The sequence below is a fragment of the Malaclemys terrapin genome, chromosome 1, assembly GCF_027887155.1.
Source record: "Malaclemys terrapin pileata isolate rMalTer1 chromosome 1, rMalTer1.hap1, whole genome shotgun sequence".
Classification (NCBI taxonomy): domain Eukaryota; kingdom Metazoa; phylum Chordata; order Testudines; family Emydidae; genus Malaclemys; species Malaclemys terrapin.
The window spans coordinates 92,736,573-92,794,928 of record NC_071505.1 but is presented as its reverse complement, the minus strand read 5'-3'; the positions used below and the strand labels follow the sequence as shown (position 1 = coordinate 92,794,928).

General features: G+C 46.9%; 4 protein-coding genes across 5 annotated transcripts; 3 read left to right on the top strand and 1 right to left on the bottom strand.

Annotated features, from left to right (window-relative positions):
* Positions 1-9,261: 9,261 nt before the first annotated feature.
* LOC128838797 (MIEF1 upstream open reading frame protein-like) lies at positions 9,262-10,163 on the top strand. Its single transcript, XM_054031227.1, has 2 exons — positions 9,262-9,404; positions 9,919-10,163. Exon 2 carries the CDS (start codon positions 9,945-9,947, stop codon positions 10,155-10,157), a length of 213 nt encoding a protein of 70 aa, XP_053887202.1. The 5' UTR covers positions 9,262-9,404; positions 9,919-9,944; the 3' UTR covers positions 10,158-10,163.
* Positions 10,164-10,257: 94 nt separating this feature from the next.
* Positions 10,258-21,179, top strand: MIEF1 (mitochondrial elongation factor 1). Of its 2 annotated transcripts, XM_054031215.1 has the most exons (6): positions 10,286-10,346; positions 12,870-12,896; positions 13,664-13,812; positions 14,038-14,218; positions 15,406-15,668; positions 16,758-21,179. In XM_054031215.1, exons 3-6 carry the CDS (start codon positions 13,669-13,671, stop codon positions 17,562-17,564), a joined length of 1,395 nt encoding a protein of 464 aa, XP_053887190.1. In that variant the 5' UTR covers positions 10,286-10,346; positions 12,870-12,896; positions 13,664-13,668; the 3' UTR covers positions 17,565-21,179. The 2 variants fall into 2 exon arrangements, with proteins under 2 accessions (XP_053887182.1, XP_053887190.1); XM_054031207.1 differs by lacking the exon at positions 12,870-12,896 and having other exon boundaries at positions 10,258-10,346.
* Positions 21,180-37,268: 16,089 nt separating this feature from the next.
* Positions 37,269-40,828, top strand: ATF4 (activating transcription factor 4). Its single transcript, XM_054031206.1, has 3 exons — positions 37,269-37,462; positions 38,639-38,950; positions 39,891-40,828. Exons 2-3 carry the CDS (start codon positions 38,734-38,736, stop codon positions 40,736-40,738), a joined length of 1,065 nt encoding a protein of 354 aa, XP_053887181.1. The 5' UTR covers positions 37,269-37,462; positions 38,639-38,733; the 3' UTR covers positions 40,739-40,828.
* A 10,847-nt stretch (positions 40,829-51,675) lies between these two features.
* RPS19BP1 (ribosomal protein S19 binding protein 1) lies at positions 51,676-57,004 on the bottom strand. Its single transcript, XM_054031205.1, has 4 exons — positions 56,922-57,004; positions 56,690-56,815; positions 56,059-56,156; positions 51,676-53,750 (listed from the first exon to the last, which is right to left on the bottom strand). The coding sequence occupies exons 1-4, from the start codon at positions 56,971-56,973 to the stop codon at positions 53,610-53,612; spliced, it is 417 nt and encodes a 138-aa protein (XP_053887180.1). The 5' UTR covers positions 56,974-57,004; the 3' UTR covers positions 51,676-53,609.
* Between the last annotated feature and the right edge of the window lie 1,352 nt (positions 57,005-58,356).

The window sequence follows — 58,356 nt, the reverse complement described above, 5'->3', positions numbered from 1 at the left end:
GTGCAGTGTAGGTGTAATCACATGGATGTTTTTTGGCAATTGTGAGCCAGGATTTCTGTCACGTCTGTAATAATATTGTTGGCTAGCAGTGGCCTTTTAAACAATGAATGTTATGTAGTGATAGCCCAAGGCCCCATAAATGTCTATAGGGCTAGGAGCCCCTCCTCCCTTAATCAAGCCTTGCAGCCCTTTGAGGGAACGGCTGTAAAAGGGTAGGTCTGATATATTTCCTTCACCCAGGGCAGTGGGTCCCCAACCCCTGTTCACCCCAGGATAGCCCATACCCGAAAGAGTGGCTTCACTAGCTCATCCAGGTGTGGGAACTGCGACACTGTAAAAAAGTGTGACACGCTGTATTCCAACCTGTAAGGAGCAGTCGTAGCACGCACATGGCAGCCACTCCATCCTTGTAGCATAGACACACTGCCCCCAACACACAGTTGAGTGATTGGAGGGACCTATTACTCCTGGGGGAATTCTGCACCAAAAAATTTAAAACTTTTGCGCACATTTTAAAATTCTGCAAACGTTATTTGTCAAAATAACACTTCATAATCACGCCAGTTTCAATTATTTTGATAATTTCTTTCAAAATACCTGTCAGCAAGTATGGCTGTAACAATACAGACACAAAAATTCCCCCATGAATAGAGAGTTAAAGAAACCCCTATGACAATCCAGTTCCTGTTTCTCTGCCCCCTTCCCCCCTCCCCGAGCCCAGCTGCAGGGCCCCCCTTGCCCAGATACCTGCTCGCCCTCCCCCCTCCCGCCCCCCCAGAGCCCAGGGAACCAGTGGGAGAAACAGCCTGATGCTCAGTCCCATGCTTGCATGGAGTTTCCCATGTGCCACCCTCTTCTTCCCTTCGGGCATGCTGGGAACTGCAGCTGCCAAGAACCCTCTAGTTCCCTCTCCTTCCCTCCACCCCCCTGGCACTCCCTAGTGGTGGCTAGCAGCTCCACAGCCAATTTCTGGGGTGGGGGGGGGGAGGAAATTCTGTACACACATTAATTTCTGCAAAATTCTGCACTGCACAGTGGTGCAGAACTCCCCCCGGAGTAACCTATTAAGCATCAAGCAGATCCATCCTACGGCATTGTTGTCGGCTCTCTTGCTTTTGCTGTGAGCAACAGGCTTTCATCCAGGGCAGGAGCCAGTCTGGAGATGACAAGTTTCAGGCCTCTTGCGAATTTCAGCTGTGCTCGGGGAGTACCCCTCTCATTGTCTGCCTGCTCCACCTTTCCACCTCCTGGGGTACAGCAGCCAATCGCAGGCACAGCTTCCTCCCACTTTCCGCAGCCACCTGACTCAATTTTCACAGGAAAGGAGAGGAAGCAAAAAGCGCTCAGCAGCTGGGGGTGGCTCTGTTCCCTCTTCTTCCTGCTCCTCTGTGCCTCACCCCTCCCTCCCTGCAACATACCCGCTGAGAAGGGAGCAGAGGGGGTGAAGAACCCTGCAGCTGCCCACCCCCAGTCTGGCTGGAGACAAGGGGACCCTGCTGCGGCTGCCTCTGCCCCAGGCCTGGGAGAGTAGGGGTGAGGAATCCCAGGAGGAGCAGAGGTGAGGCTGGGGAGGCTGAATTGATGGGGGATAGGGGCTGGGTGGGTAGAAATGATGGGGATGGGCAAACCTGATGACAGGGTAGAACTGATGTGTGGACTGTGGGGGACAGGATTGATTTGGAGGTTGGGAGCAGAATTAATTGCTAGGCAGAGGGGATATGGGGGCAAGAGCTCCTGCAGCAGGGGCCAGTCACCTCTAATACACTAGGGAGAGTGGGCCACACACACACACGCGCAATGCGCGGGGAGAGTTCAGAAATCAAAAGATAGACCAACAAAACCACAATAGAATTCTTGTTTAAAAATCTCATGATTTTGGGAGCAATCATGATTTCTGGGAGGTGAGGTGATTTTTTTTTTTAACTCCATGGCTGGCACTACTGCATTGCTGACGCTTATCAACCCCCAGAGAAGTTGTTGGTTGATATAGATAGAAGTACAGTGTTCTTAGACATCCATTGGAATCCACCAGCCCACCTGCCAAATTAGCTAGCCCTAAAAATGGATGGTGCTGAGTGTCAGGCGCATATCTGGCTGTTGCTGACAATGAAAGAGGCAGGGGCTATGGCTGGATGAGTAGAAGGGCCACTGCCTGGGGTCCAGAAGCCTAAAGTGTGGGCCCAGACAGAGCCCCTGCAGCTGCAGATCTTGGTGGCAGTAGCAAATATTCAAACGAGAACTTTGAAGGCTAAAGATGAGAAAGATTCCAGGTGCTCAGCAATTGAACAGGGTGTTTTGACCCTGGGATAGGTGAGCCTCATTCCGAAGAGACAGGTGACAGCCTCTACAGTCCTTAGAAAGGGAGCCTGGTCCAGATTATCTGAGGCAGGGGATGAGACCTGTCCAGAACAGTAACCCAAGCCATCCTGGAGAAGCTGTACAGAGCCAAGTTCTCTTTTCATTATGAAGGACAGGTTGTGCTGGAATGGGCTTGCCCTGTGCCTGAGCCTTGGAAAGCGGTGTGGTTCTGGTGATATCTGGCAAATTCTTCACAGTCCTTAAACATCAGTTGGAGATGGCATAAATCTCTCCCTGATCCATGCCCATATCTGCAGCAGGTCTCCACCAGAACAGACCTGCCTCAAAGATTTAACAATCTGAATAGAGTAGATGGTATAAGTGAGTATTGACCAAAACAGAGAAGAGGAAGGGGAAGACAAGGATGATAATACAGACAGGAACACAAGATTGGCCTATGTACAATCTGGTGGTTTCAAAGTTGTTTATTTGATTTAAACAAGATAAATGAACAAAAGATATTAATGAACCTCTAAAAGGCCACCAACTCTGTAAAGCCAATAAATGTAATTATAGATGGGAAAAGTGCTATGAAGGCACAAAGTATTATTCATTATTTCTCATTTTTTGCCTCTTACCTTCTTTTTGATCAATTGTTACCATAAATATATTACTTATCTATTCCTGATCTTGGTCCTTTAGACATTTATTTGGGGATATGAATTTCCCTCAACTCCAGGTCTGTAAATAAGTATTAAACTATTTACTAACTTTAAGCATAAGAAACAATACTTTACTCTTGAGAATGTATTTATCTGGTTATAGGAGGGTCTGCTTCTGATCAAAAGCTCTGGGGAGCTTTACAAGTTACAATTCAGATCTTGATCATAAGGTTTTCCTCTGCCCTGTGACAATTCCATTATATGGACAAATGGAGCTCTCTATTTTCTACTAAGCAAGTTCTTCTAAGGATTGATAGTGGAAGGTGATCAGTGGGACCACTCACATGCTTAAAGTTAGGCATGGACTTAAGTGCGTTGGTGAATCAGGACAAGAGTGCTCGCCACCTTGCAGTCTTGAGCCATATGCGATTACTCTGGTAAAGCAAGTAAAGATTTCACTAGCTTATTTGAATCTCTGGTCATTTGCATGGAGAGTTACAGACAGATTATGTGCTTCTCAACTATATATATATATATATATAAATAAAATCATGCTATGGACACAAGGGCCAAATTAATCACTGGTGTAAATGGGCACCGCTCCAGTGGTTTCAACAAAGCTGTACCCATTACCCCAGCAGAGAATCTAGCCCAATTACTTCATGGTTAATAGCATGGATAGAACTTAGGACCCTAGAAAAAAGACATTATGTGGCTGTCAGATTGATCACTTACATAACTGTATTCAAGACTTTAGCATCCTTGTTTTGAAATATACTGACAGCCTGAGAAAGGGGCTTTAGGTGTAGATGAAAGATAGCAATTTAGATAACCAATCTGTGCTGGAGTGAATATGGTTTTATGACTTTTTTATAGTTGTCCTAAACTCTAGTTTTGGTAAAAATCCATGGTATACGGAAAAACAGACAGGACAGGCATTAAAGAGATGATCTATGTAATTCAATTATTACAGACAAAAATATGTAAGCTTCTCTACTGAAGTGCATTGCTTCTCTCAGATTAAAAACTAATTTTCCATGTATTTTATATGTATTTGTGTATACATACACACACACACGCATGCGCTTAATGGAATAAATTATGGCTATATTGGTCTCTAAGATTAATGATGAAGACATAGTAGACATAGGAATTTCCATGCCAGATCAGAACAATTGTCCACTTGGTCCAAACCTCCCTTTCTGATAGTGGCCAGCACCCAATACTTCAGATGAAGGTGCAAGAAATCCCATAGTGAACAATTATGGAAAAACCTCCCCATAGTGGAAGTTTCTGTCTATCTCTTCTCAGTCAGAGTGTCATAGAGTTTAAGACCAGAAGGGACCACCAGATCATTCATTCTGACCCATATATCAGAAGCCACCCACATCACCCAGCTCTTGCACACTAAACCCAACTACTGAAATTATTACAGCCCACAAGAAACTAGACTATTATGTGCCACAGGCAGAGAGCAAAGTGCACCAGTGCCTGAGTCCCCCACAAAGGTAGGAAAATGATTATGTGAGATATACCCAGATAATCCTGGCAAGTGACCTGCACCCACACCGCTGCAGAGGAAGGTGAAAAACCCTCAAGGTCCCTGCCAATCTAACCTGGGGGGAAATTGCTTCTCGACCCCACATATGGTGATCAGTTAGGGCCTGAGCATGTGAGCAAGAACCAGCCAGTGGTTAGCTTATTCCCAGAAGTATAAGGGCTTATATCCCTCATGACTTTTTTTTTTATCCTATGTAATGTAACTGTGGATGGTCTCATTATCCAATATCAATGTCCAATCCCAATTAGAATCCTACTAAACTCTTGGCCATATCCATATCTTTTGGCAGTGAGTTTCACAGGTTAATTATAGAATCACAGAAATGTAGGGCTGGAACGGACCTCAATAGGTCCCCTGCACTAAGGCAGGACTAAATATTATCTAGACTATCCCTGATAGGTATTTGTCTTAGCTGTTCTTAAAAACCTCTGACAGAGATTCCACAATATCCCTAGGTAATTAGTTCTAGAGTGCTCAACTACCCTTACAGTTAGGAAGTTTTTCCTAATGTCTAACCTAAATAATCTTTGCTTCAATTTAAGCCCACTGCTTCTTGTCCTGTCCTTGGTGGATAAGGAGCACAATTTATCACCCTCCTTTTTATAACAGCCTTCTAGGTACTTGAAGATTGTTATCATCTCCCTGTTGTGTTTTTTTCTCCAGACTAAACAAACCCAATTTTTTAATCCTTCCTTGTAGGTCATGTTTTCTAGGCCTTTAACAATTTTTGTTGCTCTCCTCTGGACTTTCTCCAATTTGTCCACATCTTTCCTGAAGTGTGGCGCCCAGAACTGGACACAATATTCCAACTGAGGCCTCATTCGTGCTGAGTAGAGTGGAGGAATTATTTCTTGTGTCTTGCTTACAACACTCCTGCTAATACATTCTAAAACGATGTTGGTTTTTTTACAACAGTGTTACATTGTTGATCCATACTTAGTTTGTGGTCCACTATCACCTCCAGATCCTTTTCTGCAGCATTCCTTCCTAGGCTGTCATTTCCCATTTGTGTGACTGAGTATTCCTTCTTAAGTGTAGTATTTTGCATTTGTCCTTATTGATTTTAATCCTGTTTATTCCAGACCATTTCTCAAGTTTGTCAAGATCATTTTGAATTCTAATTCGGACCTCCAAAATGCTTGCAACCCCTCCCAGCTTAGTATTGTCCACAAACTTTAAGTGTACTCTCATTGCCATTATTCAAATCATTTATGGAGACATTGAATAGAACCAAATAAGAGAATTATGCCTTTTGTAAAACTGTATTCCCTTTTATCAGGTTGCTTTCCAGTTTCAATGAAGTCTCCCTGTTGAGAGAGGATTACTATGAGCACATAATTTACCTTCTTTATACCATTAATCATTCTGCATATCTCTGTCATCTCCCCTCTTATTTGTCTCTTCTCTACAAACAGTCTCAATTTTTTCAATTTCTCCTCCTGTGGAAGTTTTTTTATATATCTGAGCATTTTCACTGTCCACTTTCTTTTCCTGCTATCTCCATTCAGAGGTAGAGTAACCACAGTGAGCATAGTATTGATTAAATTTTCAACATTATCTTCTATCCTGTTACTTATAAATCTTAATATGGATTGAACTTAAAGTAAACGATCATCATGAGATCCAGCAATCTTCCCACCTTAACAGGGGAAAAGAAAAAGAAAAATGTACAGTATAATTTAGGCTAATGGAAATTTAGCATGACAGTTTGACAAATTAGATTTGATTGGGTCAAAAGTTCTCTTGTATATTTTTATTACCTCTAGTATAAGGTATTTTATTATAACCCTATGCCATTTTAATTTATCTATTACTTTAAGAACATTATGTGGAGAAATATATGACTTTTTAATTTTTTAATTATGTTTTTTATTATGTTTAGAAAACAGAGTTTTAACAATCCCTAAAATACAACTCAAGAACTGCTGCTCCGAAAAGCACAGGCCTCTACCTTGTGAGCTAGAAGAGACTTTCCATGAGTGACCTTTTCAGGACTCATCTCCATGGTGAGCCAGCCAATAAAGGACAACCTGAAATCACACAGAGAACACTCTCGCTTACTTGCCCAGATCTATATTCAGTACAGGGCAGTGGTGCACATAGGTCCCACTTCAGCCAAGTACTTAAATGCATGCTTAAGGCCTATTGAAGACAATGAGACTTAAGAAAGTGCCTACATGCTTTGCTGAATCAAAGCCTTATGCACATAAGTAAAGCAGTGCTCCCCGGGGCGGTTGCGCACACTAGCGGATCAAAGCAAGTTTGATATAACGTGGTTTTTTGGCTCCCGAGGACAGCATTATATCGGGGTGGAGGTGTATTTAAAAGCACATAAGCAATCCCATCCCTAGCACTCAAACACATGCCTAACTGTAAGCATGTGCTTAAATACCACCAGTGTCCTTAAGTGCTTTGCTGAACAGCAATGGGATCACTCATCTGCTTAAAGTTAAAAACATGTGTAAGCGGTTTGTTTATTTGGGGCCATACACATTAGCTAGAACATTAGGACTTGTTGAAAAAATGTACTTATGCTAGGATTTAAAGAGCTGAAAGGATTAACCAATTACCCTGGGTTCTTCAAATGTATACCTCCTTGCTTTTTTACAAGGGCACAGCTTAGTAAGATGTTTATTAATGAAGTGGAATTATTTTTTTGTTATAAATGGTCAAGATTTTTTAAACCTCTTTTTCTTAAAGAGTTAACTAGATTATGTGGGGAGTCATTAGGTTTTTGGTTGACCTTGGCCATTCACATAGAAGACAGCATATTGAACAGAGAGGGAGAAATTAATAGAGCCCTGCAAATTTGCGGATATCCGCAGATCGCTGATCAGATGCGGATACAGATTTTGTATCCACACAGAGCTCTTGAAATTAATAACAGATTTAGAGGCTATCACCAGCAACGGTATTTGCATGCATTTAGAGAGATGGAAAAGATTGTTGCTAAATGTTTTGTTTAACTTTTCCTTCCCCTACTGTACGGGGTAGAGAGTGCTCTGCTTTCAGAAGCAATCCATGTGAAAGGAATACAAAAAGCCATTTGGGACATGAACTCTGGAGCCTCATCTACATTACAGCAGCATTTTGGTGTAGCCAATGTAGGGTTGCTGTTGAACGTGAAGCCATATTTTCTGTATTGGCATTTGTATACGTAAAGTATAGGAATATCCTAGAAGCTTTTAAAGAAAAATATTAAATTGAGTGTTTTGTTCAATGGGAAGGTTTAAATGGGAAGTATATTTCTAGACAGAATTACAGAAAGAGCTGTTAATTGTGACTTTCACTTGATGAGCAGGTCTAATCAACATAGTGCTTTAAACAGTAATAGCAGCTACTGGCTTGTGGACACTAGGGCTCCCAACATTGCTAACACCAGTGGAGCTGAATCAGTGTTAGGAATGGCTTGCAAAATTTCCCTAGTGTAGACAGAGCCGTAGGTACTTGGAGAACTAGTGAAGTTCTGACATTACAAAAGATAACAGGCTGAGAGGGGGAATGGTTTTAAAGTCAGACTGTTTAAAATTACACATATTTACCTCTAATGCCTAACAAACATTTGGCCGAAAGGATTATTTTGTAAAAGTGTCAACACTCCTAGCCTTTCAGTTAAGGTTTGAGAGTTCACAATAAGCATATCTGGGAACCCCCAGAAGTTCTCCAGTGAAAACAAACCAACCAACCCTGACTTAGTTACTGATATTTCTAATATTTTAAAAAGCAAGAAAAAATAAAAGGAAGCAAATAATCTTATATATAATTAGTTAAATATCTTTATATATTCAACATAAGGGAAAAAGGGGAGGCAAAGGCAATTTAAAAAAATCTTTATTATAAACTGAGCATATATTTATATTGGACCTAAAGAGAGACAATAAACATGGAGCCCTCTCACACAATTTGTACAAAGTCACTTTTCAGAGCAGAACTGCACTTTTTTCAACACAAGCTAGAGCAAGACTTCAACAGCAATCCTTCAGCTGCAGTTTTGAAAGTACATATTGCGCACATTGGGACTTGCCCAAGAGTAATTTCAGAACGGAACATACAAAAAAAGAACGTTGACCTTTTGCTGCCATCTTAACCAAAGCAACAAACACTCCCTTCCTTAACCACAAAGCATTAGAGGATCAAAAACTAAATCCACATGCAAATTTATGGCACCCTACCGGCACCCTACCAGCACCCCACCCACACCTCAACAAACACCAAATTATGAAGGATCTGAATCTTAAGAATTTGCTAATCAATTTGTTGTACTATCTGATTTGATCTTAGGATAATTAATGAGTCTGTTTGTTTATACGGGGCACGTCACAAAAATGATCCAGGGCAGGCAGAGAACTGGACTGGCGCTCTTCCAGTGTAGAGTAGGAAACACTAAATCAATACATAGGAAGTGACAATAAGGTCTGCACCTGAGCCTGACAGCCCAGCTCAGCCCAGTGAGATCTGCAGGGAGGTGCACGCGCGTGAGCTCTTCGCTTCCCGCTAGGGCTTGCCCACGCGCCAGTGACGTGCAACGCCGCTCAGGGCAGGTCTGGGCTCTGCCACGTCCCACCGCCGGAGGGGAAGGACTAAGGAGGGATTCCAAGCTGTCCCCGCTCGCTTTCCGTACAGCACCGCCGGTCTGATGGGGGCAGCCCTGAGCGCCCTTCCCTGCCTCGCGCCGCGACGAGCGGAAGTTCGCCCTCCCGGCGCGTACAATCTATGCTCCCGCTCGCTCTCGCTGGTTGGCCGCCAGGGGTCGCGCCCCGGAAGCGAAGCGGCCATGTTGCTGGGTGACCCCGGGGAAGCGGTGCTGGGGGGTGGGCGGTGCTGACGCCCAGAAGCGGGACCAGGCGACAGTGAGGGACCGAGAAACAGCTCCCGCTTCCCGGGTGAGTGTGAGGGGAGCGGGGTCCCGGGCCAGCCCCCTCCGCCCCCCGCCCGCAGCGAGCCCGGCCCCCTCCTTCCCCCAAACCCTTTTCCAGCGGATTCGTCCGCCCAAGGGATCCCGCCCCGCGCTGCTCCCTGGGGCCCTTCCTCAGCCCGCACAGGGGTCCGCCCGCCTCCTTACAGAGCCTGGCAGGGGAAGCCCGGGCGGAGACAGAGAGTCTCGGTGCGGGGGAGGGGGGTTAGTGTCGTGCTTAGGGGGATTTTACAGTGTCTCTGTTTTGTGTTATTGCCTCTTTCTGCTTTGCTGGCAGATAGGGTGAGGTTGTTCTCTGCCCCCCAGTAGGGATCTTTTCCTCTGCACTAAGTTTCCCTCTCCTTCTCTGGTGGAAATCCATCCCCCTAGGTTCCCCTTTCCTAGTGGCTTGTGAAGAAAGTATCAGGGAGACTTGCAGGGGGGAGGTAGTGAAACACAACTGGGAAACAAATGTTGACTTTCACTCATCTATTTTTCTTCAGTTTGCCTTCTCCTGCATCTGTCCCCCATGGCAGCGTGGTCCCGTGAGGCAGTGCTGAACCTCTATCGCGCTCTGCTGCGCCAGGGCCGTGGTCTACGCTACACCGACCGTGATTTCTACCTCGCCTCGATCCGGCGTGAGTTCCGCAAGAACCAGCAACTGGAACGGCTTGAAGACAGAGAGAGACAACTGGAGAAGGGACAGGCCTTCCTGCACAGTAGACTGGGAGGGTTGGTTTAGAGTCTTTGCCTCCTCCTGCTTTTATCTTGCTTCCTTTTTCTCTCCTTGCAAAACCGTTAATCATCCTGGACAGATGGGTAATATCTTCTGCCCAGCACGAACTTGAAGAAGAAAGTCCAGAAGGTGCCTGAATATCCATCCGTACAGGCAGTGCTCCCGTGTTCCCCTCACAGATGCATTAAGCCTTAGGTAGGTTACTTGTTGTTGTTTGTTTTATTGCAGGGTTTCTCAACCCACGAGTAGGGACCCAAAATTGGGTCGCTAGAATGTTTCAAAGGGTCATGTGGCAGCCATCCCACAGGGCTGGTTGGACTCGCCTCCCTGCTCTAAGCACTGCAACCTCGGGTTCCAGTTCCACTCAGGTTTGGCCCAGCTGTCATGATGGAAGTCTGGTTAGGCCAAATTTGAGTGAACTGTACTGCAATCACATGAGCCAGGTCACAACGCAACTCGTACAAATTTGGTAGAGCTGGGATCATGGGGATAAACCTGAGCAGGGCTGCAACCCTGGAGTTTGCAACGGCCAGAGCAGAGAGTCAAGCCCAGACACCCCCACAGAAGCAGCCACCACTGTGGGTTAAGTGTTCGGCAGGATCCAGCCTCCCCCAGGGGTAGGATATGACCAAAACCACCCCAGGGCATGGCCGTAGCAAGAGCGGGGCAGCTGCCCACGGCACAAAGCTGTGAGGGCAGCTCGGGTCAGCCCCACACAGCAGATCTCGGGGAGGGTGCGCCACCTCCATCTCGACTCACCTCAGCAGGCCACCCAGTTTGTCTGTGTTGAGGGGTGCAACCAAAAAATCTGGGAGGTGGGGGAACGTGACTCCATATGGTCCACTCCCACATCACCTCTGGTAGGGAGTGCAAATATGCTTGCTTGCCCTGGGCACTAAAATGTCTAATTATAGCTTTGCCCCAGGGCCTTTATACCCAGACTATTTACTGGTTGAGAGCCACTGTTTTAGTGGTACCGCTGTGGACTATTGCTACATCTTCTGTATAGCGACCAAAAGTAATTCAGTTGCAAACTCATCAGCTCAGTGACCATCTTTCTTGAGTTCTTGGAGTTTAAAGTGATTTTGGGAACTGGTTCAGAAGAACAAGTGTGGCCATTCTAAACTGCCTAAAACTTGGTGAATAGTGTGCCTTTAGCCAGTTCTAAAATCAGTATAGCAGAACTGGCTTTAAAATAGTTTTGAAAATTTCCCTAGTGCAGATACATCTTTGATGAATCTGAAAAATAGCAAGTTTAAAAGTGATTAAAGAAAATACTTTTTAAACACGTAATTAAGCAGTGGAATTCATTGCCATTATCTACTATTGAAGCCAATAATTTAGTAGGATTCAAAATTAGACGTGCATATGAATGAGAACAGTGGTTCTCAAACTGTGGGTCAGGACCCCAAAGTGGGTTGTGATCCCATTTTAATGGGGTCACCAGGGGTGGCTTAGACTTGCTGTGGCCCACTTCCTGGGGCCAAAGCTGAAGCCCTGGGTGGTAGGACTCAGGTTACAGGCCCTGTGCCTGGGGCTGAAGTCCTTTGGCTTTGGTCCAGGGCGGTGGGGTTTTGGCTCCTCCCCCCTCTGCTCCCCCCCCCCCCCGCCCCCCGGGCAGAGTGGGCCTGGGCAGGCTGAATGAAGTTTGAGTATCCCTGAATGAGAACGTTTAGAGTTACATTGCATATGATCTTTGTATAAATGGCAGAGAGGCCAGTCCCCTAGTACAGTATTCAGCTGGTTAAAGGGAAAAGACATAAAAGGTAATATGGTTTAACATATAAAAATCACTATTGCAAGACATAACTGAGGCAAATATGTTAGTGAGATTTTTTAAAAGCATTAGATAGTTATGTGGTAATCCAGCTAGACTGTGCTAACTGAGGAGAGGCAGAGGCAAACCAAGACAAAAGGAATCATTTTAAATTTTTAGAATTTTATAAGGGAGAACCCCAAATTTTACCAGGAACATAAATAATATAGAATGTTACCAAAGACTACTTGTAATAATAAACTGTTACCAACTCATTAACCTTTGGGAACTTGTACACATTATTCTTCCTTACTCCATGCAGTTAGTACCAAATACGTTTTTATTAAAAAGAACAAGAGATTATTTAACTGCGTCACTTCAGGGAAGAATCAACTTTTCCTCTCCTTGGCTATAGGTCCAACTCCACTCTTGCTGTCCTGTTCTTGCTTCCCCTTGGTTTGGAGCACTCCTTAAATTTGTTGTTCCTGTGGCTGTACCTCTTTCCATCGAGTTTATCCACAAGCAGGGTTTCTTCACCTAGAGCACTGATTCTCAAACTTTTGTACTGGTGACCCCTTTCACACAGCAAGTCTCTAAGTGCAACCCCCCTTATAAATTAGAAACACTTTTTAAAATATATTTAACACTATTATAAATGCTGGAGGCAAAGCAGGGTTTGGGGTGGAGGCTGACAGCTCATGACCCCCCACATCATAACCTCACGATCCCCTGAGGGGTCCCGACCCACAGTTTGAGAACCCCTGACCTAGAGGGCTCTCACTTAGCCATTAGTCACCTTTCAACTGTATTCCTTCAATAGATGCACAAATAGTCATTGTCTCTGTTAATATACTTTAGGTCCTTTGTGGATGGGTGTCATGTTTACTGTTTTCAGGATCTGTTTTCATCTAAAACAACTTTTTGATCAATTCCATTTTTCACCACTTTATATTTCCTTTCAGTTTTTTTCCCTTGATACATTTTCTCTGGTAAGTCTGTAGACTTTATTTCCTTCTACTTCCCTTCTCTAATAGTATCTGCTCACGTACCTAGGTCTGTATATTTTTCCTGCTTTTCCTGACCTGAAACCTTTCCTATTTTCCTTCTTTCCTCCTCCTCACTTCCCAGTCCCCTACTTTTATTCTCCAGTTGTTTTATTTTATCACCTCACCTTCTACCCAGACTCCAGTTCACTTGCTACCTCAGCAGCTAGATTCTTCTCCTTCTCTAACAGCTTTTTTTTTCCCCCACAACTCCCCCTTTGGGTGGATTCTGAGCCCCTTCCCCAGCTCTTGCTGCCCTCTCATTTGCTGTCTCCCCAGGACAGCATTCTGTGCTGCTGCATTGCAGGTGCTAGTACCAGAGTGAGGGTTACTACGTTCATGTACAAAGCCTCCGCAATGGTCAGGTAAAATGTCAGGAGCTGTTAATCATCATGCTTCAGGTCATAAACTGAGAGCTGGAGTTGAAGAAATTTTCCCAATGACTATAATACCATGTAATTAGGAACATTTAAAGGGGTTTTATTTCCTTTCTATGGAGAGTCTGACATTGGCCATTGTTGGAGGCAAGAAAACTGACTAGACATGGTCTGAGCCAGTGTGGTAGGAGGCAAAATATAGAAATAGATGGACCATTAATCTTATTCATTGTGGGAAATCCTAACTTCCAAAGAACAGTGGGAAACAGACTGGGGAGATGGAGGTTTAGATTGGTGGGGTACAAAGTTCTGACAAATCTGTTCTCTCCTCTCAAGGTGAGATGGCAGGTGCTGGAGAGCGCAAGGGGAAGAAGGATGACAACGGCATTGGCACAGCCATCGATTTTGTGCTCTCCAATGCCCGGCTCGTGTTGGGTGTGGGCGGAGCTGCCATGCTGGGCATTGCCACGCTGGCTGTCAAACGAGTAAGTGTGAGGAGGTCTGTGGGGAAGGAAGGTGTGCTTGTGTGGAGGAGGGGCATGGAACATTAGAACAGAGATACTGAAGGTAACAAGGTGAGGGGTAGAGAGATGAACACCGAGGAATGTGGGGATGGGAAGGACCCAATGAAGGCATATGGGCTGGTTGTTTCCTAATGGATGGGGCACTTAACAAATGTAACTCCTTGTGTCTCTGTGATGCCATTTCAGATGTATGACAGGGCAATCAGTGCTCCCAGTAGCCCCACCCGCTTGAGTCAGTCAGGAAAGAGAAGCTGGGAGGAGCCAAACTGGCTGGGGTCCTCATCACGGTTACTGAACCAGGATATGAAGACAAATCTGAGCCGTTCCCTACAGACCCTCCCAACTGACCCTTCAGCTTTAGATGCAGGTAAGAAGCAGTGTGACACTTTCAGCATTATAGCAGCTTCCCTTTCAATCCTGTTACCCCCTCTCCAGGTAAAATTGAGATCTTTAACCAACCTCTAAGGATCACCAGTTTTTAATGTAGAATCTGCAAAATAATAACCTGGCACAGAACTTTACCTGGTGCCAAATCTCTGTTTCTGCAAGCAGGCCAACTCCAGGTTGGCTTTGGCATTGCTACTGGGGGAGCAGCAAGAAGCTTAATGAGCAGGGCATCCAAGTCAAGAGCTGAATTATGTCATCTGAAGTAATTAAATGGGCTCTGTCATCCCCCAAAGGTTGGGAGAGTCCTCTAGGAGCTGAATAAAGGCATTACAGCAGCTCTTAAAATAATCTCCTTGAATACTGCCTGAGGAAGGGGTACTTTATTTCCCTTGGTGATGAGAGGGCTGCTTCATATTTCAACCAGAGAGAAGTGCTGCAGTATGAAGAAGTGTTGAATCAATGAGATCTGAGAAGGTATCTGTTCAGGTCTAGCTATCAGATGGAAGGCTTGAGAGAGAGATCCTTGAGAAATCCACTCCCTTTCCCCAGAAACAACATAAGCCCTATAACTGCTTGACCTACAGTGTCTCTTAGCTCTTCTTGCTTACCCACCTGTTCTGGCCTGCCTCCTGATCTATGATGGTAATACAGCCCCAACAGACAAACCACCACCTTAAATTACTGTAACCACATCAGATCTCAGAAGCTAAACCGCATTGGGCTTTGTCAGTACATCGTAGGAGCCCTTCAGGAAAAACTCAGGTGTTGGTGATTCAGGAAGGGGTACTCTGTCCTCTCATTGTTCCTGCATCATGTTAGAGGCACTTATGCTGCAAGGGTTGCTGTCTTTTGGATAAAATTTAACAAGTGCTGCCCACTTACAGTCATCAACATCATTTCATTTTGCAAGATATGGGGTGTTAGTCTCATTGTTCATGTTAAATTTCAACTCTGGGAACTTACTGTCTGCCCACCTAATTCCTTTAGTAGTTATTGTTGAAGTTATTCACAACTTTCTCCTACAGTGATACTCATAATAAAGCCTGCAAAATGACTGTTAAACTCCACCCTGAAGGGGGCTGCACTTCAGCGCCGCCAAGTTATCTCTGTCAAACATTTAGCAATAAAATGTTGGGGATTATGGGATTTCTCTCTCTTGCCTGACAGATGAGTTCCGACCTGCAAAGCCCAAACTGTCTGCCAAGAGGAGCCAAGTAGAATTGAAGAAGTCGCGCCTCCGTCTGTCCCTGCAAGAAAAACTCTTTGCCTACTACCGGAGGAAAGTGGCTATCCCAGCAGAAGAGCAGGCCCGGGCCAAGCAGGCAGCTGTAGATATCTGCGCTGAGCTGCGTAGCTTCCTACGTGCCAAGCTGCCAGACATGCCCCTGCGTGACATGTACCTCAGTGGCAGCCTGTATGATGATCTGCAGGTAACTCATTGGAGTGTGTGGTATCCATTATGCTGCAGGTGACTGGGTAGAGGTATTTCAGGCTTCCCTGCTGGGTGTGCTGCTTCAGCACAGCATTCCTGTTTAAAAAGCCTTCTGATGCCATATTTCCTGGGAATCCATTTGTGTGATGTTTTTGCAAAACAGACATGCAGCTCTGACTGTGTCTGTGGAACATCTGCCCTTTACTACCTTCGTTTTTTCCCTTCTGCTTGTTCCAGTTCCTTCTTTCTCTGCCCCCTCTGTATTTTCCTGCTCTGCCACATCTCCATTTTTCTCTATCTCTATCCTTCCCCACAGCACTTACCTTGCACATCCTCCTCCAAATGTGTTGCTTCCCTCAGAACTCTTGTATATTTCTGTAAGCCTTTCCTACTCTTTTTGTTTGTTTGTTTTGTTAATACATGACAGAGTTGAACTGGAGAGCAAGCTCTGTTGTAGATCACTTTGATGCAAAAATGGCTACAGACTATAGTGAGTGAATCACTTCTGAGGCAGCACTGAATCGATGCTCCTGGTTGGAGTGCTGCGTATCAGATGCAACTTAAATCTGATGTTTTAATCACATATGGTCATTAAAGATCCCAGCACACCTTTCTCAAGAGAATGGGGCATTGACTCTAGCACCTGTGCCAGATTCTGTTGTGGGATGATTCAGATTTGACAACTTAAGCTCTCCCTGCAGTTTGTCAGTTATTCTTCAGTTCGTGTCCCGTAATGTTGCTGTATGTGAAACAACTGCCATGTCGTACCCAAGAGGTGGATTCACTTTAGTGGTAGGTGAAACAATCCATGTTGTAGTTGGTATATCCATTTGAGTTCAAAAGGTGCATAGAGATCTTTCAGGCAAATGCTGAGTAAATACCAGATTTCATTATGCCCTGCAGTTTTTCCCTGGATTATGAAGAATGATCCCTCTGCATGTTTCCTGATGAAAGGAAGGCAGAGAGTCCCACTTAGAAAGAGCCTCTTGGATTCCCGTTTGAAGGAAGATGTGTGGTGAGCAGATAGATGGCTTTATCCCAGCAGGTTCAACTGTTAACTCTTGCCCTTTTTTCCCTCTCCTGACAGGTAGTGACAGCTGATCACATTCAGCTCATTGTGCCTCTGGTCTTGGAGCAGAACCTGTGGTCATGCATTCCAGGTGAGGACACCATCATGAACATCCCTGGCTTCTGCCTGGTGCGTCGGGAAAACCCAGAGTACTTCCCCCGTGGGAGCAGCTACTGGGACCGCTGTGTGGTGGGGGGCTACCTCTCCCCCAAGGCTGTGGCAGACACCTTTGAGAAAGTAGTGGCAGGCTCCATTAATTGGCCAGCCATTGGGTCCCTCCTGGACTATGTGATCCGTCCAGCAGCACCCCCAGAGACCCTGACACTGGAAGTCCAGTATGAGCCAGAGCGACACCTTCTTATTGACTTCCTGCCATCCCTGACACTTGGTGACACCATCCTGGTGGCCAGACCCCACCGATTGGCCCAGTATGACAATCTATGGCGACTGAGCCTGCGGCCAGCAGAGACAGCTCGCCTGCGGGCCCTGGACCAAGGTGATTCTGGCTGCCGTTGCTTGTGCCTCAAGATTCTCAAAGCTGTGTGCAAGTCAAACCCAGCACTGGGCCGCCTCACTGCCAGCCAGCTCACCAATGTCATCCTGCATTTGGCCCAAGAGGAGTCTGACTGGTCCCAAGATGTGCTAGCTGACCGCTTCCTGCAGGCACTGAAGGGACTGATTGGCTACTTGGAGGCTGGGGTCTTACCCAGTGCTCTGAATCCCAAGGTGAACTTGTTTTCAGAGCTCACCCCTGAAGAAGTGGATGAGTTGGGCTACACTCTCTACAGCTCCCTCTCAGAGCCACAGGTCTTGCTGCAGACGTAATGGGACTTTACATGGGAGAATGATGTTCGGGTTGTCTGGCCAAGATGGACTTTGACTCTTACTAACTGTTGTCCCCTCTCCCCCCATCTTTTTTCTTTAGGCCACCCATACTTCCTGCTGTGAAGTTGGTGCTCCCGCTGGATTTCTTGGTGCTACTGGTCCAGTTCCACTGTTCTCTGTCCCAGCTGTTATCTGTTGACTGCGGGAGGCGGGGAGGGGGACCATTGTGCAGTGTTTGTTCTTAAGGCCTGCTGCAGGTGTTCCAACCTACCAAAACACTGTGCCCTCTTTTCCCTATGCTACTTGCTGCAGGAAGTGAACCCCTTCACTTCCATGTTAGAGTGGGTGGAACTGGGCCAGTGAATCCAATGGCAATTTGAGCAAACTTATTGTTGACATCTAGTATTTCTTCCACAGTCTGGCTTTCCCTCCCTCATGTGTTTCCCTCTGTTTCACCTACCTTGTTGTTTTCCTTTCCTCTCTCTCCCATTCAGACCCAGAAGTACATAGCAGCCCAACTGGGATTTTTTAATAGGACTGTGTATAGCAGTGATTGTATTACAGAGTAAACTCTGCATGATGATTGTACAGGCAGTGTGTAGGGGTGTAAGGCTTGCAGGAGAAGTATACACAGGGCTGACGTTTCTGCCAGTGTGGAGTCCCAACAGCAGTGTCATCCTTGGTAAGCTGGGTGTATGTGATCAGTCAAAGGTGCACCACCCCTTCAAGTATGTGCTGGTCCCACTGAACCTATGAAGAAACTGTGCATGTACATCCTGTCCCCATGAGGCTGAGGAGAGGGGGGGTTTGCCATTCCTGCCTGGCAAGATCCATTGGGTGTTGCTGGTGGAATTGCCTTGGAAATCAAGAATAGTCAAGGTGAGACCCCAAATGTGCAGCGTAAGCGGCTGAATACAGGGGCTATTTTCTCAGTTTCTCTCTTATAGCATCTCTCTCATGCCATTGTGGTTTTACTCTCGGTAAAAGGCGGAAGCAGGTTTATACAACAGAGGGGTTTGCAATAGACACGCATGGGTCAGGTTGTCACCTGGTGTAAATTGGTGAAGCTGCACTGAAGTTGATGAAGCCACACTGAATTACACCAGCTGAGGATCTGGCCCATACATACTAAGTGCAGTATTAGTGCCTAGTAGCCATCTAGGAATGAGGTACTGGGAACAGGAGATGAAGGGTCTGTATCTCTGTTTTGGGAGAAAACGAAGGGAAGGGGAGAGCTGGGGTAGATCTTCCCTTCTGTGTTCCCACAGGTTAAACTTGCACCGTTTGGAGTGTAAAGTCATTGGGACAGTGGGGCACATAATTCACATTTCCTCTGTTTGGTCCTGTTAGATTTCTGCAGTATTTCAACTTCCACTGCCATTTTGTGCTGTTCTCTCTCTGCTGTACTTTCCTGCCTGTCTCCAGATGATTATACAGCTTTGAGGGAGTGGCCAGCCACACAGCTGTATCTCCTGCATTGCAGGCATGGAGCACCTATCTGCTCGGGACTACACAGCTTCCTTCATGCTGCCACCCTCTGACAACGGTGGGGCTCTGTCTGTCTTGAATGACAAGTACTACCATTATGTGTATGTACAGTTTTGGAGTTGTTTCCTCTTCCCATTTTTAACACCCAACCCTTCTATTTAAAAGCAACACAAAAGCTGAGGAGATGAATTGCAATTGTGGAGACTCAGGAGAAGAGATCTGAGACCTTATTTTATTTCCCTCTTAAAGGTGGTGCAGGGGCTTGTGATGTAAATCTCGGGTGGAGTCCCAGCAGAGACACTTAGGCCATATTTTCTAATTAAAGGTGGTGCTGGTAAGATGAATCCTAGGGATGTGCATTTATCCTAGGCCAGGTTTTCTCAGGCAGTCAGTCCAGTCTAACCAGTTTGTCCAACAGTATTCAGTATACAGTGATAATGCAATGTTACATTTTAAATTATTTAACCCCTAGACTACTGCTATTTTCTAGGCTGCCAGCCAAAGGCTTGGAAAGCTGTGTGTTATATAAAATCTGTAGTCTCCAAAGCGTTAACAAATTGACTTTGTATTATTTTATTTTTTAACTTTTGCAGCAATCAGTGTTGGGTGTGGTGTTGGTTGCTCCTCACTCATGTTCCTGGAGTTTAACCCTTTTCCTTTCTTGCTCTCTGCTGTCCTTCCAGTATCAGTCTTCCTGCCATAAACACAAACAGGCGAGACTTTGAGTCCCTTGGGGGACTGGGAAACTCACCCTCCCTCTAGCTACTTGAAGGTCAACAAAGCTATTAAAATACCAAGGGATGGATGGATTCCCTCTGTGCATTCATCTCTGCAGTGTTCTCACCCCCCCTCACTTGGTGCTGACTCCAACACAATGGCCTGGACATAACCGAGTAATAGCATGGTCAGGAATTATCAAAACCCTACAAAAAGGGTGAGACAAGAATAGGGGGAAGCCAGTGTCTGGTTTGGCTTCGGAAGTCTTCCCTGTTCTTGTCAGATCCTTATCTTTATACAGACACTGTAAGTGAACCCTTGTTTCTTTCTGGCAACCTAATGATTCATGTTTTTATGACCATTTCTTGTTGCTCCAAAGTTGAATTTGTGTCTTTTCCCTCTCTCAGCAAGACTTTGTTCCACTTCACTTCAGTCACTTTCTTTACTTCATCTGTTTAATTCTGAAATGTAAAACTTTTTTCCCTGCTGAGCTAGCTATAAGGATGTCCCACCTGGTTCCTAGGGAGCCAGGTGCTCTCATCCCGCAGGCAGCTGCCACAACTGACAACAATCACCCCCTTGTTGGCAGTCTCAGCATAGGCCAAAGATATAATGGGTCACAGAGATTGAGCTGACCATGTGTCCACAGAGAGTGGTTAGATCAGGTCAGGGCTGAGGCATGAAGGATGTGGGGGGAGGGCGGGAGGCCCGTGTGCTGGAAGTTGACACTAATCTGCATCCACTTGTAAGGGTTGTCGAGCTGGCATCTATCAGTGTTAAAATTCACTACAAATCTAGTTGTATTGAGAGTAGAGTAATAGCCAGGAGGGCTTCTGTGTCTTATCCATTCATGGACTACTTTCTATATGAAATTAAAGTACAGAGCAAGGATGCCCAGAATAAAATATGAAAATTGCAGCCTGTGGCCACTTCCCCAGTTCAGGGAAGGAAGTGCAGCCCATGGAGACAAATGATTGTAACAGGTCCAGAGCCCCAAGTCTGTTGTTCTGCACTCTTGGCTCCGGGAATGCCTTGGTGTGTGTTGCTATTGCTAAAGTCACACACAACTCGTATAAGATTGTCTTTGTGTTCCCTGTAACTGCAGAGTGAGGACCAGCTAGCTCAACTGTAGGTTTTTACTGCCATTGAGCTCCATCTTTAACCTTTTAAGTCATATGAAGATTTTTAAAATTAAAAGCAATTAGTAAAAAGGCTGCCCTTTGCCTCCTGGCAAGCTGCTAGTGTGGCCCCTGGTGTCACGGAGTCTGGGTGCCCATGTTATGAAGTGAGCGGTTGAGATGCCCCCATTTCTCCCAGGCTGTGATGTTGTGGATTGGAAGGGGGAAGGACTAGTGCATGATCTGTGACAGAGTGTGTGGAAATACTGAAATAAAATAACTTTCCACAGAATGTTGGCTATCTTTGATACATGTGTATACAATGCCTTGCCTCCTTTCTCTGTTCATTCCCAGTGCCAGGGCAGGAGAAGACTTGCCCGAAGCACCCATTTTATAGACCATAGTTATAAAATCTAGCATTTCTCTAGTACTTGTCTTGAAGGGCCTTAACGTGCTTAAGATAAGGCTCACTTGCTCCTCACTGATTTGCAGTTCCACACCCCCTCCTTTCTAACTCAGAACGATCAACCATCTGCAAACACAAGAACATCTCATGACACAAGAACTAGGGGTCACCAAATGAAATTAATAGGCAGCAGGTTTCAAACAAACAAAAGGAAGTATTTCTTCACACAATGCACAGTCAACCTGTGGAACTCCTTGCCAGAGGATGTTGTGAAAGCTAAGATTATAACAGGGTTCAAAAAAGAACTAGATAAATTCATGGAGGATAGCTCCATCAATGGCTAATGGACAGGGATGGTGTCCCTAGCCTCTGTTTGCCAGAAGCTGGGAATGGGCAACAGGGGGATGGATCATTGATGATTGCCTGTTCATTCCCTCTGAAGTACCTGGCATTGGCCAGTCGGAAGACAGGATACTGGGCTAGATGGACCTTTGGTCTGACCCAGTATGGCCGTTCTTATGTTCAATTGGCCATGAGAGAGCAATGATCGATGCATTGCGACACCATTGCCCCTGGCAGCCTGCATACATGAGTCACACGAGGAGGACTCCTCCTTAGGGAGTCGTGTCTCCTTCAGTTTCTCTGAAGTGGCAGTGAAAGCTCATGCCCCTTCGCGGGCATCTCTGCTTTTGTTTAATGTGGTTTCACATGCTTCAAGGGCTTTCTCTCTTTTGATCTTAACTTTCCAGTTCTGACCTGCACCCTTCCTCACTGACTTCTTTCTCTACATGCCATTTCTCTCATATTCTTCACCCTGCCAGATACAGCTGCTAGCTAAGGGTCATGCTGGCACAGTAGGGAAGACCTCTTGCCACTGGCCCATGTGACGATTGGTTCATTGCTGGGAATGCGGGGAGCGTTGGACATGAAAAGATGCCATCTTTTGACAGATTATACCAATCTCCCATCAACTTGATTCTGGGACCCTGCACCAAGGTATAGAGACTGCTCCATAAGCTTCACACCACATTAGAGGCACCTGTGATTAAGAGCTTAGTTTACTTGAGGGAAAGGAATATTAGTTTTTTTATGGTCAGTACATTTTTTTTTAAACATATTAAAAAGGGAGTTGCAATTGTAAAGTTTTCCCAGTATGTTTGGGTTTTCTGGCAGCCTAGTTTCAGTGAAGGAAAGAGAATGAGCAAGATCAAGCCTTTATTTGGGGCTGACTGGTGCTTTTATAGAAGCAGTTTTTGTGCAACCTGCCCCAATGAAGTCTACTTCCGATGTGACCCTCAAGCACACTGGCCCTGAAAGCCTGAAGCTTGCCACATTTTGGGAATTTAACACCTGGCATCCAGGCATAACAGCTGTCCCAGCATTTCTTGTAATAATTGGCAGCAATACCTGGGAGAAAGTCTCTAGCTTAGGTCTGGCTGAGCTGGTGCAGTCTACGACTTCTTCCCAGCCTGGACAGGAAGTCACAAGCATCATAGTTACAGCAATTAAACCCCTCCTCCTAACTCATCCCACAATGCAGTGTTTTGTAATTGGTAAGCACCCACAAGCCCTGCTTCTGTGGGACGACACCGGAAGATGATTGCGTTCAGAATCTCTGAATGCACTGGTTCCGCGGTTGTAAAGTGTATGGGGATGTGCTAGCTGCACTGTTGCAAGGATAAGAGATGGAATCAGTTCATGCAATCCAGTGTCCCAGCAACAGTTTCCTTGCTGAGTGTAGGAAAGGCAATTGTGTCCCTGCCCTCATCACTGTGCTGGACTTGCTTCATAAGCAATGTTCGACGTTGCCTTCCACACTTTCCCAAGCAGTAAGTCAGCCCCCAGAAAGGTGAGCTGCTCAAAGCGCGACACTCTCTGTTATCGCTCAATATATTGCAAAGATTAAAGAGAACTGTTGCCAACAATTGGCTCAGATCAGTTAGTATTAGTCTCTCATTGGTGGGATAAATTCTCTTTGGCTATGCACCCAGTCAAAAAAATCAGAGTGTGTGTGTCTTTTCAGATTCCCCAAACTTACCAGAATCGAGCTCTGGTGAATCTTAAGGAGAAAATTCCAAAGCCAAGGGCCTTCCATCAGAAATGGCTTGCAGCTTGCCCCCTCGAGTTCAGCCTTGAAGACAACCTCTTGGTGGGATGTAGCTGCTGCTGCTGTGGTGGGGCATAGAGTGAGGGGGCCACTGAGAGTTTTGTAGATAATAAACACCTTGAATCACACCCCAAAATGGACACGTTGCTAGTGCAGAATATGGAGCAAAGGAGCTGGATTCGTCATGCTGGGCTGCCCTGTTTAAGAGGTGAATAGCTATTTTTTGTACTAATTCAAGATTCCACATGCTGAAGTATAGTCTTGAGAGTGTAACTGGCTTCATTGTTAAATGATTTTATTTTTGCTTTTAAATTGCATAGGCGCAAGTGGTATATACTGTGCTTTGAACGTCTATACGGAGATAAAAGACCTGCAGCGTGGCTGTGACTGGCTCAGGGCAGCTGACTTGGGCTCATGGGATTCAAGCTGCAGGGCTAAAAATTGCTATGTCGATGTTTGGGCTCAGGCTGAAGCTCATGATAATGAAGGCTCCTGACTCTATAGCTACAGGGAGACAAGAAACAATCCCAACAACATTTTAAAATGGTCTTAGAATAGTTTTTCTATAACATCTATGGCATAGGCAGAATCAAAGCTGGCAGGATGTAAAGGTTTTATTACCATTCAGCTGAGATGATCTGCATTCCTCACAAGTGGCATAGCCAGAAGTGAGTTAGGTGAACATTCCAACTGTGCTAATAAAATCTTTATACTGCAACATCAAGTGTAATCTTTTAAAAACGTCGAAGGTTTGAAACAAGTTGATGAAGCAGAGCTGTAGGGCAGTGAACATTTGGAATGGTTCTCCTTTATGAAGTGTCTAACCAGACTGAAAAAAAGGGCTTGGTTTACAAAATTTAAACTTCTCATGCTCTTAATCCAGTGCTTAATTTGTAATGAAAGAGGTGCTGGAACTCAAGCAATTTTTTTACTTTCATAACTGATGTGGCAAGCCCAGAGGTGCCGGAGCTATGAACTGCCAAGCCTAGCGGTGACGGGGCTCAGCCCTGGCAAGCCATGGCGCAAATTAAGCACTGTCTTAATCCTTCCTAAATGCTAGTGCAGAGGGCAGTTTTTAACAAAATTACTCTAAAACCCAAAAGTCGGATTGCCTGGTTCAATATCACAGACTCCTGTAATGAGGTATTGCTAATCTACATTTCCTTTTAAAAAGAAATTCTAGCCATGTTCTTGATGAAGAGCCTTCAGAGTATAGATTGCTGGGGCTGAAAGTGGCACAATTGGTATGGTTTTTAAAACTGTAGCTATTTGTTCATAATCCCTCTTGTCTGCCCCACCTATCAATCTTCACATCCCCTTGCACTGGTAGATTCTTCAGCCTCTGAAGGGGTGACTAGGCAGTGGTACACTTTCTGCTAGCCCCCTGATTGCAATGGGTCCAGTGCTACAAGGTGCTGCGTGCCCTTGAAACCCATGGTGCTCAGCACCTTGCAGGATCACGACCTACACTGGCAACAGCAATGCTGCCACCCCAGTGGGTTAAAAAAAAAAAAAAGACCAAAGACACATGAAAAAAGATGAGAAATTAGCAACCCAGGATTCCCTGGGTGTCCCATTACAATGGTAGTAATGGCACCCTAGCCTTATATTAGTGCCTTCAACCTCTTGAGTTTATTTAACCCAGGATCTAGTTATTACTTCAGATGCAGGAACCACTTTCATGTTATCTGAACTATATATTTATTATTTTCTTTAGGCTCCTGCTTGTTTACCTGATCAATACTAACTGAGGCCCTGTGATATGACACGGTGAAAGCAGTAAATCAAGCGGCAGTTGTAGCAATACAGCATGCAGCTTAACCACACTTTTGGACCGAAATGACACTTTGGTTAAAAAAACAGAATGATACAGAATTAACAGCACATGTAAAATGGATTCAAAACTGGCTAACTGGTAGGTTGCAAAATGTAATTGTAAATGGAATTCTCATCAAGCTGGAGATTTAATATTTTTACCAATGACTTAGAAGCAAATATAAAATGATCACTGAAATCCTGGGATGCATAAAGTTTGCAGCTGACAAAGACTGGGGGAGTGATAAATAATGAAGAGGACAGATCACTGATGCAGAGCAATCTGGATCACTTGGTAAGCTGGGCACAAGCAAATAATATGTGTTTTAATTCAGCTAAATGTAAATGTACACATCTAGGAACAAAGAATGTAGGCCATCTTTATGGGATGGGGGAACCTGTAAAAGAATTGGGGGTCATGGTGGATAATCAGCTGAACATGAGTTCCTGGGACGCTGTGGCCAAAAAGGCTAATAGGATCCTGGGATGCATAAAGGGGAATTTTGAGTAGGAGCAGAGAGGTTATTTCACCTCTGTATTTGGCACTGGTGTGACCGCTGCAGGAATACCATGTGCAGTTCTGGTGCCCACAAGTCAAGAAGGATGTTGATAAATTGGAGAGAGTTCAAAGAACAGCCATGAGTGTGATTATAGGATTAGAAAACATGCCTTGTAGTGATAGACTCAAGGAGCTCCATCTTGTTAGGTTCACAAAGAGAAGGTTAAGGAGTAACTTGGTTGCAGTCTGTAAGTACCTATGTGACAGAGCAGGGAGTGGGGAGGATTGACCTGGGGATGTCGCAGGGGAGTTTTACTGGGGCTGTCTGCATTGGGGGATGGGATAGCACTGGGTGACTTCACTTGAGGGATAATACCTGAGCCAGGAGGGGGGTTGCAGCCAGGTGACACCTTTGCCCGGAAAACTGGACAAAGGCTGGGGGAGGAGCCAGGGGAAGGCTGGGTGAGACTGCTGGAGGGGGTTTTTCAGTTTAGAGCTGGCTTGGAAAATGGAGGGGAGCCCAGACGGGGCTCTGGCCTCCCTGGGCTCCCCCGCAAAATGAACCTAACTGAGGGGGTCCTGTTGTCTGTACCTGCAAGACCTGTCTTGGACTGTGTTCCTGTGGTCTAAATAAACCCTGTTTTACTGGCTGGCTAAAAGTCATGGTAAATCGCAGAAAGCCAAGGGTGCAGGGCCTTGTCTCCCCCAAACTCTGTAACAACCTACATGGGGAACAAATATTTGATTGTGGGATCTTCAATCTAGCAGACAAAGGTATAATATGATCCAGTGGCAGGAAGTTGAAGCTAGACATATTTAGACTGGAAATAAGATGTGAGGGTAATTACCCACTGGGACAATTTACCGAGGGTCATGGTGGATTCTCCATCACTGGCAATTTTAAAATCAAGATTGGATTTTGTTTTGAAAGATCTGCTGTAGTTCAAAAGGAATTACCTGAGGGAAGTTCTATGGCCTGCTTTGCACTGGGGGTCAGACTAGAATAGGGTGACCAAATGAGAGACGTGAAATATTGGGATGTGGGGGGGGGGGAGGGGTGCGGAGCAACAACAACAACAACAAGAGCCAGCAGTGGAGGAAAAAAAAAAAAAAAAACCAAGAGCCGCCGGAGCATAGGAAAAATTGGTGGGGGCTGAGCACCCACCAGCAGCTCCATGCCCTACCTCCCCCTGCACCAGCTCGCCTCCACTCCGACTCCTGCCACGTCCTGCTTCTCCCCCTTCCTCCAGCACTTGCGCTGCCATACAGCTGATTAGCGCAAGCCTGGGAGGGAGGCAGGGGGGAGGAGGAAGAAGAATGCAGCGTGCTTGGGGAAGAGGTGGGGATTTGGGGAGGGATCCAAGGGGCAGTGAGGGGGCAGGGCAAGGGTGGGAATTTGGGGAGGGATCCAATGGGGGAAGGAGGAGGCTGAGTTGGGGCGGGGGTGTGTGAGCCCCCTCCACCTGTGCGCCGGAGGGCAAAATATCGGGACAATTCACGTCCCAACCAAACATCAGTCGGGACGCGGGACAAACAAGTAAATATCGGGACAGTCCCTATAAAATCGGGACGTCTGGTCACCCCAGACTAGAAGATGATCACAATGGTCCCTTTTGGACTTGTAATCTATGAACTTCATTGTTTAGGCTCGCAGGGTGTTGGTTTATGTGTTGTACCTTTTCACCTCCTCAACATGTTTGAGTTATTTTGGACTCTCAGTCATTGCAAGTAAATAAAATTCCATTTGTTTTCACCAAAAGAAGGAAATTGAAGGCTGGGAAACCCCCTCATTTGCTAAACGTTATTTGCTGCCAATTGTGGCTTTGCTAGGGAAACTCATGTTTGGGCAAGATGTGTAACGTTGAAAGACCCTTCCCACTAAGAAACCGGCACAACTTTTTGCTTGTGCCAGTTGATTACCAAATGGCTGATATGGAAAACTGTTTTACAGATTGTGGGTTATCAATGAACGTGTCAAGATAATCCAGATCAGTTCAGTATGGAAAAATTTAGATGGACAACCAGAAGTATTTCCCCTCTCTCTCTAAGAATTGAACTTTAATCTGTAAATGTAATATAATCTTTTTGTATTTTAATGTTGAAATGATATTTACATAACAGAAATGGGAAATGTAGGGCAGTGAGTGGGTGGTTAAGCAATGGATGATTTATGAAAGAATTTGTGGGTATAGCAAATATGGTGAATTAATCCAAAATTATATAGTTGCAGCTTGTGGCTAACTTTTATTTATTTGTAGATGACAAAATTATAATGTATGTGGTTTGATCCTTAATTATATATATTTACTAATCAATCTAATGATAAGTTGGGAAGTCCCGAACCTGCAAAGCAAACCATGAGGGTTGACTAATATTTCAAAAGAAAAGATACATCTGATATCTTTGAATGTTCATATTGAGTGTCAGAGAAGGAATTGATGACAACTGAGCATTAAGAGGATTTGGCTTGACTTTTTTTGTTTTATGGTAGTTTCCCTAGAAATTGGGAAGGAGTTTTCCAGCTAATGTCAAGTTTAGTGTGAAAGTGCTTTCGGATCCCCTTTCAGCAAGCCTTATACTGGCAGAACGCCTATTGGCATTGCCTAGACCAGAGGTGGGCAAACTACTGCCCGCGGGCCACATCTGGCCCACGGGACCATTCTGCCCGGCCCTTGAGCTCCCGGCCAGGGAGGCTAGCCCCCGGCCCCTCCCCTGCAGCCACGCCGCCGCGCGGGCAGCACTCTGGGTGGCAGGGCTGCGAGCTCCTGCCGAGCAGCGCAGGAGTGTGTCTGGCTCCAGCCAGGAGGTGCGGCTGCCAGATATGCTGCTCTGAGCGGCATGGTAGGGGGACCAGGGCCAGGGGGGTGGATGGGGTGGGGAATCCCGGGGGGGCAGGCAGAGGACAGGGAGCAGGGGGCGGTTGGATGGGTCAGAGGTTCTGGGGGGTGGATGGGGGACGGGGGGGTTGGATAAGTGTGGGAGTCCTGGGGGGCCTGTCAGGGGGCAGGGGTGTGGATAGGGGTCAGGGGACAGGGAACAGGGGGGTTGGATAGGTGTGGGGTCCTGGGGGGGCCTATCAAGGGGCGGGGGTGTGGATGGGGTAAGAGCAGTCAGGGGACTGGGAGCAGGGGGCTTGGATGGGGGTGAGGTCCTGGGGGCGGTTAGGGGCAAGGGGTCCTGGGAAAGTGGCAGTTAGAGGACAAGGAGCAGGGGCGGGTTAGATGGGTCGGGAGTTCTGAGGGGGGCAGGAAGTGGGAGGGGTCAGATAGGGGGCAGGGGCCAGGCTGTTTGAGGAGGCACAGCGTTCCCTACCTGGCCCTCCATACAGTTTTGCAACCCCAATGTGGCCCACGAGACAAAAAGTTTGACCACCCCTGGCCTAGACTAAGGAGTGCTAAGCACATTATTTTTCTCCTTCAGAGTGGGGGATCCCCTCCTGGTTACCCCCTAGTTTGCCGCGGGGGGCAAGATTTGCCCTCTCCCAGCAAAAAATGCTGCCAGATCTGCCCCAGACACACACAACAGATTCCCCATGGATCCAAAATAATACTGGGGCATCTGCAGCAGACCACAATGACACTTTCTTGGGGCTCCCAGAACTATGGGTGACCTTTGTTACCCCTCTGCCCAGGCTAGCTTGTCTCTCCAGTCCGTCAGCCACCCCAGACAAACTTCTCAGGAATTTACCAGCCTTTACTTTGCCTTGCAGGTAACACTTGGTGCACCCTGGTATCTGAGCCCCCTTTGACGAGCTTGGCTGCCTGTGGTATCCCGCCCTTTTCACTGGACACTCTCAGTAATTACCAAGTCAGCTGCCTTCAGAGAAACAGCGTACACACCAGCTTACTTAATTCATACTTATGATAAAAGAAAGAGAAGTTTATGAACAAAGATAGAGATTCAATTGATACTGAGTAAAGATAACAGAAACAGAGATGGTAACAAATAAAACAAAAGTATAACATGTTTCTGTGAGACTGAACATAACTTTAGCAGGCTAAAAACTGTGTCCAAATTAAAGCATCTAAGGCATTCTTCCAGCGTCACCAACCACATCGCCAGAATCCAGGTTTCATGGATATGAAAAGTGCAGTCCTTTTTGCTCCTTCAGTGATGCACCACTAAGGGGTTTCCTTTCCTCCTTCTTATAGTCCAGACAACCTTTGTAGTGTACCTCCAGATGAAGTTCTTCTCCCCTGCTATTTGTTCTTTAGTGTGTTGAGGTCATAGTGTCTTTCTCATTCTCCTGTTAACTTGTTTTTCCTGTTGAGTTAGTATGCAAGGGAAGCTTGCTTTGTGTTGATTTACACAATGCTGGATTTACATCTGACACCTAGGCAGACAGGTAAATCAACATTCCTTTGTCACTTGTTTATCTACCCTACCTGGTTACATAGTTTAAACATAGTTAAATAGTTTAATACATACATACAGCTTCTTGAATAATGCCTGTACATACATCTTGCAAAGCTTATGCTGACCACCCCGATATAAGCTTTCATTTGACATCCTACATTACATTCTTTATCAATAAATACTGTAACAGCAATGTGTTAAGTGTAGTGCGTTTATCAGGCTTGATAGCAGTTGCTATTACATGACAGTGAACTTTTTTGCCAGTTGGCATTGCGGGATTCTTAGGCCTGGTCTACACTACGGGTTTAGGTCGACTTTAGCAGCGTTAAACCGAATTAAGCCTGGACACGTCCACACAACGAAGCCCTTTCTTTCGACTTAAAGGGTCCTTTAAACAGGTTTCTTTACACCACCTCCGACGAGGGGATTAGCGATAAAACCGGCCTTTGTGGGTCGGAATTGGGGTAGTGTGGACGGAATTCGACTTTATTGGCCTCCGGGAGCTATCCCACAGTGCTTCATTGTGACCGCTCTGGACAGCACTCTCAACTCAGATGCACTGACCAGGTAGACAGGAAAAGACCCGCGAATGTTTGAATTTCATTTCCTGTTTGCCCAGCGTGGAGAGCACAGGTGACCACGCAGAGCTCATCAGCACAGGTAACCGTGATGGAGTCCCAGGATCGCGAAAGAGCTCCAGCATGGACCGAACGGGAGGTACGAGATCTGCTCGCCATATGGGGAGATGAAGCAGTGATAGCTGAACTCCGTAGCAGTAAAAGAAATGGAAAAGTATTAGAAAAGATCTCCAAGGCCATGAAGGACCGAGGCCATAACAGGGACACACAGCAGTGCCGCGTGAAAATTAAGGAGCTACGGCAAGCTTACCACAAAGCCAGAGAAGCAAACGGAAGCCGCAAACTTGCCGCTACTACGCGGAGCTGCATGCGATCCTAGGGGGTGCAGCCACCACTACCCCAACCGTGTGCTATGACTCTCTCACTGGAGAAACACGCAGGGAAGACGCAAAAAGAAGAACAGGAGTACTTGTGGCACCTTAGAGACTAACAAATTTATTAGAGCATAAGCTTTCGTGGACTACAGCCCACTTCTTTGGATGCAATTGGCAGAAAATAGTATATTACGACTGGTAGCCATCATCATCGAAACAGTAGCATGTCTGCCCAGGTGGCCATGATTGACAGCCACTCCAGTACGATGATGATGGATACCAGTCACAATATACCATCTCCTGGCAAGGGGCTGGTGCAATGCAGCCCTACGGCTGCCAGCCCCATGACTATCACTCATGCTACACCGTCTACCGCCAAAAGGCAGTTAGCAGCTGCTGCTGTGTAGCAATGCAGTCCCACGTCTGCCGGCACCCAGAGGACATATGGTGACGGTGAGCTCAGCTGAGCTGAGCGGGCTCCATGCTTGCCGTGGTATGTTGTCTGCACAGGTAACCCAGGTAAAAAGGCGCAAATTTATTGTCTGCCGTTGCTGTGACGAGGGGGGAGGGGCCCGACGACATGTACCCAGAACCGCCCGCGACACTGTTTTGCATCATCCGGGCATTGGGATCTCAACCCAGAATTAAAAGAAAAGGCGCGAAAGGCGCTTCTCGGCTCTATGAGCTGTGGCGCAAACGTAGTATCTGACGGACTAGGGGAAGGAGGGAGGGCGGGCCGAGTGACGACATGGCGTACAGGTACAGGTACAGGGAATTAAAATCAAGAAAGGTGGCTGTGCATCAGGGAGAAACACAAACAACTGTCACACAGAATGGTCCCCCCCCCAAAGATTAAACTGAAAACCCTGGGCTTAGCAGGCCGTTGATTTGACGAAGGGAGGGGGAAGCAAATGAATACAGAGCAAATCTATTTTTTACATCTTAAGACGACGGTGCAGCGTGACTGATAGCCCTCGGCATCTTTCTGGGTGCTTGGCAGCAAATACGGGGTGGTGTATGACGATGGTCTTCAGGCCTATTGCACAATCGGCTGCTCAGGGAAGACTCTGCTAACGTACGATGACCCGACTTGTAATAGGACGGCTAACAGTCGTAATACACCATTTACTGCCAAAAGGCAAGCCCCACGGCTGCCAGCACCCAGATCGCCGATGAAGGCTACCAGTCTACTGCACCGTCTACCGCCAAAAGGCAGTTAGCAGCTGCTGCTGTGTAGCAATGCAGTCCCACGTCTGCCGGCACCCAGAGGACATATGGTGACGGTGAGCTCAGCTGAGCTGAGCGGGCTCCATGTTGTCTGCACAGGTAACCCAGGTAACCCAGGTAAAAAGGCGCGAATCTATTGTCTGCCGTTGCTGTGACGGGGGAGGGAGGGGCCTGACGACATGTACCCAGAGCCGCCCGCGACACTGTTTTGCATCATCCGGGCATTGGGATCTCAACCCAGAATTCCAAGGGGCGGCGGAGACTGCGGGAACTGTGGGATAGCTGTGGGATAGCTACCCATAGTGCAATGCTCCGGAAGTCGACGCTAGCCTTGTACTGTGGACGCGGTCCGCCGACTAGAGCACCTAGAGCATTTTATGTGGGGACACACACAATCGGCTGTATACAACCGATTTCAATAAAACCGGCTTCTATAAATTCGAACTAATTTCGTAGTGTAGACATACCCTAAGTGTCACACAAAGCCCTCTGCATGGGGACTGTGGGGCCCAAATTCTAAAAGGGATTTAGATGCCTAGCACCCACTGAAATAATTGAGAGGTAGGTGTCTCAATCCCTTTGAAAATCTGGGCTTGAGCCTCCACATTGGTTCTGCCACTTCCTCCTTCCCTGCCCCGTCTATGCTCCCTACTAATAGAGCTGCAGCACTGCCAACCATTCTCCCTCGCTGCGGCTGCCCCTTAGGCCAGTGCTCCAGAAAAGAGAAGTCTTGAGCTAGATACATAAATTTTGTTTCTGGGGGGCTGGGGGAAGGAAGATGTGCATCCCACCACCCTACTTTGTAGCACACCCAGTTTCCACCACCTCTCTCCATGCAGACCCTGGACATTATATGTATATACAGCCCGTACTGTGTGTGTGTGTTAAGGTTACTATGGGAGCATTAACTCTCACTTCCTGATGTTTGTATATTTAAATGAATGACATGAGTGGCGTTTGGCATTTTTACTGTGTGTGTTTGTTTAAAGAAAAAAGAAATAATTGTTTCACTTTGTAATGTTATTTAAATTGCCATTGCAGGCTTTGCAGTGAAGTGGTCCCAGCTGCTGCTATTGTTTGGCCAGAGAGTTTTCTGCAGTGTTGTTATCAAAGGGGCGGCACATCACTTCCCATTGTTGTCCTTATTTATTATGATTTGTGTTAGTGTAGCATCTTGGAGCTCTAGTCATCGACGTGCTTGGCACTGTGCAAACAGAACAAAAAGATAATCTCTGCCTCAAATCCTTCCGTAGGGAAAAGATAAAAACCCCAACACTTTAACGTAGAATTTGTAGAAAATTGTGGGCTTTAGTAAAATAGCAAAGAGAGCCTAAAATCATGGGATGTGCAGTTCTTGTGCCCATCATTTTCTTTTATTTTCTTTGCTTCTGGAAGAATGAGTATGTGAACATATCTCAAAAATACAATTTTCCCTCATGCGTGTAGTAGAAGCCCCTCATCCTGGTTGGCTGCTAAAGAAAGTGGGGCAGTTCTCCCTGCTCTGAGGTCACATGGCCTCTGTCCTGCAATGAATTCCACAAGAGTAAATCTTTGGGCCTTGTGAATCCTCTTGGAGGTTCATGTATTGTAGGTGCATGTTTTATCTCTGCATTTCTAAGGTGCCCTTCACAGTAACACTTAGTCAAGAACATTGCAGCCTGCTGTTCACATTTTAGCAGGTGTTCACTGACCATGCACATCAATTATTTAATTGTTTATAATTGTATAAACTTTATCATAAAAATGGTTTCTCCCAAACTTACCAGGCTTGACTGAACTGCATACGAGCCACATACCTACTAGGATGTATTTGTTCTGAGCTTTTCGAGTTAATGGTGAGAAAAGACTCTTGCATTTCTCAGCTTAGAAAACATTGTTTTCGTTCTCCCATCAATGAAAATACAACCAAAGGATTTTTACTTAAAGAGGAAAAAAATCTTTTGTCTGATATGAATTATCTCCACACAGGAGAAATGTTCAGCAAGTTCTGTGCAAAGGCAAATGGGTGGTTTAACAATTAACATGGAACTCTGTATGATATCTTATTTATACAAGTATCTAATAAATAATGGTGTATTATGGTCATCTAGGAAATTGGGAAATAACCTTGAAGTTAACCAAGGGCTGGGGTCTGGGTTTTTTTGTTTTGTTTTTTTGTCTGGGGAGAGAGGAAAGATTTCTCTCTGGAACCTTTCACCAGTACAAATTTCAGAGAAGAAAATCAGGCAGATAAAAAAGCAGGCCAATCTGGGTGAAGTTCCTTGTTGCGCATTTCATGTCGGCTTATATGATTTTTGCTCAGATGTACAGTGACTCCTTTCATGGAAATCCATAATTATCTTTTCAAGAGGAAGGATAGGGTGAGTATTTACTTTCCATTGATTTAGCTATAATGACAGCGTTACAATCACCTTTTTATTTTCACTTAAAGGGAGGGGGGAGGCAGTCGAGGTTGGGGGATGTGAAAGCCTTCCCCTCAGCCAATCCCCATGCTGCACTGATGTCCACCCACCTACACATCCAATCCCTCGTCTGGCTTCTTTGAAAGCCAGTGCCTTCCCTCTGTTCTCTGCACTGAAGCTCAGTTCGCTCCTTGACGCATTTTTCAGAAAAGTCGTCATGGATCACTGAACTGCTATTGTGATGTCTGAGATGGAGGCCATTCTCTCCTCCAGTGACTCAAAATGTTATTTTGCTCTTAAAAGAAAAAAAAATCCCTTATATACATGGTACCTTTCCATTCAGAGTAATTTATGCTGACTTTAGTGATAAGGTTGTACTGCTTTCTTGCTCTTAGCTTGCCCTTGTGCTGGCTCTGCAGGGCTGAGTGTGAGAGCTGGATGGCATTTGTCCTTGTGGGTTATCAGTAAAATTGTTTACTAAGTTCCAGTGAGTTACAGCTGTGCAAACCCAAAGAAGGCCATTAGCTTCCACACCGTGTTGCTAAGACCATAACTTGAAGACAATAGGGCTGCTGCCAGAAGTAGCTGAGGGCACAAGTTTGTCCTGCAAAACCTTTATTCCTGATGATGCCTGAGCAGCCAAAAACCCAGCTTGACTCCCAGAGCCCAGGCTGAGTTTCTAAGGTTGGTGGTATGCAAAAACATCTAATTATAACTGAATACACCTGAGTCAGCAAGGAAAGTAGGGGACAGGGCTGGCACAGTGGGGAGAGGGCCTGTGGGGGAGCAAGGGAAGGTGGGGGGGCAGGGCTGGCACAGCTGGGGAAGGGGCCATGGGGGAGCAAGAGGAGAGCAAAGCTAGCATGGCAGGGGAAGGGGCCATGGAAGAGCTGGGTGCACTGGAGGGCAAGGCTGGCACAGCAGGAGGGGATGGCCAAGGGGAAGCGAGAGGCAGTGGGGGGAAGGATGGCACAGTGGGGAGAGGGGCAACAAGAGTAGTGGAGGGCAGGGCTGGCACAGTGAGGGAGGAGCAGTGCGGGGCAAGGCTGGCATTGAAGGGAGAGGGATCAAGGGAAAGTAGGGTGGTGCTGAGGGCTAGGCTGGCACAGAGGGGGGAGGGACTGGGAGAGTGGGGGCAGCGATGAAACTGGGGAGAGGGACTGTGGGAGAGCGGGGGGCACTGATGGCACAGCAAGGAGAGGGGCAGTGGGAGGCAGGGCTGACACAGCAGGGAGGGGTCAGTGGGGGCAGAGCTGGCATGGTGGGGGGCTGACACAGCAGGGAGGGGTCAGTGGGGGCAGAGCTGGCATGGTGGGGGGCTGACACAGCAGGGAGGGGTCAGTGGGGGCAGAGCTGGCATGGTGGGGGGCTGACACAGCAGGGAGGGGTCAGTGGGGGCAGAGCTGGCATGGTGGGGGGCTGACACAGCAGGGAGGGGTCAGTGGGGGCATAGCTGGCATGGTGGGGGGCTGACACAGCAGGGAGGGGCAGTGGGGGCAGAGCTGGCATGGTGGGGGGCTGACACAGCAGGGAGGGGGCAGTGGGGGCAGAGCTGGCATGGTGGGGGGCTGACACAGCAGGGAGGGGGCAGTGGGGGCAGAGCTGGCATGGTGGGGGGCTGACACAGCAGGGAGGGGGCAGTGGGGACAGAGCTGGCATGGTGGGGGGCTGACACAGCAGGGAGGGGGCAGTGGGGGCAGAGCTGGCATGGTGGGGGGCTGACACAGCAGGGAGGGGGCAGTGGGGGCAGAGCTGGCATGGTGGGGGGCTGACACAGCAGGGAGGGGGCAGTGGGGACAGAGCTGGCATGGTGGGGGGCTGACACAGCAGGGAGGGGGCAGTGGGGGCAGAGCTGGCATGGTGGGGGGCTGACACAGCAGGGAGGGGGCAGTGGGGACAGAGCTGGCATGGTGGGGGGCTGACACAGCAGGGAGGGGGCAGTGGGGACAGAGCTGGCATGGTGGGGGGCTGACACAGCAGGGAGGGGGCAGTGGGGGCATAGCTGGCATGGTAGGGGCTGGCACTGCGGGGGGAGGCATTGTGGGGGCTGGCAAGGCGGGCAGGGCCGCGCACGTTGCAGCAGCCGGGGTCTCCCCACCCGCCTGCTGGCCCTACCCACCCACTATTCAGTCCAGTTCCGCATTCCCTCCCCTAGCTCCGGGTCCCGCCGTTTGCGTCTTTCTCTAGCCCTAACCAATGGTAGCTCGCATCACACGTGAACGCGCGGTATCAGCCAATCACCGCTTTACAAGCCCACGTGGTTTTCCCTGTGCTGTACTGAGCCCGGAGCCCGTCTTTGGCCAGGCTCAGTTGGGGGCGCAGTGAGGCCCCGCCCCTGTCTCTGCGTGACGTCACTTCTAGTCAATGAGGTACAGTGTCAGTGTAGTCCCTGTAATCCTTCTGCCGCGTGTTCGCTAGCTCCGACCTCTGCCGTGGGCGAGACCAAGAGTCTTGGTGTCTTTAGCCAGGCAGGGGAAGGCCGCTGGGCACAGAGCCTTTCGAATCGCACAGGCCTTTTTGAGCTCGCGGTGAATTTGGCGGAAGGATACAGTATTACCGGATCTCATTTTGTTACGCGCTAGAAGGCGGGCGCTATATAAGCGGGGAGCGCGGGACGCGCCCTCTCATTGTCTATCTGTCTAGGGCGCTGTGCGGTGTGTGCGTGGGCGCAGCTGGGACCCACTCGACCCGGCCAGCCACTCCGCCGCCGCCATGGCTTGGTAAGGGCGGCAGGGCCAACATCGGCCAGTGCAGCGGGCGCAGCAACAGCAGCGGCGTCCTCGGCCCATCCCCGGCGTCTGCAACCATGGCGTGAGTACCGGGCTGGGGGCAGGGCCCCGGTCCCCCACCGGGAATGATCTGGCCGAGGGGGGAAGGGGATTAGGGAGCTGAGAAGGCCTCCCCCATGTTGACGAATGGTTTCTCCCCGGTCGGAGGGTGGGGGCTGAGAATGGTGTAGTCCGTAGTGAGGGAGTTGGTCTGCCGCGGGGGGGGGGCAACTACGGTCCTCTCGTGACGTTCTGAACGTTCCTTTGCGCGTTTCCATCCCCTGTTGGGGGGGAGGGGGAATTCCTGTGACCCTCTTAGCCCAGGGAGAAACCATTCCCCCCAGACAGGGCAGGAGCGGTCCATCCTGGAGATGGGGGGGGGGGGGGGGCGGCACATGGGTCTGGAGCCTTGTGCGCTGTCTCGTCTCCTCTCCACCTCGAGCCCAGGGTCCCCAGGACTCTGCTCTCGGGCGGAATCCTATGGCTGCAATCGCTCGTTCAGCCCCTCGCCCGACTTCCCCGCTATTTTGTTATCCCCGATTGGGTTTCCAGGCGACAGCCCATGTTATCCTTAAATGTCCGCTTTCTAGCTCTGCGGTCAGCGTTTTCCTTCCCTGGCCACTGGCTGGGACTCCAAGCAATTTAATGCCTCTGCTCCTGCGGATTCTGGGCAGGCAGTAATCTGTTAGATGCCAGCTGCTGTCGGAGGAGCCCCTGTGGAAACGTGGCAGGATACACAAAATGGCTGCCTATTTATAGGGTGGGGAGAGAGGCACGCGGGCAGGAACATGAAATGGCTGCAGCTTGGCATAGCCGCCAGAGCCCTGCTATGCATGAGTCACAGCAGAATGGTGGGTGTGGCTGTAGCAGTAGATATGACCATATTTGGTCATGAGGAAACTTGAGTGGCCCTTTTGTTAAGACTTAACGAGCACCATCTTAGTAGTTGCCAGATGGCATTGTTGTGGGGATAGGATTCTGAGATGGGCAGGAAGGGGTCAAAATGCAAAGAATGTGTCCGACAGGAAAAGTGAAATCCTGAAAAGGGGGACAACCCTAATCTGTTTAGTGTTCCATAACATGGTTTTGATAGTGGAATTTTTTTGTTTTATTGAAATTAACATTTCTACACTGGTAGAGAACATTCAGTATTTAAGTCAAATCAAACACGAATGGCTGCATCCGCTATATAATAAATCATCTTTTATCTTTGCTCCAGGTTTTTCAAAGCACCTCACAGCAGCATTGCTGTAATTGACAAAGACACCTACTCATCTACACTCTTTGACAAAAAAGCATTAAAACTTGACCAAGATGAGCCTCTTGAACAACGAGATGCCATTGGGGGGTTTACTGTCCCCCTTCAACCAGTCGTCTTTGGTGGCTGAGGAAAGCCTAGGACTTCTAGATGACTACCTGGAGGTGGCCAGGCCCCTCTGTTCGCATGGGTTCTCCAGCGACAAGGCTAAGGCAGTCTCCTCCAATTGGTTGGCTGTGGATAGTTTGGGCAAAAACACAGATAACAGCCAGGGTAAGGCATTACTTTATTCACACAGGAAATATATCAGCTTGGATCATTTTAGACTAGTGTTCCCATCAAGTGTCCTATCAGGAAGGGTATTTGCATATCACTTAACAGTCTGCCATTGTAATTAACCAGTGAGCTCTTTTAAGTGGATGAAATAGCTGTGTCAGTTTAGAATCGAGCATCTTCCTCCATGTTTCACATATAGTTCAGAAGCCTATTCTTTGGGGAAGGGTCCCACAAGATGTGGGAATGTTGCTGTCATTTGCTTTCACTTATGTCTTGGAAGTCTCTCCCCAAACACTTCAATCCTATGTGGAGATTGGAGGAGCCAGAGAGAAATGTAATGTCATAGGTAACTATCAGGGTTACTTTGTCCTGTATAGTAGAGCTCTGCAACACATCCCAGACAAATGACAAGTATCAGGTGGGAAAACAATCAGATCCTCTTGGAGTCAGGTTGGTGCAGCATCTTGGTCCTGCCAGAAACCTCATTCCACAGTACAGTGAGTGTGCATGCCAAAGAGTCTCACATGCTAGTGGGTGGCAGGAGCAGAGCCATGAAGCTGCTGATTCATGCAGTCACTGCTGTGCCAACCCAAGAGGCAGATAAAGGAGACCTGATCCCTTGGGCATGAAGCAGCGGCGGTGCTGGATTGGGGTTAGGTCAGAAAACCAATTTGACCCTCTCAGGGTTAGGTGGGCTTGGGTCCAGTCTGGGTCAGACCTAAAAATTAGGCCTGAGCAGGCATCTACTGTGCAGAATGTTATCTGCTGCAAGTACTAGATTTGTCAAATTGGCATATGAAAAAGTTTAGCAACAAGGGAATGGATGAAGGAAAAAATACGCAAAATATTTTGCATCCAGAGTTGTTCCAGAAGGCTTGAGTTGATTATGTGTGAGACTGTTGAACTTTTATGGTAACTAAGTTTCCCTGCATTGCAGAGGATGCCTTCTCAGGCATGGATTGGATGGTGGAGAAGATGGATCTGAAGGAATTTGACTTTGATGCCCTGTTAGGAATGGATGACTTGGAAGCCACCGTCTCTCCAGATGAACTCATGGCCACGTTGGAAGACACGTGTGATCTATTAGACCCCTCTACCCAGGAAATTCACGACAAAGAACCTCCACTGATAACTGACCCAATTATCAATCACCCTGAATCTCCAATTGGAGTAGATCAGGTGGCCTCACTCACCCTCCTTCTGTCTCTTCCCCTCCCCCCAGGGTCCCTGACTTCCACTCCAGACCATTCTTTTAGTTTAGATCTAGGCAGTGAAGTTGATGTACTGGAGGGAGACAGAAAGCCAGAAGCCACCACATTTGTGGTGGTGTTCCCCAAATTGGAGAAAGAGGAGGAAGCCCACTCAGATGATAGTGGAATATGCATGAGCCCGGAGTCTTATCTAGGGACCCCCCAACACAGTCCAACCACCTCTGTAGAATCTCTCACTGACAGCCAATTTGCCACAGACCCCATTTGTGATTCTGTGCGGCCCAAACCATATGATCATCCTGCCGAGAAGGTAGTGTCAGCAAAGGTGAAGGGAGAAAAAAGAGCCGATAAGAAACTGAAGAAGATGGAGCAGAATAAGACAGCTGCCACACGTTATCGGCAGAAGAAGAGGGCAGAACAGGAGGCCCTGTCTGGGGAGTGCCGGGAGCTAGAGCAGAAGAATGAGGCACTGAAGGAGAAGGCAGATTCCCTGAGCAAAGAAATCCAGTATTTGAAAGATTTGATCGAAGAGGTCCGCAAGGCCAAGGGCAAAAGAACTAAAGTCCCTGAATAGGGTAGTCAGAGTAGAAGTTTTATGTGCATGTACATAAGAGCTTGATGCTAAAAATGGTGTATTACTGCCTAATAAATTATTTAATAGTAAGTTGGCTTTTGTGTGTTTGGAGGGAGGGAGGGGTGCATTTGAAAGACCAGACCAATTTTTCTCATTACAGTCCCTGGCGGTCTTTATAACCAAGAGTTTGGTAGTCTATTGGACTCCACTAGCTAATGGCATGGAGATACTATACAGTATACAGAGCTGCTACTGATGTAGAATTCAGGGAATACAAGCAAACTGGGATAGGGGTTTGGAGGGGAGGACAAGTGGCTTCTAATTTAGAAGACCTGGAATGCTGTCACTTTCCAAATGCACTTCACTGCTGGGTGCTGTTTTCAGGCTTTGGCCTTTAATCTACTTGATTGATTCATTTACCTGTGACCTATGCCAGTCCTGAATCAGTGCACATGATACAATAGTGGGCATACAGTTAGCCTCCCATGAGCTAGGACACAACTGCAATGTTGAAGTATCTGAAAAATTTACTTACTAAGTATCAGTTGATCCTTAAAGGGAACAATGTGAACATAAACACTTTTGAAACCAGTACAGCTTTTTCTTGTTTGCTTTTGCAGCAACAGGAAGTGACTAGATAGTAGACAACTCAAATACAAAATGTTGTGGTTCCCCCCAACTTAGTAGTTTCCTGTTTAGAGGTATACTAGCTACAAAATTTGCAGACAAGTGATTTTTCCAAGTTGATATTGGCCGTTTAAAATAGGCAGCACAACTTGATAAACCTTTATTTTTTGGCATTAAGGGGATCTGTTACTACTTGGAATAGCTTTAGACATGTCTATTTCTAGAGCCCCAATCTAAGCTAAATTTGATTGGAAGGGGAGTGGATTTATACATAGTAGTCAGGCTGTCCCTGATGTGACAGTTTGTTTTGATTAATGTAAATGCTAGTCAACTGAAATAAAACATTGAAATGCTTGTATTCAGAACAGCTGTGGCATTTACTGTTACTGGCATTTGAGGAATCATTAATAGTTGGCAGTATCTGAAATAGTGGTTACCCACTTTTCTGTTATGTTGGTGTATAGCTGTGGATACAAATTACATATTTGGGGCGGGGAGATGTTTTGTTAAACTGGAAAGCAAGACCTGATAGAGGCAGGGGGGATTGTGGAGATGAGGAATCCTGTCCCACTTGACTGAAAGGCTAAAATGGGGAAAAAAGGTAATTGGTTTGAGTCTGACTCGATGTACAGTAGAACCTGTTACCAATACTTCAGGAATGGAAGTTGTAACTCTGAATAATATATGGAGATATACCTATCTCACAAAATGTTATGGTTCTTTCAAAAGCTTACAATTGAAAATTGACTTAAATACGGCTTTGAAACTTAACTATGCAGAAGAAAAATGCTGCTTTCAATCATCTTAATTTAAATGAAACAAGTACAAAGTTTCCTTTTAAACTTCCCCTTTATTTTATTAGTAGTTTACATTTAACACAGGATTCCATTGTATTTGATGTAACAAAAATAGGATAGTGCTTTCGTTCCCTAATTCATGAGGCAGTTGGACTTCCTGTTTCTTATTGTGATGAATGCCCTGTCTACAGCAGAGTTCCCCAAACGGATGTGCCCCTCTAGGGTGGAGTGGAGGAACATTCAGGCCTGGGCCAGCCCTGATGGGGGGCAGAGCGAGAGTGCCACCCAGCCCCACTCTGCTCAAGCTGTAGCTGTGGCTCCGCTCCTGGACCCAGATCTGTCCCCAGCCTTGGCCTCTCCTTACTCTTGTCCAGCCCCACCCAGGAGTGGGGGGGGAGACGGGACTGTGAGAAGTTAGGGAACCACCGGTTTACAGCATTTTTGTCATGGGCATTTACTACCTGCTAATTTTGGCTTCATATATTTGAATACTGAATTAGCTTTTGAGCTTGAATGATCCCTTTTAAAACACTTAAAGTCAGAGCTAATTTTAAACAACCTGTGGTACTCTTCAAGACCGATGGCAGTAAAGTGTCCTGGCTAAATTCCAGGTTGGTAACTGCCTGCCAAAAATTATGGGAGCTGCAGGGGCAATGCCTGTGGATGGGGGAGTACACAGTTGCCTGGCCGTGCCTCCCCGTAGGAGCCGGAGAAGGGACATGCCACTGCTTCCAGAAGCCGCTTGAGGTAAGCACTGCCTGGAGCCTGCACCCCTGAGCCTCCCCCCTCATCCCCAGCCCTGATCCCTTTCCTGCCCTCTGTCCCAGCCCGGAGCACCCTCCTACACCTCAAACTTCTCATTTGCACCCCCAACCACAGCCCTCACCCCCTCTTGCACCCCAACCCCAATTTTGTGAGCATTCATGGCCTGCCATTCAACTTCTATTTCCAGATATGGCCCTCAGGCCAAAAAGTTAGCCCACCCCTGGTCTGGAGACTTATTTAGGACCCAAGCACAACCTTAGTAAAAAGATCTCAGATTAGCTAGTGATTCTTCAAGTTTCTGTGACTTTTCCAGTTGCCCACATTTCAGTAGAGGAGAGAGGCAAATCTCTTTTAGAGAGCTGAGCCTTAGATCTGACTAGAAGAGTCTCAAGAAAGTTTGGAACACTCCTTTGGGCATGGGTTGGTGAGGTGTTTTACAGAATTCCCTGCTAGTCTACCCATTCTAAGAAATGGGGAATCCGTGCTGTAATTGCCCTCTTACCAACAAATGTTCTCTCTTTTGGCAGCAGGTACCCAGACTAGCAATACTAGACTAGTCCATGTTTGCTTTTCCTTGGGATGTTTGTCTTAGCATGGTGCTTTCCCTCTTCTCAGGACTCATGGAGGGTTCTGAAGAAAACTGCTTGTCATAAGGACTACCTTAATCGTAGTTGCCTGAGACTGGCAGGCTTGCTACGTGGACCTGCTGATGCTTTCCAAGGATTAGAAGTCCTATGTTCCTATGACAAGACCTTTGTCAGTAGGGCCCAGTAGCTTTCTCACGCCCTGACACCAAAATTTCTCATCCTGGTTTGCAATAAGACACTCTTAAAGGAGTTGTACATTTTTGATAGGGTGGCTTAGACACTGCTGTACCAACAGCAAAAATGACTACTTCTTTTGCAGTCTATTGTGTGGATGGTTCTGTTCCAGATGATGCAGGTAAAAGGCTTTTTCTTTCTCTCTCTCCTCCTCCCAACCCCTCCGCTAGATTGACCAGAGTGACAGCCATCTTTGATTTCCTGAAGGTTTCCATCAAAGGCCTCGTCTCTGACCCTGCTCAGGGTTTGGGGCCACAAAAGTTCCCTGCCAGTGAGACTTGGAGCTCATGACACTGGAGTTACCTCCTAGGCCAGAGCAGGGAAGTACTCTTTCACTAGACACTATTGACTAGGGTCATGGCTCTTGAGTATAGTTGCTTATAGTAGGGTTTCCATTAGAAAAGCTCTGTACTCAGAAGGGGTCAGGTTCTCTTTCTCCCTCCTCCATCAGCCAGTGGCTCCCTCTTCTCATTCAGCTAACTCATTTATCTCCCTTGGGTGCCTTTCTATAGGGTATACAGCTATACAGAGCCCAGTCACTGAAAGACCAACCATACTCCCAACTTAACTTCTAATTTGCTTTCCATGGCTCAATGGAGACCACACAGATCCCCATCCTGGCAGGTTTTGATGAGACTCTCTCCTCTGGGAGGTAGAGCAGACTAATAAGTTTTCTTCAGATAAGGACTCAAACTGGAGAAGCAGAAGGAGCCCCAGTGAGTGGGGAAAATCCTGGATGCCGACTAGTCAGCATCTTGTCTCGGAGCAAGGGGAGATCCAGTCTGCACAGTCTCAACTGAGCCACAGAAAACACATTAGCTGGTAAGTGGGTCTATAAAATGTTTTTGTTTCATCTTCATTAGCGTAAACCCACCTAAAAGAGGGAGTCACTCTGGCATGGCATGTGAATAAACTTCCTATGTTCCCATAGCAGCTCTCGTAGAGCAAAATTAGATGTTTTACACAAAAGGATGAGTGTAATACAAGAACCCAGATAGACTAGAAACATCCCAGTCTCCTACCACTGAAATACAACCATCCAGGGGTAGGAAGATCAGAGCTGCAGACAAACAGGGAACAGCACAGCACTTCCACAGCTCTTTCAAAGTAATTTCTATCTCTCTTCTCCCCCTCCCCCCCTTCTCTCAGGAAAACGACTTTTAAAGTAAAAGAGGTGTGTGTGTGTGTGGGGGGGAACCCTGCTGCTTTCTGTGTCTGACTGCAGCTCTGATCATCTTATCTTCAAACAGGCCATCAAACTGATGCTATGGCTGCCTCATGGGCTCATATTTCAATTACATATGTAACTTTCAATAAATAATTCTTAGTAATTTAGTCATGCTTTTAAACCGGATCTGTAGATTAGAAACTTATTCTTCCATTGTAATTTTCATAAATTCCAGGGCCAGAAGGGACTCTTTTTACTCCTGCTGGAATTCTGCACCTCTGCGCAATGCAGAATTTGCACAGAATTAATGTTTCCTGCAGAATTTTATTTTTTTCATGCAGATTTTGAGACTTCCACCAAAATGCTTCCTTTTTCCAGTTTTGCTTGTTTCAAATATTAGCTATATACACATACATGAGCACTTCTGCTGCGTGAGCAGCGAGGCTCAATGTAAAAACCTTATGGTGTACTGTTAAATTAAACTGGTTGTGACTCATGACCCTAGTGGTGCCTCCCTCCCTTTTATATTCCCTGCCAGTCTGAACTCGCCCCTCTCCGCTCCCATCTATCACTGCACACACACAGACGCGCTTCCACCTACCACTGTGTGTGCACATCCCCCAGAACTCCCACCTATCACTGCACATGCACACACACACACACACACACACACACACACACAGCACTCCCACCTCAGTGCGTGCACGCAAACACAGCGCTCCCATCTATCACTGCGTGTGCACGCACACAGTGCTCCCACTTGCGCCTGGCACAGGGGCGTGCATACCACCTCTGGAGACAAAAGGGGTTTTGGCTGGTGAACCATGTACATGCGCGCGCACACACACACACACACACTCTCTCTCTCTCTGCCCTGGGTCTTCCTTCCCCCATGCTAACCATCCACTATCCTATAGCTAAACTACCGCTAACTCACCAACCCCACTCCCGCTAGTGGCATGATCCAAAAACCTTACAATACACACACAAGCATGAACTTGGACAACACATGACAGACACACAAAACAGTACTTAAGGATGCTTGCGCCCTCTTAGGCCAGGTCGTTACGTCTGTATAATGACTTTGTTTAAATATTTAATTTCACTGAAAGAGAAGATAACTGTTAACAAAGATACATCAAGTTCTGTATTAATATACCTAGTAAGGAATCTATTTGTCAAAAAAAATTCCTGATTTTTTTGTTGTTGGCTGTATTGTCAGACCTACTTGCTAACAGATATTTTGAAATAAATTGCCAAAATAATTGAAACTGCTGTGATTATATTGTGTTTGACAAAATATGCAGAATTTTAAGACTGTGCAGAATTTTTAATTTTTTGGCGCAGTATTCCCCCCCAGGAATATATTATCATCTAGTCTGATCTCTTGAATAACACAAGCCATAGAACTTCCCCAAAATAATTCCTAGAGAAGATCTTTTAGAAGATCTTGTAAATCTTGATTTTATAAATTATCAGTGATGGAGAATCTACCACGACCCTTGGTAAATTATTCCAATCTTCAATAACTGTTAAAATTTTTTGCCTTATTTCCAGTCTGAATTAATCTAGTTTCAGCTTCCAACCATTGAATTGTTATACCTCTCTCTGCTAGAGAAATTTCCCTTTAATCCCTTTCTCTGTACTATTTTTTTATGCACAGTGAATACCATTCTATGCTGAGCCAAAGGAAGAAAACCGTTTTTAAGAGGAGGAAGGTATAGTCTTAGACTTCCTTAGAGACAGACTGGACCTAGCTCTTCATGTGCTAATTTGTTTTATATTTTGTCAGGATTCATGACATTTGTCTCATTGCCTTATCTCAGACCATACTTGTTTAAATTGATTCTTTACTGTTTACATAGAGGGCAGTTCCTCTGCCCAGCAATAGAGAGAAGTAGGGAAATGGAGCAAGTTAAACCCATGTTACCTGTTGCACTATGAGAATACCAGTCGCTGTATATATTTGGCAGTTTAAGACCATTTTGAATTCTGGATGTGTGTGTGTGTGTTTTGGCTGTGAGAATTTCTGAGTTTCAGCGAGGTGTGTGTGTGTGTGTGTGGGGGGGGGGGTAATGGCATAGCTGACTCAAGGGAGGTACAGCGTGAGCAGGTGCAGACTTCACACAACTCTCCTCATGCACCTCAAGCTAGGTGTGATACATCCCTGCATATTCCACTCCTGTTCCATTGGCTGAGTATAAGTCCAGTGTTCATATACATAACTTGTGACAATACAGGCAGGCTGCAATCTCCTGCAAAGCTGTTCTGACCATGTGTGCCCTCTTTCCCACCAGCTTATTTCTGCTACTGTTGTGTGCCGATAACTTCCTCTTCAACCTGTGTTTAGATCCAGGTGCTTGTACTTGTTCTCTGTAAATACAAATAGAAAAGCAAACCACCCCAAAGAAGCCATCCTCCTCCTTTGCTGTCCTGAGAAAACCGCTGCACTCCTGTACCTTGTGTGCAAGCCCAAATCCCCACCTGCAGCTTTGCAGAGTGAAAGTAAAGGGTGATATAAGCGGACTAGCCTCTCTTGGCGAGAAGCCCAGAAATAGCAGCAAGGACATGCTGCCCTTTTGGAGATGAGCATTCCCTCTTAGTGCCCCTGAGCTGCATTAACCAGCAGGATAAGGCAGGATATTCTGGTCAGAGTATTTCAGGCAAAAGTCAAAGCCTGGCAGCCCAAGCTCCTCCCCCTCATCCCAGCACAACCTTCAGTCTGCTCTCCAGAAAGCAGTCAAGGTGCCTCCTGAGTAAACATATCCCATGCCTCTCTCATGTTTCCTGGTGTCTTTTCCACACCTAGTCACTTGCATGTGATTTGGTTCTGCCTAAATTCCTGGTTTACTCTTACCTTCTCCCTTTTGAAACTGTCCCTCCTTTCCCCTAACCCCTATGTAACAATTCTCCTACTGATTATCAACCTCTTCTTTAATGCTGAAAGCTGTTTTGGGGGCAACATTTATTTTCCAGTGAGCATAAACCCCATTTCTTTTATTTTTCCTATCACTTAATCCTCCAGACCTGGTAGCATCTGCTTTGAATATGTACAGCAGCGGTAGGCAACCTATGGCACGAGTGCGAAGGCGGCACGCGAGCTGATTTTCAGTGGTATTCACACATTCACACTGCTCGGGTCCTGGCCACCGGTCTAGGGGGCTCTGCATTTTAATTTAATTTTAAATAAAGCTTCTTAAACATGTTGAAACCTTATTTACTATACATACAATTTTTTAGTTATATATTATAGACTTATAGAAAGAGACCTTCTAAAAACGTTAAAATGTATTACTGGCATGCGAAACCTTAAATCAGAGTGAATAAATGAAGACTCGGCACACCACTTCTGAAAGGTTGCCAACCCCTGATGTACAGTGTCTGGATTCTGGCTACCTTGGAGACCTCCTCTCTCCTTCTGCATCATACTTGCAGTAGAGAGCCACTTAGAGGCACTCTCTAAATTCAATTTCCAGTGTGGGGGAGGGTCCTTGGATCTAGTATATGCTTCCTCTTTTGTACCAACAAAGCTTGTATTAACTCTGAGTGCATGTTTCAAGACCCAGCTGCTCAGTCTGGCCTTTTGTGACCGTGTGTGTGAGATTTCAGTGGACTAGGGAATTCTATTTTAAACTGACTAGTCTAAATATGTGTCAGGTTGCTTTTAAATGCACCCATGCCTAGCCTTTAGAAAATCATAAAGCAGCCAGCTTTACGGAGGAGTTCTAGCAAGCGTTTTAAACAGTGTCACAATCATTCCACATTTCACCTTCTCTTGCATGTTCCTCCTTCATCATGCCATTTTATTGTAAAGGGCAAGTGGGTTTCTTGCTGGTGAAAAATGTCAAGTTAACCTGTGGGGATATGGGAGTACTCTAGATATGACCAGAGCTGCTGCAGGACAGGCCTCAGCAACGTAAGCTTCCTCTATCTGCTGCCAGCCACACCAGGGTGACTCAGTTCTGACCAGGACAAAATATTGATAGTGTGAACTGGAGAGGGCAATCATCTTAGTGTCCCATTTAAGCGTTGGTCTGTGAGACTATGAATGAACCAGTTAAGGTGAGGGTAATGCAGCTCAGACCAATGGTCTATCTAGCCCACTGTCCTGTCCTGTCTCTGCCAGTAGCCAATACCAGCTGATTCAGAAACAATTCTGGAATGACCTACCCACAAGGGAAGCATTTTCCTACTCCGGGCAGTTAGTGGTTGGCTTATGCCTTGAAGCAGGAGTTTCTATCCCTTCTATTCTAATAGAAGCTATTCATATAAATATCTAATCTTTATTTGAATCGTACTAAATTCTTGGGCCAAGATCTCACAGCTACTTAGCCACCTACAGTCCATTGATTTCAGCAAGCAGTAACTGCCTAAAGAGCTTTGAGGATTTGGGCCTTGCCTCAATATGTAGCAGCTAATTCAGAGTTCCACAGGGGAAGTACGCATTATGTAAATAATTCCTTTTCAGCTTAAATTTGTTGCCTTTCACTTTGATTGCTCCTTGTCTCGTATTATAGGGGTGGGGGAGTGGAAGCACCTCTTAACTTTTCTATACCATTAATTACTCAGACTGATGTCTCGTGTCCTCTCTGAACTAAGTAGTTCTAACTCCCATAGATTTTCAATGAGACAAAGTGCCTAAGTCAATTCTGAAAATGGGATGCTGGTGCTTTTGGAGGTATTACCATTAATCTTTTCAATTTCTCCACACCCGTAGTTATTTTCATCACCTCTCTCTCTACCCCTTCTCTTTCTGCTCTATCATTTTAGAGAAAAGGAGACAGAATTACCAGAAGCTTAAGAGACCGTGTCCCCGTTTTATAAAATGGCATATTTTTTAAAATATTCCTTATGCATCCTAATGTTGGTTGCTGCAGCTGCTGTTCAGTGAAGAGGCTTTTGCTGAGCTGTTTGGAGTCTTATTGCATAAAGTGGTGTTTGAGTCATTCACTGTACACTAGCGTGTCTGTCAGTCACTCTACCAGTTTGCTTTCCATTCATGTTGTAGGAGGAGTGTCAGATACACCCTGGCTTTATGGACCTGATTCATAAGCTAGCCCAATACTAAACACCCAGGGACTGCTTTGCCCTGTAATTCCTCTGCCAGAAGTAGAACACTGCCAGACTCGCATGTTATTTACATTTATATTAAAGCTGCTGCTGCCTTTCTCCTCCTTGTGGGTGGGAAAGTTATACAGCGGATGGCAACCCCCCAGGTTTAGCTATCTTTATTTTCTGCTGCAGCATGGTGCAGAGCTGGGACCACAGCCAGGAGTCCAGCCACCGTGAGCTCATCCAACCCAGTGGTCACCCCACAGCAGTAGGAAGCAATCAAGTGTGGGAGCACACAGCTAAAACAGAAGGGAATGCACTCTGACAGGATCAGCTGTTCCAGGCTGAAGAGTTTTAGGTTATATGTTAGGAACCTTTCCCTTCTGCTTCTGTCAGTGGAAGCCAAGGGGAAATAGAAGCTATTTAAAAGTAAAAGCACCTGGGCCACTCCTTGCACACTAAACACCTTTCTCCCTATTTCTTGTGGGGCACAGCTTTGCCTGTAGGTGATGGCTCAATGAAGCAACAAGCTCTTCTGATGCTGCTTTCTCAATACTCCACGATGGTCATGCACTAGTATTTGCACATTTAATATATTGAAGTCTTCTGTGGTTCCACACTCCACTGTCCAAAATGCTGTTCCTTCAACTTATATGTAGTGAGCAGTGGCCTGTAGGGATGGGGAAGAGGACTCACTGGCCTGCTCTGTCCATGTGTCATGCATAGCTGGCCGATGCTCTTCCACTTGATGGACAAAAGCAAGCCTGAAGAGGACTTCATACTTGTTGTGGGACTGAGATCAGTTAATACAGGCAGAAACGGCAGAGTTAGTTGGAATGTGTAAATACATGTTTAAATTGTTCTTAGCATGTCTCCTGGTTACAGGGCTAGCTGCACCTCTGTTCTCTTCCTGGTCTGAGTACATGTCCTCAGCTGTCAGGCCTCATGACTTCACCTCTCCTGGGGAGCAATTCCACAGTTCTCACACAGGCTGGGTCTCAGAGTGGATCACCTGTTCTTACCCAGCAGCTCCAACTGGATTCAGCTCCTATGGTTCTTTCCTGCTGGAGTCGGACCAGCAGCATGTACAGTGACCAAATAACCTTCTTAAAAACACTTTAAATTTTAACAGTAGGAACAAATTTAGAGGATTTCAAAAAACAGCTAACAGTCTCTATGCATATCACTTTCCATCTCCCCCTAGCAGCCTAAGGAAACCTAACTGCTTCAGCCTCCCCCATGGGTAGCTGGGTCAGTCTGGTGCCCCCACATGATCACCTCCTCTCTTGTAAGGAAGCCCTTTTTAAACTGCCAAACTTCTTGTACTTCATTCTCAGACTTGGGCCCCTCTGGACAAAACTAGTTTTGCAAGTTGGCTGAAAAGGAAATCTAAAGTCCTCAAAGATAAGGGACCATGCCCAAATGGTTAACAACCCTTAAGTGTTTGCTTTCTGAGGGGTAGAGGGCTGCCCAGGCCTAATGTTTAAGCCCCCTTGACCCAACCCTTCCTTCATAACCTGAAACAGTGCCACTGCCTCCGGCCTATAGTAGTTGTGTCCCATGGGGTAGCCCTATGGAAGGGTGGCTTATTTCAAGTTGTTCTTTTAGTTCCTGCTTCTATTAAACCAATCTTCATACAGTAAACACCCCAATAACCATGTCAACATACATATTTGTAAGTTACAGAGCAGCTCTATTACTATCACAGTAGGTATGAGATGTTTATTTTAAACAAGCTGGCAAATTAAAAATGGCTCTAAACTTACTCGAGCCAGCTTCCTGAAACAAATTCAAAGTACAGTTAAAAAAAACAGGAAAAGCCACTCATTGCCATATACATTTTTCTGTTTCTGCACCAAGAACATGCACAAAAGGGAACTGGTCTTTGCACTGCTCTAGTCTGTCTGCAGAAAAGAGAAATGAGTAATTGAGAAATCCCCTCTCTATCCTCTTACACAACAAGTTCCAAGCAACATGTACAATAAGGAACACTAATGTCCAGGATTAACTGTATTTCATCACTACAGCTGCCTGTTTCAATATCTTCACTTCCCAAAACTTGCATTTCTGAGAAACCCTCCCTGACTCTCCATCTGGTCACTGTGTATTGCAGGCAAGTGGGTGACAGAACACACCAGTGAGGAAAGAGGAGCAACAGAAACAAATTTGGGGATTGCAATGAGACTAAAAGGAAGAGTGTATTCAGGACTGCTTGACATTTCAGCTCAGCCAGGCTATTTTACAAGGAGGCAATGATTCATGTAATTGATATTTGGGCTGGGGGTTTTTTTGGACACTCATTTTTACCCTTTGTTTTCAAGGGGAGAACAAGGGTCCTGCTTTCTGGAAATATAACAAGATGGCAATAAAGTAGTCACCAGCCTTCCAGAAATACATTGTACCCATAGGCTTAGCACAATGGATGAATGTCTCTGAAAAATCAACTTCCCCACCTGCTGGCCAAACTACATGTTGCAACATCCAAAGCATTTAGCATTGTTTTTTGGGTAGGAGAGAACTGCCTCCCTTGATCCAGCATCATAACCACTAGCCAAAAGTTCTCAACAACAGTATGCTGTCTTCACCTTCACCAGCTGGTGTTTGCAAGGCAGGGAGTGGTGGATATTCTCAGGGGAAGTGACAGATAGCCACACCTAGCAAGTTTGGGACAGGGGACCTGATGTGGGTTAATACTAGGGCCAGCTGTACTATGCAGCAACACCACCCCTATGTGTTTAGTACCCTGACTTAATGGGCTTGAGTGTAAACTACCAGCTGTATAAGGAGATCTGTGGGAGGGAAGGCTGGGAGGAGTCCAATACAGAAGGGTTATTTCACTTCCACTCAGCAGTCTGAAGAAGGAAAGTAGAAAATACACATATAGTAACATGGAGAACAGAGACCTTTCACACAGCCCTAAGTCAACCTAAAAAGAATTGTGCCTGAATTGCTTGAATAATCTGTTTCACCTCTGCCAATCCCACCCTACTGGAATAATCATTACACCACAGAGGTAAGTAAGTACATTCTTTGCCATAGTGACTACTGATCAAGCACCATAAGCATACATGGCATTACCCAAGGAGAAAAAAAAGTGAAGGTCCTTGTCTGATGGAGATCATAACCTAAACAGAGGTTTGAATAGTACTCACATCTCCTTTCTAGAGCATCCTTCCTTTTTCTGATAATTTGTTCCAGCTGCTCCACAATTCAGCTCTAAATCATCTCCTGTGCTTCCCCTAATGAGACATGCCATTTTAAACTGTCTTTTCCAGATCAGATTGATAAAAGGATCCTGCCTCAGAAGAGCAGAGTTTGCATCTGGCTTGAATGAAGAGTCTGCTCTACTCCAAGAGAACATGAGTGAGGTGCTGGCTGGAAGTGGGCAGTAGAGGAAATATGATGCACCCTAACAACATGATCTCCCTGGATGCTTTTGAGTCTACAGCATCACATCCATCCTAGCGACTAACAAATTCCGTACAGATATGTAAAGTCTTGCAGTGGATGTGACATCTAAACACATGCTGGCAAGAGGCATAATCACACTCCCCTGGTCTCCCATCCCAAACACGAGGACAGGGTCAGTCCCATGCTCTGAACACTCAGTTTTGGAAAGCTCAGAGTTGCAAGACTTCTCATCACACTGCTCCAGCTCGCCCAAAGTATTCTCTCTCAAACTTCCGGAAGTCTTCCTCCGTGAAGACAGTGCCTTCAGATTTCTTCTTCGGCTTCTCTGGGGGACGGTCTCTAGATTTCCTGCCCCTATTTTGGTCGAGGACCTTTAAAAAATAGGAAGGAAAGATTACTACAGCCTTTGCTAATCCAGTCCCAGACACAGTATAAACTACTGTGCCAGTAATCCTCATCCCAACCTGCAGTAACCCCCTGCTATTCCAGTCCTGGCAATGCAGAGAATTAAGACAGATGTTTACTAGGGTTAACAAAAACTTGTGTTTGGGGCAGCAGCAGATTCCACTTGGGTTTTTGGGACTAATGTCAAAGACAGTCTCAGCTCTGTTGCTGCTGAGGGCTTTGAAGCCAAAACCAACTGCTAGGGCTGAAAGCTCATCACAAATTTTGTTAAGAAGAATTGGTGATTTACAGCACCCCTTTCGGCTGCTTTGTTCTCGACCTTTTGGTTTTGACATGAGTCTATCTATTTGAAGACAAACAACAAAACATATTCCAAGGTGGGTAGGAAGTACTATCCAAGGTGCTGTGAACTGCTTCTGAGTTACTGGTGAACTGCCTGCAGCAGAACAGGTTTCCCTGCTGAACAGCCATTGTAGCATGTAGGACAACTCAACAGGGAGAGGGAGAAGCATAGTCTAGTGGGCTACACACAGGACAGAGAAAGTTAATTCTGTGTTCTCAACCTGGCTCCAACACCAATGCCCTATGCAGCGTTGGTAAAGCCTTAGTTTCTCTCCCTGGAACATGAGGATACCACCTCCCTCCCTTAGAGGAATTGTGTGACTAGTATATAGGACACTAAATATGCTGAGCTATTAAATAAACATCAACATAATACATGTTTGTACTTTTTTCAAACCTTTCATGGGAACAGCAGCTATAAAGGAAACAGGGGAAAACATTTCCTTTTTTCCCCAGTTTACTTTTTACACCTGACAGACTGTAGTCAGTTTCATTAGATTCCCTAGTTGTATGGGTCTTTAAAAATCAACATGGGAAAGAAACATTTTAAGTGATAGGAAAACAAAAAAAATCCCACAAGGGGCACCACATGTAGCACCTAGAATTAACAACTTTTTAAAAATCGTCAACTTGACATATACTCGTTGGTTCTATTAAAGAGAGCTATGGAGGACTGTAGACACACAGTGAAATACAGGTCTGGGCAAGGATTGTGGGGAAAAAAATGGGTCAGAGAGAGGGAAGAGAACTTTTAATGAAGAGAGTACAGTTATATGATGATATTAACATTGCCAGCTGCCCTGAATTCTATCATTAAGGGGAGAAAAACAAAACCCCCAGAATTCTTGACTCCACTTATATAACAGAAGATTCTACTGGATACCCCAAAATACACATTTTTCTGTACAATTAGTTTTGGGAAATAGGCCCTATAAAATCATCTTGCTGGATCATCCCAAAAATCCTAAGGCTGGCCCTGGGCATAGTCGTGTGATCATTATAGATCAGGGGTAGGCAACCTTTCAGAAGGGGTGTGCCGATTCTTCATTTATTCACTTTAATTTAAGGTTTCGCGTGCTGGTAATACATGTTAACGTTTTTTAGAAGGTCTCGCTCTATAAGTCTGGGGTGTGTGGAGGTGCAGGGCAGAGGGCTGGAGTGTTCGGCTCGTGGAGGTGCTCCCAGCCCCCTGCCCTGAGCAGCTCATGGCAGGGGGCTGGGAGGGATATGCCCTGTTCCACCCCCTTCCCCAAGGCACGTCCCTACCTCTCTCTGCCTCCTCTATGGAGTAGGGAGCACGCTTCTGCTCGGCTCTGCTCTGCTCCACTACCCCTCCCCCTCGCAAGGGCCATCGCTGGCAGGGAAAGGGAGGGGAAGGAAGAGGGGCCAGAATGCACCACGCTGGGGGAAGAAGTGGGGGAGGGGGGAAGCTTGGCTACCGCAGGACCAAACTTCTGCCTCCTGCCCCTGCAGGAGAGAGCGGTGGGTGGGGGGGCTGAGTGGAGCGGGAGGCCGGGACCTCCCCCCACCGCTCTCCTTGCAGGGGCAGGAAGCAGAAGCTTGGTCCTGTGGCAGCCAAGCTTTCCTCCTCCCCCTCTTCTTCCCCCAGCGTGGTGCTTTCTGGACCCTCCACTTCCTCCTCTCACCAGGCAGTCAGCGTTCCACTCAAAATCGGCTCGCGTGCTGTATTTGGCACGCATGCCGTAGGTTGCCGACCCTTGTTATAGATCATGTTGGGATCTGGGGGTGGTGGTGCAGTAAGTTATTTTGTAAACACACCTAAAAATTCCAAGGCGAACATTAGCTACCACCCAAACTCATTTTTAGCATTGACCTGTGCCAGGGGTGTTAACCAGTCGCCAAGGCGAAGGACCTATGGAAGCCACTTCCCCTTTAGTGGTATTCTAGGGAACAAAAACAAGACTCCCTTGCCTGCTGCATGATGGTTTTGTCTGCAGTGAATCGGCCCTTCGTCATGTACTGCAAGTTCTTCTTCAAGTGATCCACAGCCTGGTGCTTCCGATATTCCTCTGGGACAGGGCAGAGAGCAACAAAACATCTCTGTAAACGTGTATTGTATAACAACTAGATGAAGAGTACAGAGAGCCGGGTGGAGGTATCCCAACTAGGCCGGGGTATGACACTATTGCTGGAGTGTGTGTCCGGGTGCATCAAAACTTTGTTTTAGGAGTCATGGGGACTGGATATCCAGCAGGAGAAGTGCAAGGGAATGGTGATATGATTGGGATCAGGGCCCATGTGGTGCAGCCAGGCACAAAGAGGTTCCTATGCAGCCCTGGTCACAAGCAGGCTGGGCTAGGAGGTAGGGTTACCTGCATGCAACTGGCTGCTCCACCCACAGAGCTGGCAGCCCCGAGAGAGCTGTCCTCCTACTCAAGATGGAATAGAATGATAGCGCTCCCCGCCTTCTCCGCAAGGCCCTGGGGGCGGGGTGTTTTCAGAACAGCTGGTTCTCCTCGAGTGAGCCCCAAGTTTCTGTGCGCAGCCCCCTCCCACCAGCAAAGCAGCATGGGGTAGTGGCGGGGGGGAGGGTATCAGTCACCTATCGCCGACTTGGTGACTTTGCCCTTGACCGTGGTCTTGTCCCTGCCAGGACCCCGAGCCGCCTTCTTCCTCTTCAGGGGTTTGCGCGGCCGCTGCTGGGGGCTGCTGGGCCCGGGCTGGTGTCCTGGGGGAGGGGAGAGAAAGTTAATGTGACCGCGCAGGGGAAGGATCTGAGCCCCCCTCAGGCCTCGCCTCGCCTCTCCTCTCCTCTCCCGGCCCCGCCCGCTTACCCGCCGCCGTCTCCAGCAGCTCCAGCCCCTTTCTCAGCAGCGAAGCCGACATTCTTCTCGCTCTACCCACGTGGAGCCGGCTTCCGCCTCCTCCTTCAGCCCTGCCACACTTCCGGTCCTCCGCCGATAGCCCTGCCACACTTCCGGTACATACGCTCGGGGAAAGTCACCGGGTTTCCCCGTCCCGCACATGCGCAGAGGGCGCTCTGGGGTCTCTCGTGGCTGATGGGGAAGCTCTCGGGGTGGTTCTGTGGAGGCAGAGAGCGCGGGGCAGCGGCTGCCCCCCGGCCCCCAGCAGCGTGAGGGGAGGCCCAAGGGCAGGAAACCCCGCTCCCCCCGCCGAGATGCCATCCTGGGTTCTTCCCCTACAGCTGCCAGCTTGGGGGGGAGCAGCCTGCTGCACGCCGGTGACCCTGCCTCCTCCCCCTGCCTGCCCGGGACCGGGCTCCCTGGGAACCTCTGCGCCTGGCTGCATCTTGTGCGCCCCGATCTGAGGCATAGCAGCCTTACCTGGTGCTTCTCCTGCGGGCCTGCTGCAGAGCTCTGTCTGTCTCACTCACCTGCAGAAGTTGGGCCAATAAAAGATATTCCCTCACCCACCTTGTCTCTCTAGTACCCCCCCCCCCCGTCTCATACTGGGATTGCAAACTCTTCAGGGCAGGAGCTGTTTCTTATTTCTTTGTATATAGCCAACACAATGGGGCTAGGGGCCTGTAGGTGCTGCCCAGGGCTGGCTCTAGGTTTTTTGCTGCCCGAAGCAAAAAAATTTTTTGGCTGCCCCCCACCCCAGCCCTGGGCTCCCACCCCCCGTGCCCTCCCCCACCCCCTGCCACCCCAGTCCTGGGCTCTCTCTTCCCCACCCGCACCCTGGCTCTAGGTTTTTGCTGCCTGAAGCAAAAAAAAAAAAAAAATGTCTGGAATGCCGCCCCAAGCACGTGCTTGGTTTGCTGGTGCCTAGAGCCGGCCCTGGTGCTGCCATGGGGGAAATAATAAGTATAATGAAAATAATACCCTGGTATCATGATTTTCCAGACCAAGCCCCAAAACAACTGGGTCAAATCCCAGTCTGACTCCTGAGGCACAGAATTTAACGTTTCCAAAAATTATATTTATTATTCATTCGTATTTTACTTATTTATATAACACCCCCGACAGAGACAATGTTATTGTCTTCTAAATTTAGTCATCATTTTAATAGGTGGTCACAAAATTATTTGATTTTTAGCCAGTGCTGGTAGCAACAAGATGCCAAGAGAGAAGAAGGGGAGGGGTTTATGCTCCCTTGACAAGTATGCTCTTAAGGCCCTAAGGGGGGAAAAAAGATATATCAGAAGTTTGCTTCCATTATTTTTCATGGCAAAAATATTTTACCGACAAAAGTGCTAGTGTAGACAAAGCCTCAGTGAGCAATGCAAAGCACTTCCACTTTTCTTCT

Bases quoted from the DNA above. Each gene is read 5' to 3' on its own strand.
- LOC128838797 (XM_054031227.1), top strand. From the start codon at position 9,945: ATGGCAGCGTGGTCCCGTGAGGCAGTGCTGAACCTCTATCGCGCTCTG.
- MIEF1 (XM_054031207.1), top strand. From the start codon at position 13,669: ATGGCAGGTGCTGGAGAGCGCAAGGGGAAGAAGGATGACAACGGCATT. The intron at 13,813-14,037 runs GTAAGTGTGAGG...ATGCCATTTCAG, and splicing joins CCACGCTGGCTGTCAAACGA to ATGTATGACAGGGCAATCAG. The intron at 14,219-15,405 runs GTAAGAAGCAGT...CTTGCCTGACAG, and splicing joins CCCTTCAGCTTTAGATGCAG to ATGAGTTCCGACCTGCAAAG.
- ATF4 (XM_054031206.1), top strand. From the start codon at position 38,734: ATGAGCCTCTTGAACAACGAGATGCCATTGGGGGGTTTACTGTCCCCC. The intron at 38,951-39,890 runs GTAAGGCATTAC...CCTGCATTGCAG, and splicing joins AAACACAGATAACAGCCAGG to AGGATGCCTTCTCAGGCATG.
- RPS19BP1 (XM_054031205.1), bottom strand. From the start codon at position 56,973: ATGTCGGCTTCGCTGCTGAGAAAGGGGCTGGAGCTGCTGGAGACGGCG. The intron at 56,157-56,689 runs GTGACTGATACC...GCCCTGTCCCAG, and splicing joins AGTCACCAAGTCGGCGATAG to AGGAATATCGGAAGCACCAG. The intron at 53,751-56,058 runs GCAAGGGAGTCT...TATTTTTTAAAG, and splicing joins ACAAAACCATCATGCAGCAG to GTCCTCGACCAAAATAGGGG.